This window comes from Alosa sapidissima, chromosome 22, assembly GCF_018492685.1.
Source record: "Alosa sapidissima isolate fAloSap1 chromosome 22, fAloSap1.pri, whole genome shotgun sequence".
NCBI lineage: Eukaryota > Metazoa > Chordata > Actinopteri > Clupeiformes > Clupeidae > Alosa > Alosa sapidissima.
Genome location: NC_055978.1, coordinates 19,116,232 through 19,188,320, shown reverse-complemented (window position 1 = coordinate 19,188,320; position 72,089 = coordinate 19,116,232). Strand labels below are relative to the sequence as shown.

The following is a 72,089-nucleotide window of genomic DNA, read 5'->3' as shown; positions in this document are numbered from 1 at the left end:
AGTCTGATTTTAAAGATGTAATAGCAAGCTGTTTATCTGTGAGTCCTGCCTTCTGCTTGGATGAACCATACAACCCAGCCTGACCCGGACTACACAGAAACCCAAAGCAGCACATCATTCACAAGCAACTCTGAAGCCACTGGACATCCATCATCCTGACATGAAAACACTTTGAAAATGGAGGGAACCGGCGTATATATGCCATTTTACGTGTAAACCATCAAAAAAGCCAATAAAGAATTGGGAGTAGCTTAATCCTGCACTGTTGTGGCTCTATGGCCGCATGGAACTATTTCCGGCAGATGATCCTGACCCTAGAGGAACACGAAAGGACACGCTGTTTCAAATGACCAGTCTGGCAAGTGACTGGTACTTCTCACGCCGCAAGTACTGTCTGGGTACTAGCACCACGGGACTCTGGGAGCACACAGAGAGACAGAGAGACAGAGAGAGAGAGACAGAGAGAGAGACAGAGAGAGAGAGAGAGAGAGAGAGAGAGAGAGAGAGAGAGACTCGGGCTGGGAGTGCGACTACACTGGTGGCCGCTAGAGGAATCTTAATTACAGGCGGCTAACTCTCACTGCAGCCCTGGCTAGTGCGGTGCAGTTCCCTGGTACGTACAGCACCAGCAGAGACTGGGAAAGGAGACGCAACAAACATGGACGACGTGCAGAGGTATAAGGGACAAAAAACAAATGCGAAAAAACATACAAAGCAAAATCAGCAAACACAGTTTGTCAGAGGAAAGATACAAAAACACAAACACATGCTGAAAAGAAAACACACAAATCGCCTTCTCTATGTGTACTGCTATACCGGGCTAATCAAACAAGACAGGCAAACAAGGTACCAAACGCATGCAGGAAATGCACGCTCCTCTGCCGGAGGTTTTAAGAAGGAAAGGCAGCCAGCCATGAAAGAACACACAAAGACACACAAACAAAGACTCCCAGGCCTGACACTAGCACAGAGTGATAAAACACACACACACACACACACACACAAAAGTGCAGCAGAGATTCAAAGCTGGACCCCAATACTCACAGAATCAGAGTTGTGATGTTTCCTGCCACCGGGCCCAGATCAGGAATTGCGTCCAGCTCGTTGTTGTTTAACTTTCTGCGGAGGGATAAACAAGGGGCACAGGTTGGAGGATGTGTCACAGGAGAGGAGAATCACCAGAGCCAGCCAGAGGTGCTGAAGGAGCTGTTTATTTTAGGAAGTAATGGGCTTTGGGGCAGGGGAAGGACCGGCATACTTACATTTCACTTAGGTGCTGTAGTTTCCCAAACAAAGAACCGTCAAGTGACTGGAGCTTGTTATGGCTCAGGTCCCTGCAAAGACAGGCATGGGTGAGTATGAGTGAGTGAGAGAGTGTGTGTGCATGTTTGTGTCTGTTGGCTGATGTGACAAACTCTTACCAAACCATGGTGTGGTTTATGATTCTTCAGGAGAGGCTTGTCCCAAGACAAATTCACAACCTTTTCTATCCCCCATACAAACTCACTCTCTCTTTCTCACACACACACACACACACGGCAGTAATAACAGAAGTCCACACATACAATCTGCTGGTGAAATGTGGATATTAAGCAGGCCACCAGATAAGTAGAGTGGGCTGGCAGTGGTGGTGGTGGGAATCAGTGCTGGTGTTTTGCCTCTTCTGACTTTTTTTTGTAGTAAAAGACCAGGGATTTGAGTTGAGAACGGGCCAAGAAGACTGGCACAGAGGAATGGAGAACAACGAGAGGGGAAAACAAGATGTAGAGAGGAGGGAGAGAAAGAGAGAGAGAGAGAGAGAAGAAAGAATGATAGAGAATAAGAGGGGGAAAACATCAAGAGAGAGAAAGAAAGAGGAGGGACAAATAGAGAATGAGAGGGGAAACAATGAGAGAAAGAAAGAAAAAAGAAAGAAAGAAAAGAGAGAGAGAAAGAGAGAGAGAGAGAGACTGCCTTGGCCCCCATAAGAGTGTGGAGTTACTGACGCAGTCGTTCACCATCACACCGTGGTGCCAGACACTCAAGCTAGGCCCAGTGCCCCATCTGGAAGCCATTACAGACTGAGAAGAGAGGGAGGGAGAAAGAGAGAGAGAGAAAGAGAGAGAGAGAGAGAGAGAAAGGAGAGAGAAAGATGGAGAGCGAAGGCGAGAGTGTGAGTTTATGTGTGAGTGTCTGCATATGTGTGTGTGGGAGGAAGGGAGGGAGGGAGCAGAAAAAGGTAAAAAAAGAGTAACGACTCGTAATCTATTCACAATGTGGGAGCGAGCATGAGCACTAAGCCTTTGATTCCCGGTTCCCCCTCCCTCCCTCCTCCCCTCTCTTCTCCTCTCTGGTGCAATCTCTTCTGTCGCGCCTGGCCTGGCCTGGCCTGGCCTACCCTGCCCTCCCCTCCTCTCTCTTCTACTCTCCCCATTCTGCTGCAAGCGCCTGGTTTTGTGCTTCAACACCAGCCAGTTTTTTTTTAGTTTTTTTTTTTTATTGGGACCCCCCCCCCCCCCCCCCCTCCCAGTACTGTGAGCATTCGGGAGGCCCAGGGACTGGAGTTGTACACACACACACACACACACACACACACTTTCACTGCCTTGAGCAGGCCTCGGAAGCAGCAAGGCATGACGCCTGATTTAGTGCACAACCAAGCAGGGGGTCCCGAGCCTAACACAGTAAAACAACTCTCAGAAGGTGACAGTGTAGGCCTAATTCTCAACTCAGGGCAGCCATGGCCGATATGTCTGTCTGGTTAATATTTTTTTTCAAGTTATTAAGTATTAAAGTAGCCTACAGTTTTTTCAAAATTTCAAATCACAAATTTTCTCAAAACGTAAAATTTCATATCTAATCAATTAACCATATAGGCCTTTGAAAGAAGAATTTAAGCCTTGCCGTTTGATTGACACAAGGGGCAGGGTCACACGTGTTCCACAGCAACAACACTGGGCTGTCCGCAAATGCAATTGGCCGATGCCAATTATTAAAAAAACGGCAAAAATCTGTCTGAAAAATCGTCCAGCTTCAAATAATTATATTTCCATGTATTGTTTGCGATAACAAATGACAATATGAAAACTTTGTCATTCCCCACTGCTTTTCTCGGTCACAATTCATATCAGTTTACAGTGTTGAAAATGGGCAAACCCAAAAAGTAAAACGCAACCTTAATTATCATCAGTGATTCACTTTTCTTCTTAGCCTACAGTTTGAACTTGTTCTATTTCTACTTGTGAGCTGCCTGCCTTGTGTCACATACATAAACATGTCATCAACTATATGATCAATTCTGGTATTGATAGTGATATGATATGGCACATCCCTAATTGCGTACACAAATCCTTTAAGCATACTCTGCGTACTTAAAGATCTGGTTAACATGAAGTGTTTCATAATCATGAGACTGCAGTGTCTTACAGGATTTTAATCATATGTTATTACATCGATACTACATATAAAACTACATATAGGCCTAGGTATTACATAGAAAGATAAATTATATACAAATCAGAAGTCTTCAACATGGTGATATTTAAAAGGTATTAAAAGGTATATTAAACGTACATTAATGGAAATTGGGAGTATTATTCCAAGTATTTTTTCGTTGTGTAATTTAATTCATTCACTCTAATGAACTCAATATGGCAGTGAATTTTTATATATTCCTTCAAACTCCACATTGGACGAGAACCATTACATGTGAAAAACAGCTACAGCAGAATGCAGTGATTTGCCCCCTGTGAAGGTGCCCATACTTGCACTTCTGTTGACAGAAAGCAGTATGTGTTGTTCAGTCTCTCAGTCTCTCTCTCTCTCTCTCTCTCTCTCTCTCTCTCTCTCTCTCTCTCTCTCTCTCTCTCTCTCTCTCTCTCTCCATGTGTGTAGATGTGTGGATATCTATCTGTATGGACATCTCAGTGCTGCGGCTGGGCTGAGAGCAGTGTGGAGTGCTGCACAGAGAGGAGCGATAAGGCAGAGCTCTTCTAAACACCAGCACTTCCTCCTGAGGTCCCCGACACGCGTTTCATCAGATAAACACACACACACACACACACACACACACACACACACAGGAGATCACTCTCCTGAGCTCGCTTGGCTAGTTGACCTAAGTCTATGTGTGTGTTTCTTTTGCCCTCTCTCTCTCTCTCTCTCACACACACACACACACACAGGCTTGAGGGAACCTATCGGTCCTCTTCACAGTGATAAGATTATGCATGTCTGTGCTCTCAAGTGGGGTATGTATGAAACACTTGGGCTAATAGATGTAGAAGTGTGTGTGTATGTGTGTGTGTGTGTGTGTCATATCAAGTGCAGACATTTTTGCCTGCCACCAACCAAAGCTGAGGCCTTTAGCTGTTTGACACCCTTTGGCTTTATCTACAAAGTGACACAGTTCTAGCATTTCAGTTCTAGGTCCATTGAGAGTCTGTCTCGGACACCTGCATATTGCAGTCATTCAGCATAAAAAAGATGTGGAAATACTGCCTGCATTAATACTCCAGGGGCTTTACAGTGTTAGAAATGGCTGGAGTCTGGAGTTTATTTTACACACCCTACTTCCACACTCACACCTCAACATCTTATGAAGATCTCAGGTAAAAAGAAAACTGATTTCCATAGGAGATGGATTCCACATGAAAAACAATCTCTCCTGTTTGCTCTCTATCACACATACACACACAAACCTGCCTTCTCCCTCTTTCCCCTATACCGCCCTCCCACTCTTGCCTCGACCCCCCCTCCATGTGCCTCTTTTCCTCTCTCTCTACCTCCCCGAACCCTTTCTCTCGCTCTACCTCCCCCAACCCTTTATGTTCTCTCTCTCCTGTACCTCCCTTCATCCACTCATATCCCTCTCTCTCTCTCCTGTACCTCCCTTCATCCATCTCTCTCTCTCTCTCTCTCTCTCTCTCTCTCTCTCTCTCTCTCTCTCTCTCTCTCTCTCTTGTTGCACACAGATGGACCCCACCATCATGTCTGCTGGGCTTCTTAATCATTCCCATGGCTGCAGTGCGCAGCTGCAAATTCAGCAGAAGTATCGGGGGCCGTGCCAAACTAAAGGGCCAGCAGGCCGTGCTGCTCCACTCTCCGCTCTCTAAGATGTGCCTGAGAAAAGGCTCGTAAATTAGCAGGCCACAGCGCCAAGAATTTATTCCTCCCAAGCCTGGAATTCTCACTCACTAGACCCCTTTTCTCCTTTGCTCACTCTCAGTGTGTGGGTTTATGTTTGTGTTTGTGTGTGTGTGTGTGAGAGAGAGCGTATATATGTGTGTGACAGACAGATGAAGAAAGAGAGAGTGTGTGTGTGTTTGAGAGAGAGACAGAGAGAGAGAGAGAGAAAGAAAGACAGAGAGAGAGAGTGTTTGGGTAAGTGAAAGAGAGAGATGCCGATAGGAAATATGAGGGAGAAAAAATGAGAAATGGTGAGAAGGGACAACTCTGCCAGGTCTTTCCGCATGGTAGCAAAAGCAACACAACAACATAGTGGAATATATTCATGGTGTAGGGCCTTCCATGAATATATTCTACTATGTGTAAGGCATATACCATGAATATATTCCATGTTGTTATATTGCTTTTCTACACAATAAGAAATAAAACCTAACAAAGCATAAAAATGTCAGACTATTAGAGCCTGGTTAACAACAAAATCCTTTTACACACACACATCTCAAAACCTTGTATTCACCAGGTTATCTTAAATTAATGGATAAATTGGGTGGATATTCTGAATTATTATTTCATTATATATTATTTAGTCTTTTTTAAAACCAGAATTAACTGCAAACTAAACAGGTCTTTACAAATACACCATACTATAATTTCCCTGTTAAACCAGGGACCCATTATTCACAAAACAGTAGTGTCAATTGTATTGTATGTGTATTTCTTGAACAACCCATGATTATAAATAATCATTTAAAGCCATACTTATATAAAACACGGATCATATTTCACTTCAGATTGTAATGATGTTTAAGGAAATATGAGCCCAGATCAACAGCTCTTCCTTGTTTAATTACAGTTTTTAAATCTGTTCCTAATCCCACAAATCTGACCTTAGAAGAGAGGCATAAGCATACATTTTTATCAGAAATAAAGTCAAAAGCTATTTGTAGATGCAACTGGTATTTTGTTATAGGCCTACTATTAAAATGACACTGAAACGCTACTGAGGCTTATCTAATAACAAAAGATGGATTGAGATGCAAACCCTTGGCCTTCTATTTTACGACAGCTCCCCGCAAGGAGAGGTCCTATTCAGTGCGCAAGCACCCTGTCGTGTCTGCTACCCCCACTAGCCATGCGAATACAGTCATTTACATTTCGCGCTACTCCGCACCACAAATCTTACCATGATTCGATATTGTTACAATAAATGTGTAACTAGTTTAAACTCGGTAGCTACAATGAATCACTACGGCCTACTAGACTTCACAAAAGGTAAAAAACCCAAGCAGTGTTCTAATCGTCAAGCAGGCTAGCAAGCTAGTTAAAGTTTCTTACGTTCGAATTTGTTGTTTTTAGCGCTTGAGGACTTACGGGTAACATATGTAGCCCCGATATTTGATTGTAATATTAAAAGTTATAATAAAAAAATAAAAAAAAACGTGTTCAACAGTGCCTCACCTTTCGCAAATTAGCAAAGCTCTGTGGGAAGCAACGCCGCACTGAAACCATTTAAATCTCATAACCCTTACTCGTAAGATACAAGTAACGTAGGCTATCCAAAACACAGATTCGCATATTCGTAAAGTTTGTCGCAAACACAATTATCCAACAACAAATATATTAGGTGGTAGAACTACCACAACAAAAACGGGAGAACGTGGATTTACAAACCCTAGGCTATATATGTGAAGATAAAAACAGCTAACGATTTTTGATATACTTACAACTGTTCGATCCAAAGCGGTAGATTATCAGGAACTTTCCCCAACTTCTGTCGGCTGCAGTCCAATAAAGTATCTATACATGTGCAGGGAGACGGACACGAATGTGATTTGTCTCCATTTCCAAGTATTAGTTCCACTCGCCATAGTAAGAGGAAAACAACTGCATACTTCGCAGCCCTCAGCGGCCGCGTTGGAGAGGACATTTTCGACACGGTAAAATTCCAGCTCCGTTCCCAAAAACACGAACTTCCAAGCGACTACGATAAATCCGGAAGAGAATAAAACTCCAAAGTCGCAAGGTAAGAACCTCGTCTCGTAAAGGATTTACAAATCTCTGCGTTCTTTGGTTGTTTTCCTCCGTGTAAACTAAAAGAGTGTGGAGCTTAAACTTTCGGTAAGACCTCCTCCATGCCTTCGAGAAAAGTTTCAGGCTACACTTTTTCACTTCGTTGTTCAGACACATGCCAGACTCCCGTAGCGAGCCGTCCCATTGGTTGTTGGGATAATGCGCAAACACTTTCTTGTGGGCGCAAAGGTTTCGTGGAGGCATTATGGGAAACGTAGTAGACTATTGCGCAAGCTAGACGGTGAAAACGTTGGCTACAACGCATTTTAAATATGATAACAAAGTTAGTTACTTTGTTCTACCATTGTTTATTTGTATGAGCCAGGGAACAATCACAAATAGGCCTAAATGCTGCTGCTTATTGTTGCTGCGTTAAGGTGTAAGATGTGAAAAAGAATCGATACGGGAGGATGGTGTGCAATGACCCATGATCAATTCTTAAAAATGTCTAGATTGATTAAATCCGTTGAGTGACATCTTAGCAGACAACCTTGTTTGGTTTATTGGAAATATGTAATAATTTAACTTAGAAAAAGGTGCTTCTTTTTGGATAATATGGTTACAAAATGCACTCTTATTACTTTGATTGTGTTGGTTGTGAATTGAGGGGGAAATTGTCTGTTATCCTACACCTTATCACATGGTTGTAGAAGTGTTCAGTGTCATAGCCAAGTAAAACCATCATTGTAGATGACAAGGGGTGGTAACTTGACTTAATGATTGTGATATAAGACTGAAACATTACTCTCACAATCAAATAGCTATAATTGACAATGGATATATCACTTAGACAATCTGAGGGTAATATCATGTTTGATGAACTTGTCCTTGATTGTCAGCCTAATACATTTAAATGGCAGCAGACTTTCCTGTTATAATGGATTCCCAGGGTGGAGATAGGTGAGAAAGGAACCCTGTTAACATGAGAAAGAGAGAGATTATTTATTCTTTGAAAGTGTAAGACTAAGTGTGACTCAGCTTCCTCACCCTTTCCTGCCTGTGAAAGGCAATATCACAGTTCACTCATCCTTTCTGTCTCAATGTCTCAGAGCCTATCATCACCTCCATGATGACGATGAATCCACACCAAAACAATAGGACCAATAATTATTTCCTGTTAATGGAACACATCTGACCTACATAGAAAGAAGGTGAGAAGTCTTCTGATCCCAGCTGACCACATATAACAGGTCTGTTTACACCTCTTTGGCCCTTATGACCTCATGGCAAAGTTCTTTTTTTTGTGTACTCATCCAGGTGTTATTGCAGTGAGACATGCCATGTGAGTGCTCTCCAGGTGATGTGGTCAGACAGACCTTTCCAGTAATTGTTTAGCGCTTGCCGCCCTGGGGGGAAATGGTCTAACTGGAGCAGATTACAGACAATAGAGATGCTGCCTCACCGAGATAAATCAGTGGAGGGGGGTGAAGTGGGAGGAAATGGAGGAATGACAGGCAAATTGAAAAATGACCATCCGTAGTTAGATGTTTGGGAAGGGGCCATAGAGTGAAGGGGCAGTGTTGGGGTCCAGCACCATAGACACAGGCCTGAAAGCCCATGATGACCCAGATTTGTGTCTTGAGGCCTGTGGTAATTTCTCAGCCTCACTCGCTGCCTCTCTCACCCACTCATGTTTTTCACGGTCTCATCCCTAAATTCTAGAAAAAGCTGAAAATAAACCTTACAAACTGTTAGATATTTCATTATATATTCACATTTTATCAGACATGTATAACAGAGAGGAAAAAAGAAACCCAGGAACATTAGTGTGAACCAAACAGGCCAATATGTCAACACAGCCAATACATAATAATGCACAAAGTGGAACGATATATGATATGCATTATTGATGTAGCACATTAACCAATTTAATTAATAGAGCATTTTTCGTTCTCTTCCTTGTAAATAGTTGTTTACTCATGGGGTATGGGGCCCCTGGAGAGTAACAAAGCTGGCTGCTTTCTGTGAAATATAATTCAGTTCCCATGCAGTTTTCTCATTATATCCCATGATATCATGAGAGTTGTGAGAAACTAATTTGGCTATTGAAATTGTAAAGGTGTTACAATTTAGCTTAATATTATAATGAAACAATGTTTGAGGGCCATACATACATATTTTTGAACTAGAGAAATAGCATTACATGACCTGAGGCCTGAGGTTGGCTTACTGTAAGGACAGTAACACAGATAATGTATTAGGTGTCTGGTGGGCAATAGTTAAAACGAAAGAGTCAGGAAAGTAGTGGAGCTGATTGTTTCCTTGTGTCTGTGTTTTCTCCTCTCCAAACTCTTCTGGAAAACCCAACGGCAATTTTCCAGTCCTCTTCTATCTTCAACTTTAGGCGTAGACCAAATGTAAGCCAAGACTTACGGACAAAGGTTTTCTTTGCTAACTGGCAATGATAACTTGGGGTGTTCTTTTGCCACATTTTCTTTTATGAAAGAGTCCATGGCCATAACGTGGCAAGAGACAAAAGAAACTGTCATAAAAGAAAGTGGATACTAGTTGAAGTGATGCAACTCCCAACATGTAGCTGACATCACCTTGAGCTTACAGTAAAATGTTGAGCAACTACTCCCATGGGTGTAACAACTATATCGTGTCATGGCTTTAGAGTGGCCGCAGAACATCTGATTTTACTTTAAAACAATAACCAATTCTTGTTGGAAATGGTAATAGCTGCAGTTTTGAGAACTCATCAAAGAGAGAATAAGAAGACAATAAACTTAATACACCGGAGAGCTTGAGTAGATCTGAAATCTGTCAAAATTTGAGATGCTACCCTGCTGTTGGAGCAACAGGCTTCTGAAACTCACAATGAGGTTTCAGTCATCTGAAGTGGTCCATTAAGCTTTGCTGAAACTCACAATGGCATTCCACAACATTTCTCTCCAAAGGTACGTCCTATTCACTGTACACCTTTACTCAGTATTTCAATTGTTCTGGCAAGCGGGCAGTGCATTGATAGTTCCATATATAGTGGCGTTAGTCTGATCCTCTGTCAGTTTTTGGAGTCTGTCACATTAATATTTACATCATAGTACTACTGTAACACACTTACCATAGAATATCTGTGTTATAAACACAACCCAGCGAGCCTTTCACAGTTTCACCTTCCTGTGGTGTGCATTAGGGGAAAATTAAAAGTTTTTGTCTACAATTCTAATGAAAGGTCAGCCAGCATTCCACACTGAACAGCCAATCAAATTTTCATTTCATTCAGCCAATTTCATCCTACCCCTCTGTGTACCTAAAGCAATGTGTGTATAGGCTGGTGTTTTACTGGTCCGGACCAGAATGTTTGTTTCAGCCAGGACTGTGCGCAGACACCAGAGTCAGCACACTCTCTAAAACTAACGGCCAGAGCACTGAGTATTTATCCGATTTGAACTAAAAAGTGTATTGAATTAAAATTGTGGACTGTGCCTTTAAGATGGTGCTGAAAGAACTCTGTCTCCACCATGTATGTCAGGCTTTTCGGGTCGCGGTAGGTGGTGGGCATTTATCAAACTAATGTTGCCACCTCATTTGGCTTCTCTAGAGCTCGCGTGATGGATGAGTGGCATTTGTGCATGCCACCTCACACCGAGAGCACGACCACGGCGGCCTTGGGTATGTGTGTTTGTGTGTGTATTTGAATATGAGTGTGTGTGTGTGTGTGTGTGTGTGTGTGTGTGTGTGTGTGTGTGTGTGTGTGTGTGGTGGTTAGGGGTATCTGTGGACGTTTCGACACAGCAGGCCAGCATTGCTGCTGCTCCCATCCAAAGAGGATTTTGCGCTGATCTGAGTGCTGAGCGGGGAGCGCTTTGGCAGAGCGCGGTATTCAGGAGCACGTCCCAGGGTTGGCTCGTCACTCAGTCTGTGCGCCGCTAACGCTAGTGTTTCTGCGAGGTGGCCAGTTGCCAGTCATTATACTCAGAATAGCAACGGCTATTAAAAAAAATGTCCATCCCATCATGCTTTGCGGCAGGTATAGCCCCCTAGGCCAGAACAAACATGGGAGCGCTGCAATGGAAAGTTGGAGGCTGACAGACTTGAGGAGGAGGCGTTGTGCAAGTGTGCGTGTATGTGTGTGGTGTGCATGTGTGTGTGTGTGTGTGTGTCTGTGTGTGTGTGTGTGTGTGTGTGTGTGTGTATGTATTTGTCTGTCTGTCTGTTTGTGCCTGTGTGTCAGTGGACTGAATATGTGTATGGCCTTGGTTGCAAGTGTGTGCATGAATGAATGGTTGTAATTTTCAAGTTTCTGTCTAGTATGTTGATGCAAGTGTCTTTGCATTCCTGCAAACTGTATCTGTGTACTGTATCTCTATGTGTATGTGAATGGTGGTTGAATGTGTGTGTGTGTTTGTGTCTCTGTGTGAGAGAGAGAGAGAGAGAGAGAGAGAGAGTATATGTGTGTGAGTCTGTGTATGTGTGTGTCTGCGTGTGTATACTCTCTCTGCAGGCTATGGCGGCAGATAATGTTTACACTAATAAAATTTACCTCAGCATACCTCTGCTAGAGCCAGTGTCTGTGTATACTCTCCGAAATATGCCACACTGACATTGCTATTACTTAGCTATGGATGGTGTTGCAGAGTCAATGTTCCCACTGGTATGAGCAAGAACTATGAATCTGTGCCACATTCGAATAGTTTGCCTCTTCATTAAACTGCAATTTAAGTCTTCCTGAATATTCTGAGCTTTGCAACTTTGCTCATTTTGTCAGTGCAACACACTACACATTTATGCTTTGTGGAGACACAACACCTTTTCCCATATGATTTATACATGGAGAAGTAAGTTAGTGTAAACTGTTTTACACTGTTTATATGAATTCTGCACTACCTACAGGTGAGACTGTTCCACAGCACACATCCACAGCATAGCAGGATAACCTGACGTCCAAACCAGTTTATGACTGGCTGACCTGAGGAATCTTAACTGCTCTAAACGCGAACAAACAAGGTCGTTCTCCCAGACCTGCGGACTTAACTCCCCCGTGCCACAGGGGCCTACAGCACTTGGGCCCAAACAGTGTCCCGTTGTCACAGTCACAGACTAGTCCCCTGTGCGAACATGTGTGTATAAGTGTGCCTGTGCATGTGTGTGTGTGTGTGTTTCTGAGACAGCGAGAGAGGGTTTGTTGATTGGGTCAGTATTTCAGCCGTTCACCACATGGCTGGAGACCCTTATGGCTTATGAGAGAGAGAAAGAGAGAGAGAGAGAGAGACCAAGCAAATACAAGACTCCTGTGCTCACACCGGACCAGCTTATGAAAGGGGAGCACTGTATGCGCACACATATTTTGCGGTTTACGTACGTGCCTCCCAAAGAAAAAAATGACAGACGCTGGCATTGAGCGGGTGCACCAGCTGATCGCCCAAGAGGTTTGCACTGACAAGGTCTTCACACCAGCGTCCCATCACGCTCCCCACCACAACTCCAAATCCAGACAGCATAAATATGAAGTGAAGCTTACTCTTGTGTGGCATGTGTGCAGACTCACGGGTATGGTGGTGGAGCGGATTCCATTAGTGAGGTTATTAATTTTTAATTTCTTCTTATTTGCTGGGTCTTCTTGGCAGCACAGTAAATCAGTGATGAATATTACATTTAATTTAATAATTTTCTGTAGACATGTCTGTTGGAGTAATATAGAATTTGACATGTTATCATTTCGTTTCAACACTTCACTCTAACAACTATCCAGAACAACTCACAGTAGGACACACAGTATTATTAGGGTAATTAGTATTCACTTTATATAGTCTGCACCTACTTCTGCGCTGTGCTGATCCACATATGAATAATTTAAAATAGTCGAATAGTGTTATTTACGTGATAACCCTGCTATTTTAAGGGTGCATTATTAACAACATAAGATGGATAGCTTCTGGTCTTTCTGGTATAGTGTCCTAAGTAAAGAGTCACTAGCAATGCAAAGACAGTCCTTCAATAGACTTTAGATTAATGATAATAATCTAGACAGTCTAGAAGAGTTATGTAAATTAAGTCCATTGGAATGGATGGGGGTTCTGATAAGGATTTAAAAGTGGCAGAACTTTTACCATGGTAGCGTAACTTTTATGCTATGCTATCGCGTGGTAACACAACTGCTGTGCATTATAGAATAACAATATATGGATATTAGCATTTGCGTAGTATATCTCTAATGGTTAACCAGTCATTGGACTATCCGTGCACACCTCTAACATGTACCACTCATGGCAAAAGCACATTTTTTTCAAGCTTTACATCTGTGCAGTAGAGGAAGTATTGGATTATCTAGAAATCTAATTACAGTGTCCCCTCCAGCTCTCTTTCTCCAATTGTTCACAGTCTAATAATCCTTAACATCAATCCTCATGAAGCCTTAATTTCCTTGTCTGAAAGAGAGAGAGAGAGAGAGAGAGAGAGAGAGAGAAAACAATCACTGAGTGGAATATAATATACTTCATATTATCATGGAATAAGCTCCTTACTTATCATTTACCTTTTTCTGTTAGACTCATTTTGAAGTTGAGAAAACAACTTGTGTGCTAATTCTTTGACATAAATTAGATGAAAGAAAAAGTATACAACTCATTGTGCTTTGTACTGATCAAAAAATACTGAAAAATTATGCTGGGAGAAAGACAACCTCCCTGTGTGTGTGTGTGTGTGTGTGTGTGTTCATGTGTGTGTTTGTGTGTGTGTGTGTGTGTTTGTCCTGGGGCCATGTTTTGATTCGCCTGTTCAGTGACCTCACGTGCAGCTGGTTCTACTATAGGCTTGCCATACTCCACTGCCCCAAATCTCTGTGTCCATCAATCTCTCATTAATTTGGTGGAAATACACATCATTGAACCAACCAGTTAACATGACCCACACTAGAAGAACAGTGCACTCAATATAACCCAGTCAAGCCAGATTGTTGCTTTTGCCGAGTTAAGTTGTAACAACGTGTTGTGTCACGTTTATTACACATAAATTACATTATATGTTATCATTTAACTCTGTCAAAGAAACAACATGACTTGACAGGGTTTTGTTGGGTGTGCTAATCTTTTTTTACAGATATTCTCCCAGTTCTTTTCATATGCAGTTAAACCTTGAAATTGAACAGTAATTCAATTTCAGAAGCGTATGATATAGTTGATACTTGGACATATTTTGAAATCAGTGTTATCTACTAATCAAAGAATAGGTGCGCATGACATGGATATCGGATGGAACAGGGCTGTCTGAGATCCATGTTAGAGCATGCGTACGTGAGGAGGCTTGTCTGTACCTGACAGCTTTAACTAATAGAGGTAATACACTAATAGAGTTAATAGTACACTAATATAGTTGATAGTACACATTAATATCATCGTAAGAAAATTCTGGAAACTGTAAGCGGGAACCTATGGTTAAGCCCAAATGTAGCAGTAATTACTATATTTTTGACCTACTGAACTGGGTTGGTATGATCTTCATATCATTGAATTAGTCTAATTTTAATCAATTTAATCACTTGCATGTAAGGAAATCCATGAATAATCAGACAAAAAGAAAAGACGAAAAGAAAAGAAATCCTGGTTGTCTTAGTTGAATGAGTAAATTTATTTTTCACTGTTGATATGAGGAGGGATTAGATTTAATAAGGTTACTTTAAAATTGAGATGCATGTCTGAACTTGCACATTTCGGTTGCAACCTGACATTTCTAAAGGTTTGTAGTGCTGTTTGTGATCTCCTGGTTGTTTAAACCAAACAACAGTCTTTCATAAACATGCTACACAAAACACAACATGGTCATGGGCATGGTATTATCTGTGGCGAGTCCTCAAGAAGACACATAATTTCTCTGGTAAATGTTGTGAAATTTATCTTATGTTTGCGGACTCAGTCAGTCAGTATTGAGGCAATGAAGATATCTGTCCTGGACAAGCCAAATGCAATGATCAGATTACTGTTTAATGGCCCACCAGGGAGAGATCTGCGTTAGAATAATAAACTGTTAAAGTAATATGGAAAGTAAAAAAAACCTAATAATCACGTTGTATTAGTAACTTTTCCCTCTCAGGGGTGATTTGTCTGTCCAGTGCTTCCCTCAGGTAAGTAATGTGCCCGTGTGGGGGTCTGGATTTCTCTTCATAATCATGTCTCAGGAAGGGAAAGGGGGGGGGGGGGGGGGGGGGGCAGGGAGGGGGGAGGGCATGAGTCTTCCAGATGCTCAATATGATCCATCCTCTGAAAATGGTGAGAAGGAAAAAAGTGCACTTAAGGGGCAAAATATCTTCCTAATGGCATCTCTCAGACACACACACACACACACACACACACAAACACAGCTCTCCAGCTCTGTTAAAAAGACATCAATGACGTTAGTGGAGAGAAGAGAAGAGTATGACACATCATAACTGTGGAGACGAATGTAAAGAACAGACAGAGAAAGAGAGAGAGACAGAAAGATGGAGAAAGAGAATTTGACAGAGAAAAAGAAAGAGACAGAAAGATGGAGAAAGAGAATTTGACAGAGAAAAAGAGAGAGACAGAAAGATGGAGAAAGAGAATTTGACAGAGAAAGAGAGAGAGAGAGTCATCTGTATGCGCACATTCATCTTTATGCCATTACCTCAGCTGACATTTCGGGATACTTCTGGCCAACCAGTGGCTAGGTCCTGTCAAAGACTGGTCATATTTAATGCAAGGCCGTGGTGGTGGGTCACTGGACAAGCCAGGGAGCAGAAAAACTGTGAAGGTTTTATGTCTGAGAAATTCTTGAGAAGTAAAAGTACCTCTCCATTTTTGAGAGGTCAAGGGTAAGAATTAAAAAAGGAACACCCCCCCCCCCACACACACACACACACACACGCACACACACACATACACACACACACACCGGTATGCATGTATTACTCATGTAATTATCCTGACTTAATGCTTCTCTGAAGTCTACAGTCACTCGTTTATGAATCTGGTCTGAGTACCGACCACAATACCTGACGAGCCAAGGAGATGTCACAACGGGCCTATAATCACAGCTATTAAACATAGGCCTACCGAAGATGTTATGTTTTATGAATTCATGACATTTACTACATCTTAGCCATTTTGCTACACACTCTGCTTTGCTAGGTATGCCCACCTAACAGTCAGCTAAAAACATAGGCGCAAGTAGATAGATAGATTGATAGATAGATATGAGATAGCCTACTTTATTTATCCAGAAGGAAATTAAGGTGTCCAGCTTACAGGCCCGGGGTGGGTAATCGGGAGAATTCCCAGTGGGCCGCTTCACTTTTGGGCCGGTCGAGATTTTTTTTTTTTTGACATTTGTCACTTAAGTCTATCTTCTCTACACGGCTATCCGCATTCTGGTACTGTTGCCTCTGCATGGGTTGTAGCCTACCATGTGAGCTAGTTCTCCCCCTCGCAAAAAGAGTTGGTTGGGTCCATATAGCCCGTCTTTTCCAAAAAGTTTTCTCAGATACAGCGGGCCGGGCCAGCCCTACATTAGCGTCAGGAAGGATGGATGATAGAAAGAGGCCAGGAGGGACTGAAACGGCCAGGTAATGCTGCTAAATGTGCCAAGCTTCCAGATTACAGACAAAAGTGGCAACTGGTAATGAGAGATAGCCTATAGGCAATTATTAGCAATGCAGTTATTGGGCTAATATTGGACGTTGTAGCGTTGTCAAGCTATTCTCAAGCAACATATTAAATTAGCCTACTTAAAATATTAGTCTTTTGTATCCGATTCATAGACTTTGCAGTATGCAAATATTGATAAGAAAACTGAATCTTGATCTGTAGGCCTATGCGGTAAAAATTGTAGCCTCTGAGCAGCAGATTAACCAGTCGACCACTGAATGATGAGCCTGAAATTAGTGATGAGGAGGCCATGACTACAGGGACAAGTAGAGAGGATAAATTAAAGTTATTTAATGTAAGAAAGAGCAATTATGCTACATGATAAACCTATATGCCTTGTTTGCTCAGAAGAGGGTGTAGTAAAGGAGTAGGCTAAATCACCCAACAACAATATAGCCTACCCATGCAAAAAACATGTAGCCTAAACATTAGTTCAATATGCCTCTTTGTGGAAGCGTGGGATAGGCTACATTTTTAAAGGCTTTCTTTCTTTCTTTCTTTCTTTCTTTCTTTTTTCTTTCTTTCTGTCTGTTTTTGTTAACTTGTGGAATAGTGGGATATTTTTTGTTAACTTCTCAGTTGAACCATAGTTCAACACATTTGTTGAACTATGGTACTAATAAAAACTACAGGATAGTAAGAGCTGAAATGTTGCTTCATTTATCCAATTTCCACCACTATGGAAAACGTGAGCCGGTCTTGGGCCTGAAACTCCCGGGCTGAAAAGTGGCCCCACTCCGGCCCTGCCAGCTACACATCATATATGACATCCACGCACACATACCACTGTGCCTGGTTAAGATGTTTTATTGTATTGACTGTGTTGCTGCTATATTTGTCACCACAAAGCCAAGAGGGAGATAACCCCGCCAACAATCATCTTTTTATCTCCCCCTGAAAGCCATCATTGACCACAACCTTTTTACCTCTCAACATTGGCTATTAATGCCAATTCTTATTCTGATGTCCTCGCTCAGCTAGTTTGCAAAGCAATTCATATCACAGGCCCTAATTTGAATGCTGGGCAAAGTGTAACATCTAAAGTCTAACTAAACCTAATTTATCAACTGCAAAATGTATTTGCTTATTCAAATTAGGGCCCCATGTCTCACATCCAGAAGTGCAGAAACAGAAAATGGAGAAGAAAACACAGGCGTTGTCTTCATGACAACCCTTCCCTCCACAGGGGGCTACATCGGCGGGGGGGGGGGGGGGGGCATTTAAAACATTTTTAGAAGACTGGTCTATTTTTTTTTAAACGTACACGCCGCTATCACATCTCGTGTGGCTAAGCTAAGTGCTGCAGCATACGTGTCGCAAAACGGAACACTTCAGTTACGCGCCCGGCGTAGCCTCCTGTTACAAACAAGCCCCACAAAGCATCCATCAGCATCCATCTGCCTCCACTCCCCCTTTCTGCTCCATTATCCCAGAAGGCTTTGCACCACTAATGGCCGCCAAGTTTCAACAGTGACTGCATTCTGCACAGCCCCCCTTTTGTGCTGAAGGACTCTACTATTTCATTTTAACCCCCACCGCCGCCATAAGTCACTGGAAAGACTAACTGCCCCTATCAACAGGTATGTTGCGCTAACTCTCAGCTCCTCCTGAAATGGACTATGTTGAAATGTCCTGTCAAGGGACAAACACTGGACAGTACCCATGCATCAATCGTTTGGGTAGAAGAGGAAGAAGGAGGAGAAGAAGAAGAAGAAGAAGAAGAAAAGGAAGAAGAAAAATAATATTTTTATATTTTCTGTAAAGAGAAACAGGGCAACATTCTTTGTATTTTGTCTTAATTCCTAATGAAAAACATGTGTCATGAAGTTGGCAATTACTTATATTTAAGTTTATTTGTGCCAATAGTAATATCCAATAGATCACTGTCAGTCACAATCTCAGTTTGGTGGTCAGAGACTTTGTCATGAGTGAGGGGGTTGAAGAAAAACACCTCTGTCAGGATGCATCTCTGTCGAGTAAAGAAAACAACCCCCCCCCCCCCCACACACACACCAACCCTCTTACCTCCACCCCTAAAGAAACTGACTCAGTGACCCACAGACTGCCCTCTCCCCTGCCGAGGGAAATCAGTGATGGAGTCCGAAGCAATGATAAGGAATCAGCAGCTGTTAAAACAATGTGTGCAGATTATCCACCTATCAGTTGAAAGGCAAAACAAACAGGGAGTTCATTGAATTGTTCCCTTGAAAGACGCTATCCGAAATAAGAATGGCACAGAAAATCCCTCTTCAACTTTGAAATAAGAGAATAGTCTTTAGAGAGATTAAGGCCAGATCTCTCTCCTGTCCCTGACTATCTGTGGTTTAGTTTGGCTACATACATAGCGCTGTCTGTTGACTTTGTTCTTTACCTTTGGTTTTAACGCAATGAAACCTGACACACAGTGAAGACAGAACAATGAATTCTCAGTTCAATTCCAATTTATATCTCAAGCGCTTTTAACAATGGGTCTTGTTAGAGAGCTACCTCACAGATGAAAGCATGGACTTCTCAAAGCACTGGTCCCTAGAGGTAATTATGTTGGACTTATATAAGGATTATGTCATTGATATTTCTCTTGTGACTTAAAATGAAAGTTAAAAGTGCAGTCAGAGGTTCTGAAGGCCTGCACACAGACCCTGTCCAACATTACATACTAGAATGAATCTCCTATCAGCATGGGTTGCATGACCCAGATGGTTGAAAACAGGAAATATTTTTCCGCTGGGATGTCTTGGGCGTTGGATCCTTGGTTTGTTTTGAGATGGGAGGGTGGGGGGAGGGACTTGTGCTTCTCAGAGCATCTCATGGAGGGGACTTGACAGGTGAGTGACTGATGAACCGACCAAACTACAGATGGTTCCAGAACAGTTCTAGCTCCAAGTTATAGTGTCAGGTGACAGAGGTTTTGCTTCAACCAATTAACATCAGGTTTGATGCCAACAGCTTTAATTCCTATATTAGATTGATCGATATATATATGTATATATATATATATTATATATATATAGATAGATAGATAGATAGATACAAAAAAAAGATTGAAAGTAAATAACAAAAGGGCCCCTTCCCCCAATCTCTTCACCTCCTTTCCCACCTGGATGGGGGTTGTGTAGGGATGCACTCCAGGGGCTCTCACTTTACTGTGGAGCCAGAGGATGGGGGTTAGGGGGTTAGAGGTGGGGGGCTCACCCCCAACAGAGCGCTGATTATGAGGCCTCTCTTCCTACCTCTACACCCTTCCTCAAAACACCATCCCCCGCATCCTGGTTTTGAGAGGTGGTGGTGTTTTTTCTGTGGCAAACACAGACACACACACACACACACACACACTTACCTGTTGCCAGTTCTTTGTTTAAGTGCCAGGCATTTGTGGGACAGCAAAAAGGTAGGGAAAGATGTGTTGAGTGCTAATGACGTTCATGTGTGTGTGTGTGTGTGTGTGCCTGTGTTTTTATTTGGTGGAGGTGCTGGTTGTGGGGCTGTGTAAAAACACAGCTGCTCGATGTCTCTTCTCCCACCCACCTTGTCTCAGAGGGAGGTGGTGAAATTGTGCATACGTGTGTGTGTGTGTGTGCTTCTGTGTGTGAGTGATTGTGTGATCTCTTGTAGGTGTGTTTAGTGTATCCCAATGTTCCTTGCCAATTCCGTCAGCTACAAGAGTCTGTCCACAAGTACACTGTCACATCATATATGCCCACAATATAGAATTTTTTCAGTCATGGCAACTCTTAGTCAGCAGAAAGTTTGAGTTGAAAGTCAGCATGTTTTGTCTTCAAACATGGATACCTTCAAAAACCCAACTAAAAAGTGAAAAAACTTGCAAACCACCCAAAAACACAAGGAAAAAACCCTAGTTCAGACTCTACAGTTTTGACTACTGCGTCCTCTCCCAAGGCATGAAATAGGCGCAGACAAAACACAAGACAAGAGTGTCTCCCATAGAAAGTCAAGCCTGAACTTGGTGTCTGTTAACAGAGGACAGCATTGTTGAGGGAGTTAGGGGCACATTTTCAGGTGAAAGGCAGAATAGAACGTACACACATATAGACAAATCAATCACTCTCTCTCTCTCTCTCTCTCTCTCTCTCTCTCTCGGTCTCTCTCTCACACACACACACACACACACACACAAACTGGGATTTGGCACCCATCTTTTAAGTGAAAACATGTCCAATATTACTAATTTCTAGTAAAAATATCACCCATTGTGGTATCCTTATAAAGAAAATGATGTGGCCTTGTTACCACACCTATGGTTGTTTTGTAAAGCTTTAGCTCTTTAGTGCCCCCTGTAGGCAATGATTGAGCAATGTGTGTCAATGTGCAGTGTTCTATTGCCCTAGGGTTTTGCATTGGTGTGACTGAGCATGTGTGCAGTGAGGTCCCAGTGGTGACACTGCTGTACCTGCAAGTAAACCAGAGGTGGTCCTCCTTACGGCTGAAAAACTGCTTGCTGTCACTGTTAAAGTTATGAAATTAATAATTGCATAAATGAGAGTGGAATTAAGTCAGATACAAGGCCAAACTCTGACCACTTGGGTTGGGCTAATGGTAGAGATGGTGAAACAGTAGTTTAAGTTTCCATCAAGATTTAAGACTCCTTTAAAGTGAAAGCCATCGGGTTTGATCATTTGGAAGAAAAAAGAAAAAAGTGTGGGTTTTTTTCACAGTAGGTTTCACATGTACTCATTTGTAACGTTCTGTAGCGTATAAGCACTTAAAAAAAAAGCAGAATGTTTTTCAGCAAAGTTATGGAGTGGTCTGGATGTAAACACATTAATATTTTGCCAAGGCATTTTCAGCACACTGTTGCATTTATCTCATTTAGTGGTGTGTGGTCGGTTATGTGGTCCCGTATTCTGCAGAGTTGTTGAAAAGCAGCAACATTTTGGCTCTGAAAAAAAGAGAAACTTAGAGACATGTCCGTGGGAGATGTATTTGAGTAAGAGTCTTGGAATGAAAGTCGTCAAGAATCTTTTACAACTTATTAGAACTGAAAGAAGCACTGTGCGACACAAGAGCACTAAGCTATGCAATCTTTAAATGCAGCTAGTGAAATATGACCTTCAATAAGTTGCAACATTATACGGTGAAATATGTTTTTATGGTTTTATTTTAAACTATATGATGAGTAAAACCTGGATAATTAAGTGTTCTATGCTCTGTGGTTTAGCACAGATTATCTTGCTGCATTTAATGTTGTAGTGCTGACCCCCGGTGGTAAAACAATGTGTTGCACAGTGTGGGAAACTATCCCAGTAGCCTAAATGAGAAATTGCTCATCATGTGGATAGATCTTACATTCATGTCATACAGCTGACAGCATAGACACACGATGTTGCAATGTATTCTGTTCGTCTGTTCTGTATGAAAGTCATTAGCCACGCACATTTGAAAGATTGTATGCATTTTGACAATAACTTGTCAAAATAAACTGACCATGGCCATAGTCATGTGTTTTTTCCTGTATGTGTGAAAATGTTTTGTGAAAATTTCTCTGGCACAGAGAGTATCCAGGAGTGGCATTACCAGTGTGTGGACAAGGAGGACATTGGTTGTGAACATATCGCTGTCGGCTTCTCTGATATAGTTAGAACAGGCGACCTCAACTTCCAATCTCAGAGCAATTTGGGATGCAAGTTATAAAGTGACTGTCAACTTGTAGTAGAAAAAACGCACTCTCAAGTTTTTTCTCATTGCTTATTTATTGATTAATGCCATGTCCACAGACGCATTTCGGCCTAAGCCATCATGAGTGTGTGACACTTGAGAGTGTGGTTTTTCTACTATAAGGCGTCTCTGATATGCCATCATGCCAAGTTGCAATTTTGGTTTGTCTGTAGCATTAAAATGTCATGGCCTATGAAAGATGATGTGCTCTTTAGCCATGCAAACTCACATTAGCAAGTCATAAAAGACTACTAAAAGTGCCTTTGCTAGACCTCAATGTTTCTTTTCTTTGGTTGCCTATGGCGCCATCTGCTGGTGAGCTTGGATTAGGGGGAAAAAATCGGATGTACATCAAGGCATTTACTGCAGCGGTGTCACTGACACCTCATACGTTCTCACTTATATTACATATATGAGGTTGTCAGTTGAGTAGGGGCGTCATGGAGAAATGGCCGGCCATATTCACATGGTGGATACTTTACCTTCAAAATGGCATTCAGAAGCTTGATGGTGTCGGGATCTTCAACAGAATATGCTGGTTAAAGGTTCAGTCGTTTTAAAGATTTCTATAAAACTCAAATGTTGACCCTTTGGTTGTATATTTGACTTATTTTATTATTTAATCTGCAAGGATTCATTTATTCAGTGTCAAGTTAAGATGAAGCTGAACTATCTCAGAATATCTCAGCAATAACTCTCAACAGCAATAACACTCAACAGCAGTGCAGTAATCAAATGGCTTTTCCTTGATTAGATTAGTTACCTAAATCAATGTCACCCTGTAGTCAATGGTTATTAAGAGGATACTATAGGGCATTGAACTTAGCAGGTTGTTCATGATCTCACAAGGACTTCAAAAAGTCAAGATCTAAACACCTCAAAACCATCACAGGTGAAATTTCAATGCACATTGAATTTGCTGTATTTCTGTCTTGACCCGGAGCTGACCTATACTACTATAGTTCACACACTAAAAGCTTAGATGTTTGTGAGATCACAACAGAGGTTTGCTAGAGGATGTTATTCTACACGTACACCCATCAATGTGTTTGTTTGGTTTGGCTCCCACATGAAAACCTATAGGTTTCACTGTAGTGAGCACTTCATAGAAAGTCAGTGTTGTTTCTTTGTGTGAGATGTTTGCTTGGTGGAGCGCCATACTTCCTTCAACTCACCTCACTCCCCTGTTTGTGTGGAAGTTGTAATTGTTTATCATACAATGGAAGAAAGCCCCCCCACCCACCTCCTTATGTGCTGTATAAGAGCACGTCCAGCTTCAGGGTGACTTTTGATACTGTATAAATTTCCAATTTCCCAATTAGACAAAAACTCACGGACCACTTAGTTAAAAAAGAAGAGTATAGACCTACTTCAACCGTGTACACAATAGGCCTACTGAACCACCTGCTTATTGCCTTTGCACCTTGCTTATTGTGTCAGAAGATTCATATGATTTAAACTGGCATAGCTTACATACAAGTTGGTTCAACATTGCAAACAACTCTTGGGTGGTCCTTGTTGGTGCCCCCCCCCCAATCCCTATCCTCCCCCACCTTTCTTATGCAGCCCTTGCCACTTAATCTACTAAACCCCTCTTCTACTGCACTTTTTACCCCCGCCCCCATAAATGCACAAATAGGCTGACACCAGACATAATTTCACTGCATTTCTTACTTCCAGTAACTATATGCATGTGACAATAAACTTCCTTGTATCCTTGTATCCTTGTAACCATGGGCGAATTATGAACTTTCGGGCCCCTGGGCCCAGATGTATTAAAGGCCCCCCACTAATTGCCACATATGTGGGAGGGGGGGGGGGTTTGGGGGTCCTCCCCCAGAATTTTTTTTATTTGTTTGATGTAATTTCCTGTATTCTGGTGCATTTTGGGGATGGCCAATACCACATTCAATCAGATTCATAGCCTACATCCTGATTTGTTGATATTGAGGCAATGATTCCATGCAAAAGCTTGGGCTTCAGGGCCCCCTGACCCCATGGGCCCCTAGGCCTGGGCCCGGTAGGCCCGTGCAGTAATCCATCCCTGCTTGTAACTCATCTATATAATATTTTACCACGTCTGTTCACGGACCACTTGTGATAGCTTGCGGACCAGTGGTCCCCGGACCACACTTTGAGAAACACTGGTCTAAAAGCATCATTGATGTTGCTCTGTCATACATTGGTTAAATGAGGTTGTCACCTTTTTACCTCTAGTTTACCTCCATTTATAGTGGCTGGATATTTATAGATCAAGCTTTTTACCATAGCTGAGGTGCATGGTTGATAATCAGGGATCAATGCTTATGTGGTTGAGAGGGGGTTGCTTGTGACAATTCCTTGCTAAATTGTATGCATAGCCTGTAGATTGAATGGCCAACAAGGATACACTTAACACAAGGGAAGGTAAAATCAATGACCACTGAGGATAACTCAGTCTACTGTGACTTCAATCATCTAATTGCAACATAGATCTCTTGCTGACAGCTATTGCAGAGAGTCTGTAAATGAAATGTCACATCTTTGGAAACGAAATAAAAGACTTGTTAGAGGTTGACATATAGGAAGTAAAGGTGTTACCTGCAAAAAAAAACCTGACAAATGCACTGATTTGTGCTTTCATTCATAACACAGACAGTTACCATATTAAGCTTGACAGGTATGGTATGGTTTGACAAAATGATGTATCATAAGGCTCAAGGCCATTACAAGCTTACAAAAATGTATGTGTGGGCTTTGACTTGCCTTGAATCAAATATGTCTGCTGAAAAATCACAAAACCTCTCTGTGCACACAAGCAAGATACCTATAGGTCAGATACGATGTCTCTAGGACACCCCTCTGAGAACCGACATCAATCCCCACATGACACTAGCCATTTATATCCCATACCGTCTACATGCTGTCTGTTTCACCCTGTTTCATAGAGGGACATTTGGTTTAACTCTCGGACCACACAAACACAGGGCATAGCATCACTGCACAGCTTTTTTTATGTTTTTGCCTTAAGTTCTCTGAAAATTTACAGTGAAAATGCTTTGAATTTGATTTTTGATTTTTTTTTTTTTTTTTATATCAAATGGACAGTTTCCATTCTGCTTTCATTTAGGTAATGGAAAATGGACCATATATTGTCTGCACTGAAAGAAAAATGTGACATTCTGTTTCTGGGTCAATGACGGGACACTCATTTTTTGTGTAGTGTTGGTTAGATACATTGAAAATTGTTAAAATTTGAAAATAATTTGACAAATTATTTTCAAACATCATTTTCATCAAACCCTAATCATAAAGGTTTGGATTTATTACATTTTGAGCGAATATTAACTGAATTTGGGTAAAAATGTCAACACAAAAACATGAACCAAATAATTACACTTGCTGAAAAAAATGTGAAATTCTCTCCAAAATCCCTTCTAATATAATCTGGCATGATCTTGCACAAGAACTTTTCTATATTTAATAGAAGTAATAAAACCCCATTGTTCGGAATGTTTTAATTAATGTGGGGAATCATGTCTGTCACATCAACCACTTGAAATGTCAAGTGGTATAACCACCATTTAAGGAGCCATTTTCTATTATGTATTATGTAACAGGATCATGTGACAGAAAAATATGTCAGAGAAGGACCCTTGAAGACCCACACTGCTATGAGTCAAGGTTAGTAACTCTCTTTTAAAAAGTAACAAAATAGTGTTTTAGGCCATGGTCAGGCAAGCTTAGGATACATGTCAAATGGTATGATCTCCTGAAAATATTGATAAATCATAATAATCATAAAATATTGAATTTAATGTAAAATCTGTGTTCGAATATTCACATAAAGGTCAAGTGTGTACATAGTTGTCCATAATAATGCCTGCAAATTTTGCTTTTAAAGGAGAATTCCGGTGTGATATTGACCTAAAGTGTATTGAAACATGATACCGAGTGTGAACGTATGTCTCATAGCCCATCTCGGCTTGTCCCCTGCACTCCAAAATCTGGTGCTAGTTAGCCGATGCAACAGCTTTTTCAATAGTGGTGCTTCATATGTCAGACCACATCTTATGTCGGTAATTGCCACACAGGGGCACATTGTTTAATAAAAGTGAAGTGTAAGATACGAAAAAGCGTTGCGTCGGGATAATAATACACTTTGCGCCGAGTTTTGTGTTGCAAAATAGGGCCCTTTATCTCTCTTATCTGTATGAGAACTGAACTGAAATCAAATAGAACACAGGTTAATCCTGTTTCTTCATTTATGTTATGAAATTATTTTTGATATGGAATATGATGAATGATATGAATATATATTAAAATATCCAATTCAGTTTACCTTGATGCCTATTTTCTGTGTCAATTTTTTGTCCTATTGCTGTAGACGTTTAATGGTCAGTTGGTGTAACCGATTTATGTCAGTTGGTGTAACCAGTATTTTGTCTAAAATACTAATATTGTACAAAAAAGTTAATATGGATAATGATTTAATACTCTACTACACTGTAATAATGGCTTTTACTCAAATGGTCAAAGAATAGACATAAAACAAGATGTTTTCAGCATATGGACTTGCTCAGTACAATAAAATCCCCATATAATTTAAATTTGGAAAAAAATATAATAAAACATATTCTCATAGGATATTACTAAATAAACTACTAATTTCATGAGAGCAATTGCATGACCTCTAGAAGGTGTGAAATATTAGATAGTTTTCATTTTTTGTGGTTACACCATTTAACAATTTAACAGGCTGTCAGTTCTGTATTTTGTAAAAAAAATAGTATAAACGTCATATTGAATAATATGAATACAACAGAAATACAAAGTGTACACTTTAACAAACCTCAGGCATGTTTTGTTTTAATGTTTTAAACATATTTTTGAATTTGTCATCTTACCAACCCTTACACTGACCCTTCTACAATCAGTATAGGCTTACAGTACAGTAAGTTTTACAAACAATATATTTACTCCTTTAATGGACAGTTCCTTAAAATATCAATACATATGAAACATTATTTGGCATATTCAAATATTTATATGCATAAATAATAGTTCCTTGTTATTTTAGGAGTATTTAAAGGAGTGAAGGCATTGTCATTAACAATATACAACATTAATGGACATTAAACTGGAATAAAATTGCTGGTACATTTTCCGTTTTTATAGATTTTTGTTTTACAGTGTAACCCATGGCAGTCCCATGGCAATAAGATGTTCTTTTTTAACCATTGCATAAATAATCACAGACAATTTACACAGCAGACTGAGAGGGCAACAACAGTTCAAGTAAATATGAGAATACTGGAGATAAAGATGGTGTAGCCTACAGTTCAGTGCACTCTGTTTGTGTAACCTACCTATAGATGAATATACATATATTCAGAACACATCAGCATGTCACATTCCTGATAACTTGTTCTAGTTTATGTATGCTAGCATGCATAAGATATAAAACACCCATCACAGCGCTGGCATGGGCTGTCACGGTTGAGGACGGGGTGAGTGTGAGTGATCTCTCTCTGTCTTTGCCACAGATGGTAGAAGTGTAGTGGCAATTTAGAAGCTGTCCTTAGCTGTCAGGAACTGTGTAAATTTTAATGCCACCTAGTGGATCATTTCAGAATTGAGCCATCACTCTTACAGAGCTACGGAGGTCAATTTGCAGAAGCCCAAAAGCATCCTTTGGAAAGCCTCTAGTTCTCCCTCGTCTCACTATCGCAAATCAGCTACGGAAGATACATTATCCAGGTTGTCCCTTTTATATAGGGCTATTTTCTTCTTATTATTATTATTTTGATTATTTATTTATTTTGCTGAGTCGTGCTCCCATGTTTGTTGAAAGTATCATTGACAGTACTTGTCCAACGCTGCGTAATTATAGGACATTACATGACCCTGGATTAATCCCCCTGGATGAAACGCGATGACCTAGTTCTACGTGCGCCTCGTTTTCAAACCAACAGAGTGAGGATGCGCTCGGAGCGCCGTGAATCCCACAAGAGAGCACCGCGGATATAGGATTCCAGGCAGACCTTAGGAGGCAAGAGCTACAACCAAAATATTTTTACGCCCCTTCTACGCCTCCCACCCATATGCTACCCTGCGATTGGAGCACAGACCGGCGGATCCAAGCGGTGGATGCCGGGTCCTTTGTGTGCCACCGGTGTAGCCGACCTGTGGTCCCTTTGCTGTCATCCATGCGCTACCATCGGGCTCTCTAAACAGACCGCCCTTTCGAGCGACGTCATTTTACAGTTTAGTAAGCGACGAATTCAAACTGTGCACAGATCTGTCCTCTCACAACACTGACAAGGTCAGCATTCAAGGACTACGCTTGGATACTTCTGCAAGGTAATTACAAATTCACTGGCAGATCTCTGGCGATGCTTTGTGGTAACGATGGTAGACTGTTTCTCCGCCTGGTGTCTAAAGTTACTTTAACGGGGATGAGTGTTGAGTGTCCCGATGATGCGCTGTGATTTCAATAAGAGCCTTACAACAAGTTCTAATGGGTTTGTGAACACCTCTCGAAAGACAACGCTGAACGTGTTTAAAATACGATAAATACAATATTACTGTGCTTTTTCGTGCTGCAATGGAACATATCTTGTCCTTGGCATCACAGGACGTCCCATGTGGAATTGGTTTTAGTAACCTCGGCAACACGCCAGCCATGCCCATACTACTTATAGGGCTCTTGCAGATTGTTGTATGTCAAGAGACATTTCTTTCTTACTCCCTTTGTGCATGATGATGATCATATCCCCATTGACTGGTTCTATCCGGTTTCTTAGTGCAGTGGCCGGCCGGCAGCACTTCAGTGGGGGTATCTAGAAGATGAGGACCGGGCACACGGGCGTATTGCATCATTGTGTCGAGTTGAAGAGACTCGTTCATTCATTTAAAGCTTTCCCACAGGGTATTGAGCATAGAAACCAAAACAAACCGATGTCAATAGTTCAAGCAGTGTCGTAAATATCCCTCTATAAGTATCTGAGGATTTGATCGGGACGTTTTTCCCGTAATCAGGTTTTGGCTCAGACCATGGACTGTTCCATCCCTTGCCGGCTGATAGAAATGTTCGCCTACACACGTCACATGATGCGTCGAAACACCATGACCGGTGTCAAAAGACAGTGTTTCACTGTTGAGCATTATTGTTTTATCTGCTGAACATGATGACCGTGTCTGACTTTAAGTATAACATTGTTAACGTGTGTTTGTTTCGTTTCAGTTACATGCCCTGCGCAATAATCATTCTGATGTTGAGTGCTAGGTTTCTTTGAAGGATAGAGGAGGAGTACTGACATAAACCAAAATAGGCTCGGCCCCCTAAATTAATAATGAGGTCGCACGTGTATTACTCTGTGAATGTCAGGTTTATTCAGCAGAGCTTAAAGCTGCACTCTTGAAGCAGTTTACTGCTCTCCAGTTTACTGATGTTTCAGAGACAACTCTGGCAGTCACAGTTATAAGTGGCATATAATATAATTTGTTCCACTTGATTCAACAGAGGATGGACTGTCTCTAAGAACATTTCATGGGAAACATCTAGACCATGTATTTAGACATCATTATTATAGGCTACATGTTCTCTCACTGTCACATGGTGTCAAATGATTTTATGGAAAGAAGACGATGTACAACTGACGACTGCCAATGGAACTGTTGGAAGTGTAATCATTCAGTGCCTCTCGTATCAAATGTTGGGAAAGTTGTGGAGAGTTGCCACAGATTCAGCATTTCACCTGCTGGGAGTTCTCTGAGCAATGTGGCTGGTTCCCAGTGAAAGACATCCATATTTTGATGGTGTCACTCGGTCCTCCTGTTTGCTTTCACAGCACTAGTGGTTGTTCAGCTATGAGGATGAAAATAGTCTACGTAGAGGCTCAACGTAGGCCTATAGCTTACTTTCAGATAAAGGACAGGTAAAGGACAGAGTATTTCCATGTTATGTTGCTTTCTTAGACATTTGGTGCCACACTCATTTGATTTAAATTAAAGTTTTGAAGGGTTGTCAGATATTGGGGGATGATATTTATGTCTAGACACTGTAGTTCATTAATGTCATTAATTTATGGTCACTCTTATTGCTCTTACTCTCAGCATTATTATTATTATTATTATTATTATTATTATTATTATTATTATTATTATTATTATTATGTATGGCTCACTCTGGCCTTTTCATGTTTATCAATGATTTTGTCAAGTGTGAATTTTGTATGCTTGTATAAAACTCACTTGTATAAAACTTGCTTATGTTTCAGTCCTTAGAATATCTTGCTTTGAATATACAGTTAGGCTATACCTTACTATGTGCATGGCTAATTTAGGTGCTTGTGTATTCAGATAAACAAAATAAACACACTTTATTTGCAGGTTTCAAAAGTTTTCAAACTCTGACTTTGTATTAAAGAGGATTTAGTGACTGTTTGCAGTATTCTTTGCCAGCTCAGTAGTCTTTCACCAAGCATGACTGTTGGCAAGGTAACCTTCCCTATGAAACTAGTGTGTTGGCATTTGAAGCTGCGATATGTATCTAAGTGTTTACATTTGGTTACTACCACAGCTCAGCTTCATTAACTACAATTGACAACAGTTTGACTTTCATTTCAATACTCATTTGCAGGTGTTCTTTCTGAAGCGGTTTACATACAGTTGGTCTGGTCTCAAAAGATAAACAAATCCTACTTTTACACGGTTTGCCCTTCCTGGAGGCTTTGTTGAGTGAGTGAGTGGTGTTGCTGTCACATGGTGCTTTGGTAAACAGGGAAGTGGAAAGCTCAGACCGTAATCTGTGGTGTGTAAAAGCGGCTCTGCTTAATTTATTAAAAGACGCCGTGGCTGGACAGTTCATGTCTGGTCAGCGGAGCAGATGTGGCCATCGTTGTCACGGTGAGGCTATTGCCCTCACTATCTGCTTCTCTGTCACATGCGCTGCATGGCTTGGATAGGCATGGATAGGGTTTTTCTCAGCTTGGTTATAGTTGTTAACTGCAACAGATATATCACCACCATAGAGTTCCATAGAGTAGGACCACTTAGATAGTCAGATAAGTTAACAGCTTTCAGATGTAACAGCTGTTCAGAGGAACAGTGTCTAGAGTTATTTTATTTTGTGTGTTTTGGTGTTTTGCTCAGTTCGGCCAAATGTGAAATCTTCCCCCGTGGAAGACTCGACGGGCATCCACGAAGTAAAAATAACCTTGCTATCCTAGTTTAATCTGTTGTTTTCCTAACTATCTCAGGTTACGTCTTGCTGCACCACATAGGTAGGGTTGTAGCTACATTCCACAGACACCTCTTGCTTATACAGTGGGCAGTGGTCAAGTTTGACAGGTGAATAGAAAAAATAAACAAAAACATGCTCTTGTCTATTCACAGCAGTTTGCATTGGTGAAACACTTCACATATCTCAATAGTATCAGAGTATCTTTGTTACAACACATATTTTTACATTCTATATCAGAAGGTAAGCAGGGGGGTGGGAAAGAACTTTATGACGACAACATGAGCTGAGTTATTAAAAATATGGGGGAAAAGTGCTTTGAAAATGGTGTGAACATCATTCACAATTTTAAGGGATGTTTACTCAGCTCAAAGGTAATATGCTTGAATCTTATGTAGTTAGGGGAGTGGGTTACTCTGTGTCAAGATTTAGGAGTGTGTCAAGATTTTGTGTTGTGCTCCTGTGTCATATAAACAATTCAGAAAACTCAGCCAGTTGAAATGTAAATTATATTCATGTGGAGAGAGAGAAGGTTCACCAGTTTTAATTTAATTGCTCAAGAGTTCAAGTATTAACAGAATTTGATGTGAACATCACACTTCTCACTGATTATTTTGGAGGGAAAACCCTCTCAAACCCTCTCCCTCGTTTCTAAAAAAGCGAAAGGGATATCTATCCCAAACCTCAATAGATCTATTGTTCCTGTAGAGCCATTCATCTTTGGGGAAACTTTAGAGCCAGAAGTTCCTGTTCGCACAGCTAAATGCTAGGGCCTTGGTCTTCAAAGGCCACCTGAAACTTTGGCCAGCTTTTGTTTCTCTCTGATATTGCCTATTATACAGAACTTTATACTACAGCTTCAGAAGATGGGGGACAATTTTTTTTTTCTTTCTTTCTTGTTGTGGGCGTCATCATGTCACCGGTGGCCAAAATGTTTGGGAGCAGGGTTGCATTTTTCACAGCCTGTTTGAAGAATAATGGTCTTTGATCACTAACATTAACAAATTACCTCACCTACAAGTACTGGGATTAAATTTGGCCATTGAAATTATTTTATATGCCCCATCAATACACAACTAACTACAACAAATCAATATACTAACTAACACAACAAATCACAACAACACGGCACTGAAATAGGCATGGGACACAAATAAGATGCTCACTGGCTGTCACTATGGGACAGGTGCTTCAAACTTTAAGGAAACATGTTTGTTTACAAGAAGTTGTTCCATCCAGTGGCTAAAGAATACAATCCAATCAGAGCATATTGATCGAGTTACCGTATTTTCCGGACTATAAGTCACACTTTTTTTCATAGTTTGGCTGGTCCTGCGACTCAGGTGCAACATATATATATTTATATATGTTTTTTTCCTCTTCATGACACATTTTTTGACTGGTGCGACTTATACTCCGGTGCAACTTATAGACTTATTACAAAAGTGTTTTCGAGCATCCATATCTTCTCTTACACATTACTACTGTAGGTGTACAGTACATTAGTACATTATGGGAAATGATAGTATACTGAGAATAGTGAGAATTCAGTACACTGGGAAATCAATTGATGGAATGGGATTGTCCCAGGAGGAGAATGAAAGTCACGTTCAGTGTAATATGGCGCCAAATGTGACTGTGGCTTTAAGAGACTGAGTCTGGAGGCTGAAAATGGTTGAAATTTGATTAGAGAAGCATGTCAAAATGCCATCCAGGGTTCTGTCATAATATCTTTACCTGCGTATTAAGCACAAAAACATCAGGTGCATAGGGCAATCTTAGAGTGTAAACTTACAGCCGGATCAGGGTGTGACTCATTCTGCCCATTGTGCTGCCAGAACTTGTCTATGAGTTCAAGAGATCTTGGCACCAGTTTCAACTTCACAACCTTCACAACCATGGTTCGAATTACGGGGGATATTGGGGGGGTCCAACCCCCTTAGATGAGACTTGGAAGCCCCCCTCCCCCAAAAGGGATGAAAATGATAGTTTGGGAGGTACTGAAAAAATGTAATAAAATTGAATGTTATCCAATATTGCATGTAAATGCAGTATTACCATCACATACCAACAATTCAGGATATAATCTAATGAAATACGTTCAGACTGTATTGTCTGATACAAATGGGTTAACAAGCGGTGGCCAACTGGCCATACATTTGTCTAATATTTCACTGCCTTTGTAACATAGTGATAGCCAGCCTTAGAAAAACATTGAGTAGCAAGATCGCTATGGTTTAACCGTAGGTCTCCCTTCCACTCAGCGGCCACAACCATCGCTGCTGCTTAGCTTAAAAATCAGGCCTACAATCACACGCCATAGGAGGAGTTCCATAGATATACTGAGACGGGGAGAGGTTTAATGAGGCGATTTATCATGTTGTACAATTTCATTCTTAATGTCTTAACAAGAGGGAATTTGCACTAATATTCAGGGAATTTCGCATGTAGATTAGTGGTTCTCAACCTTTTTTACGCAAATGCCCATACATCCATACTTGCAACGTTATCTGCAGTTTGTTTGAAACGCTACGTGAACATATAATAATCAATTGGACGTGAAATGTCTTTCCTCGTTGCCATTATTAGAGATCAGCCTTTCTTAAAAGCGTATTGCTGCACAAACGCTGTGTGATATAACACCAGGCGCACAATGCACTAGATATACTACATGATAGTGTACATGATACTACATGATATGAAATGCCTAGGCTAAACAACGTGAATATATTTGTTTCCCAACTGTGAACAAGTCATTTTTTTATTTGCTTGATGTTTTGCAGGCTTAGGCTATCCAAGAAAAACTAATCAAATCAAATGAACCAAAGGCTGGCCTTGTAGTAGGCTAGGTGAACTTGACTATTAAACGGGAGACTTTCTGTGGCCCATCTGCAAACAATTCTGGGTCTTAAATTTAAGTTGTATGTTTGCCATTTCCGTGCTATTGCTCTGTATGCATTTCCATGTTTGCATTTCACTGCTATACCAAAAAATATTTGACTGTGGGGCGCAATTTTACGCACGGAGCGCACCTTGAAACGGTGTTTACCCAATTTCAACCCTTCCCATAACGTGTGAGGTAAATTGTGCTTGCTAGTATGATTAGTTTCTTTTAACTTGTCGGCCAGCCAGCCAAACACGGTCATATGACCTATATCTCGAAGGAAATTTGACTGTGAACCACAAGTGTGAAATCATGTGTGTAAGCCTATATAAAATGGAGAGTGACGTCACCAGTGGAAATAGCGGTACCCCACGAAGCTCACGGTATAATTCAAACACTGTTCACAACCTAAAAACCTTCACTTTTACTTGATTGATTTTCTGCACTGCATCAATTTTGATTGCACTGCATTTTCTGAACTTGTTATACAAATTGGAGCATGCAGAGAACAGTGTCCAAATTAAAGTTAGTGTACTTTATGAGCTATCCAGATACTTTCAGTATCTCCTGCAAAACACCTTTGCTTTTGATTAACCAACTGAAGCTTGGTTTGAAACTTGAAGAATTGGAGCAGGCAGGGCTCAAGGCTATATTAGCCTGGCATGGGAGAGGGTGGGGAGCTGTGTTGGGTGTTTTCCACTTTCCCAAGGTCCTTAAATCACAGTTTGACATCTCACCACTGACCTCTACGCATTCCTTCAGCATGTGACCAATGTAAGGCCTCAGGTAAGGAAAATCAGCAACAAAAACAAAACAGGATGCTCTTCCATAATCCTATTGGTATTTTGTAGTGCTTTGACAAAAGTAAATCTAACAGTATGATTATGGGCAATCTATGTCATTGACTCCTAAATTTAATTCAACTTAGTTATCCAGTATAATGAATTAAGAATAGAAATGTAAGAGAAAACTTCACCAGACTTCACAGACATTCACCACAGAAATGTAGAGCCTCTGGGATCATCATGTCCACGTCACGACTATGATTGGTGCAAACCTCTCAGCATGTGTTAAATTACCATTTTTCTCAGTTACTTTTTTGCACAACGACTGCTACTGTTTACACGGCCAACTGCCACATGTGTAGGTAAACCACAGCAGGCCTCGCTCAGTGAGAAAGTGGAGGGGAAAACTCCTCGGAATCCTCCTTGGTGGTTGGGACTTTCTGGTGCACAGTGGCTTTGAATAAGTTGTACTGACAAACCAAATTGATTCAAAGCAAGGTTTTAGTGCGGTACACATAAATAAAGGGCAGGAGAAGAGAGAGTGTTTCTGTACAGAGAAGACAAAAAAAAACGGCACGTTAAAATAAATAGAATGACATTTTTTTATAAAAGTACTGTACTTTCAAAATACTGAAAAGTATTCAAGGGCTGATCAAGTAAAGGTAGTCTTAGCAATGCAATGTAGAGTAGGGCATGCTATAGACCCTTTCAACAATAAAAACAAAAACAATGCTTGAACATTCTATTTGGGCCCCAATCTACTTCCTCTGCATCAAAGATTCTAGAACAGAGCTCTGTTCTAGAATCTTTGCTCTGCATTAAGATAACATATGGAATGTTAAAAAGGAAGTCTTGTGGGGCCAACTATGATGCTGATAATGGAACTCTCTTGAAAGGGTGCATATCTGTTTCCTGAATGGACGGGGAACTGTTTTTCCTTCTTTTCTTCCTTCCTTCCTTCCTTTCTTTTTCTTTCTTTCTTTCTTTCTTTCTTTCTTTCTTTCGCTTACTCGCTTATTCACTCACCCTGGCCGTGTGGTGACCTTCCCTTTCTCCTTCACGCTTTCCCAGAGTCTTACCTAAGGTCCACCCTGTTACTTTAGTCAAGGCTTTGGTCCACTGGGCACTGTGACATAGAATCTGCCTGAGCACAGAGCACAGACCACCGCAGGTGCACCGCTGTTTACTCTCAGACTCTCACATATGCCAACAAGGGGACCATGATCACGTTAGGTGAATGTGATGTGATCGACTGATATGCTAGTCATCACTAGAGATTTGAAGATGAGAGCTATTGTGGTGTTTATGGTAATTGTAAAAGGACTTTGTGTATACTGTAGGTGTATTTTGTTGTTGTCTTTGATAAGGACACATAGTGCAATGCTCGTTTTTAAAGAATGCAACACTGGGGATAAATTAATCTTTTGATAGCTAAAATAGCTTGATCTCCCATTCTCTGTTCTGGGACATCCAGAAGCAGGTCGTATATTTCAGGCTTTTCCAGAGGGACATAAAACTTCCTGGGATGAGCCGACTCAAATTCAAATGGCAACTTTGCATAGTTTTGTTGAGCAGTGGGAAATGTAAAAGTGTTCACATATCTGGTACTTCTAAGTTTCTTTTCATCTATTTAAGTGTCAGATGCAATTCTTAACTGGATTTGGTTAGTAATAGTAATAGCAGACTTCCCCATTGTTTTCCCCATTCTAATTGTTAAAGCATCATTTTAAATCAGATAGTTCCGGTCCTTATCGATGCTGTTGTAAAACCCAGCACAACCATTCATTCTATTACTCCACTGTACGTCTAACAACGCCTCTTAGCTGTTCTTAAATCACTGTAATCTATGGCCTCTTGGGCTTATTGCTTAATTACTGGCTGTGTATGTATGAGCCTCAGATGGATTCAGTGAATTCAGCTCCAGTTCTGGCTGGTTTGCTCTGGTGTGCTGTGGCTGTCGGCTGTGTCACCATGGTAGCCACCTTCTCTTGCTTCTTAAGTTACTCACATTAGGTTGACCCCAGGCACCTGCAAATACTGTGTTAGCAGAAGCTAGCAGAAGTTTTGTATTTTAAGTCTCCAGACCATTACATTTAGCTGATCATCCATCCATCAGGTTACACTGGTGTTAGAAGCACCTTGTTCTGTGTGTGTAATGTAATGTGAAAACAAATTATAGTTACATTGGATGCTCTATAAGGCTGGAGTCTAACGTAAATCTTTACATAGTCTAATAGTGTTTAACCTGGTAGAAGTTTTCTGATGCATTGGGCCACCCATGCTAGGTAGAGACACAAAGAATTACATGCTACTACAGAGGGATTGGGCATTAACCAAGGAGTGATGTTGGTATCCTGCAATTAGGATAAATGGTGGTGACTGTTTGGAGTGAGGTCCAGTCAGACAACTAAATGCTACCGGCATTTATCAAATTACATGACCTCAAGGCTGGCGAGACCTGACTTGTGTAGACCTTGGCTGGACACAGTGTTATGCCATTATGGACACCGGAGAGCCAAGCTAAACCTTACCAAAATGTTTCTTTGAGATGAAAAGCTCATTGTTTATGAAAAACTATATCATCATCACACATTTGGCAACTACAGGTAGTGTATTTTGTTTGTGTACACATACTGTATCCAAACTGCATGCTTAATAAATGATGATAATATGAGTGCACTTTTTCTTTTGTAATGTGACGCTCAAAGCTAAAATGAAACTTTCAGTCACTGAGATATGGCTTGCCCAAGGTGGTTCTACTTTAAAGTCAATAGACGTCTTAGCCATTAGCCCACAGGTGGCCCTCTCACTTCAATTAAAAAAAAAAACCTGATTGTAACTGCCGGAGGCATGCAGTTCAGGTTGGATCAATGTCCTGCACCTCTCATCACAAAGAGGTACTTGTGTGGGTGTGAGAGCTTGTTTGATTAAGGAACCACAGTGAATTTACATAGACATTTTTTTTGGAGGGGAATATTATAGCAAATAATTACCCATGCAATGAAAAAAAGAGTCCAACATAGGAATAATTATTTGATTATACATTTATTTAGTTCTGTTTTTGGAGATACAAAGACAGCAAAGGTGTAAATGCAGGACTAATTAAAAATTCATGATTAGCTGCTCCCAGGCTAGCTCCAGGCACACTTCCAAGCAGTCCTTCCTGTGACCTTGAGGGAAGATTAGCAACAAACCTCACAAGAGAGAAAAGGAGCCTGAGAAAGTGCACACAAACAATAAAGACACACGCGTACACATAGTTGCACAGGTGAGTGTGTGTATTTGTGTATGTGTGTATTCTGTTGTTACCTGGTTTACAGGTATCAGCATCATATGACTTTCCAAGTCACCTGAGTGTCATGCAGTGTGTTGCAGAGGCTACTTAACACAGCAACTATAGCCAAGGGCAGACAAATACTCTGCTCTATGATTGGCCTGTTGTTGACACACCCCTCTAGTGAGGGCTATCAATCATCTTTAGTGTGTGGGCAACCAGTAAGACCATAAATAGAGGGTGTCTTTGTCATGGCAACAGGTCTACCTAAATTGCAGTGTATGTGATAGAGTGGGAATAGAATCATCACTTTGGGGGAAAAAAAGGAAAAAGGAAAAAAAATCTTTCCACCCCTGTCCATTCAGTAGGCCTAATGGTTTAGCAGCATAGTAGCCTTTCTGAACTGGTACTTTCTGTGTCTGAATGTGTGTTATACTAAATGGTGGGATATATAACGTTCTCTCTGTGGTTATTGAATTGTCAGTCTGTAGTTATTAAGTCAGACTTCATTCCTACTCTGGCCTAACAGTTATTACTTCAGTTACTTGCTCTTACTGAAATGTGGATTAGATCAAAGAACACTGCCACACCTGCAACACCGTCAACTAATTATGCGTTTTCCCATACCCGTCATTAGACATGCTTTCTTGACTATAACGACTGGACATTTGCACAGTTACTGCCTGCACACAGCTATGACTCATTTGAATATCATGCTATCATGATAAGTGAGACTTTTTACTTGGTGGTTAGTTATCGTCCACTGGCAACTTTTGCATGAATTTGACATTTAACTGTCAGTATTTCAGATGGATAATGTCTATTATTAATTTTTACTGATTTCAATATTCATACGGACAACTTTCATTCAGTTGACTTCGTCATTTAATCTCACACATAGCCATCCTGTTGACAAAGCTGGTAGGCCTAAGGCTTGATGTAATTCTGCTATGTACTGTAACTGTGCAACAGGAAATCTTATGGTTAATCCAATACATGTATCTGATCATCACTTTAAGAAGTTCTCTGTCCATCTCCAGGAAAGTTCAGCTATTTTCCCTCCTACAGTTTTGTTTTGAGGTTTCTCAGAAGCCATTTAAGCAATCATTTTGCCACCTCGGTGGCAACTGCTTCGCCTACACGAAGTTCATTCTTGTCACTATAGAGGTTAATGATATGCTTTATACAACACTAGCATCTTGTATGGACAGCGCATGCCCTGTTTCCATAAGACCCTCTTGTTTTAAACCCTGCCATCCATGGCTCACTCACAGTATTCGTAAAGTAACAGAGCTGCTGAGTGAAAATGACATAAAACCAGAGATGCCAATGATTTTTTTAGTAACTACCAGTCTTTGCACCAATCTTTTTCATCCACAGTTCAACCACTTGCTAGCCAGAGGAAAGTGCCAAAGGCAAGAATATTTTACTCACTCATGTGGTCAATATTAGCTGAATCTGTTGACATATGTTTGTCACTAACTTTGGAAGCCATGCCAGACTTCATATCCATAGCACTAGGTATAAGCAGCTTATAGTTCCTTACACCCCAGTGTGCAATGTTGACACATTTGGTGTGTGACGCTATGGAACTGTCAGGGTCTAATCAGATTACTGCATATCACCATATGTCTGCTTCATAAATACCTATCATTCATAAATACCCACTGAGAGATTAATATGTTACCAGTACAAAAAGGGGATTGCATTTTTAGCACTATTCTGTTTTTAAAAAGTCATTATGAGGTTTCTGTGTAAAGCTAATAGATATCTAAAGTAACTAAGTAGAAATATACTTAATACTTCTACTTCACAACATTTTTTTAATTAAATGTATTCTTTTACTCCACTACATTTTCATTAGCATCATGTAGAAAGTGGGTTAAAATAATGTGCAAATGAGTGTGATCTTAGACAGACATTCAGGCAGACAGCCACCTAGTGCACCTAGTAGCATAAATGACAGATGATACACAGTGCTGGATTTTTGCTGATGTCAGTTGGTTAACCCTTAAAGGAGTACCGTCACACTGGTGTGACAGGAATGTTGAGAAATGAACGTTCTAAAGAATATCTGGGTTCATTGAATTCAACATAGAATTTTAGAACCTTCAATTGTTGCGGAACTTAGAACGTTCAAAAACCTACACCAGAGGCAGAACCAGAGGAGTGTTTCAGACTGAGAGCCAGTGCCAGAGTCTCTACTAATGCACCTGAACAATTAGCACAGCCATATTTAGCTCAGTTAGGTGATGTGATTATATTGGTGGTGGATGTTACCGCCAACAGTGCCTCGGCTGCTGACCTTCAGTTGTAACTGCTGACGTGGTTTGGTCTGAGTGAGTCTGCATTTGTGTGTGTGTGTGTGTGAGAGAGAGAGAGAGTTTGTGTGTGTGTATTTGTATGTGTGTGTGTGTGTGTGAGAGAGAGAGAGAGAGAGAGAGAGAGTTTGTGTGTGTGTATTTATGTGTGTGTGTGTGTGTGTGTGTGTGTGTGTGTGTGTGTGCGCGTGTGTGTGTGTGTGTGTGTGTGTGTGTGTGTGTGTGTGTGCATTTGTGTGTCTGTGTGTCTGTGAATTCATGCCTGTATTACTCACATGGTGAAACATGGAGAAAGTGACCAGGTTTCTCCAGGCTGACAGTAGAGGTGAAGTCTGATACAGAGAGCAGAGTGAGGTTACGTGGGTGAACACACACACACACACACACACACACACACACACACACACACACACACACACACACACACACACACACACACAGAGTGAGAAAGAGAGAGAAACGTGACTGCTCTGCCGGAGAAGAAACATTATCCTTGTTCCTAAATGTGCAGTGTCATGGTTTGTCGTGTGGCTCTGCAAATGATATTCACAGCCAAGTAACATGCAGCAGAGTGCACAGAAATCTGCAGCACACAAAAACCTGTCTCAAACCAGAGAAATAATCAAGTTTAAGCAGTTTACTGGCTTGGCATACAGTATACATAAAGCACAAAACGACATACGACAAAAGTACATCAAGTTATTGTAGTTTTCTTAGTAAAATGACATTTGCCGTTGCCGTCTGAAAATTATTCACATAAAAACCACATATTTCTCTGCACAAACATATGCTCTCAGCATAAAGGCTAGAGTAGTCATCCATATAATGTACCACTACATAAAATGCAAGAAAGGCAAGTAGAAAGGCTTTGGACCAGCTAAGCATATTGGTACAGCTCAAAAGGTAAAGGTAAGGTATTTTTTTATTATTCAAAGTGACTCACAGAAACCCATAGTGACCATGTTCGAGACTTGAAGCTGGGTTAGCCACTTAGCAGTGACTCTAACCACTGCTACTCATGCCAATACATGTTGTAATGCACTTTATGTGTGTGTGTGTAAACACATCATGTAGGTGGGAATAAGGGCAGGGATAGGCAGTATTCATTATACATGCAAAATAGTATTTTGTAGGCCTAATTTGTACTTTATTGGGTTGAAGAAAGGTGTGTATTTTTGTAGTTTAACTGCCAAATATTTTTGGTAAAACCAATACTTTTGGTGATGTGATGGCATCATAAAAGTGCAAAACAATGAATGAACAACTTTGACTGTTAGTAGGTAAATTAACATGATCATCCGATCAGAACACATGGAACCGGTTATTTGGTTGCCCACAACATTCCTCAGAAAGTTGCTCCATGTATCACCTAATCAACACGATGAAAGAAATCTATTGGCCCATCCCTAAATACAGGCATAAACATGTGTTTGTATCTGTGTGTGTGCCTGTGTGTGTGTGCTTGTAAGAGGGTGTGTTAAAATGTAAGTGTATATGTTGTGTGGACATCAGACAATGGAGATAAAAGCCCCCTTCCCTCTCTCTCTCACACACACAAACACACACACACACGCACTATACAGTACATGTGATAATCATCTCTGTTTGGTTTGTAAACACAGCTTCTGAGTCAACCATCAGTGCAGAGCCCCGCCCTAATTTCCACTCTCCTGAGACTGCTAGGGCTCAAGGTGAACTCTCGTAGAGTTGGCTTGAGATCTGGCCAATCTTGGCACACACACACACACACACACACACCACACACACACACACACACACACACACACACACACACACACACACACGTACACACCTAAATCTGGGATCTGGCCAACAGAGTAAGATACACTTCGTTCTCAATCAGTGATTTGGTCAACGCTGTCAGATATACCTCTCAGTCTGAGATTTACTTGTTGGACATGCCAGATATACAGTACTTCTGAAAGCAAGCATGCTATATATGGGCCATGCTCTTACAGCAGTCGCTTACAATGACCTCTACTAGAGAAAACACAAATAACCTACAGTATGTGCCGTATGTGACTGCTTTGCAAAGTAAAGGTCCTGGCTGTGACTGATTCTGGCTTGGCTCATTGAGCTCAGTCCCCACCTTTTGTAAAGATGGTGGGAAATACAGCAGAATGGTTTTCAGTATAGACCCTTTCAACAATAAAAACAAAAACAATGCTTGAACGTTCTGTTTGGGCCCCAATCTACTTCCTCTGCATTAAGATAACATATGGAATGTTCAAAAGGAAGTCTTGTGGGGCCAACTATGATGCTGATAATGGAACTCTCTTGAAAGGGTCCATAATAATACTACAATCTCTCAGACTTGACTGAGTTGGCAGAGACCACTCAAAATCCACAAATTGGGCCCCAGCCGTGGCGCAACTGGCTGGGGCACCTGCACCGTACGCCGGTGTTTGATTCCCGCCCCGTGGTCCTTTCCGGATCCCACCCCGACTCTCTCTCCCTCTCTCTCTCACTTCCCGTGATTCTCCACTATCCTGTCGCATTAAAGGCATAAAAGCCCAAAAAATATACTGGGGAAAAAAAATCCACAAATTGTCTTTTTGAAAAAGTAATGGAAATAGATCAGATAGCACTGCAATTGTACATGGGAGCATGAGGCACCTGTTTGGATAATCGCAGAGCCTCCTATTGTAAATCCTTTTTGATATATCGCTATCTTCCATCTTCCACAGGCACATGACCACAGAATTACTGGTCTGACTTCATGGCAATTACTCAAATGTAATTATGTTGCAAGGCAGATTGATGCCCTCCATAGTATGTCATTGCATAGATACTGACTCCGATAGAAAAATCCCAAACAGAGGATATAGCAGAGAGTGTCTCACTCAGAGTTGATATGAATAGCATGGCAGCCCATGTAATTGTGTGACTGTTAGACCTGTAGCCCATTGGTGGCCTTAATAGGGCCAAAGACACATTGAATGTAATGTTTACTCTATGCAAAATGTTTGCTGTGGATAAAAGAGGTAATTTAAATTCAGATACACATGAGAGGTGTTTAGTTCCTTGAGCTATAGGTAGGGGATTTCCCTGCTCCCTGTTCAACAGTAATGTCTAGTGTCCCACACCCACTCCCACATTGTTTATATCAATACATTTGCTAAGTAACGTCATGAAGGTCTACATCTACTAATCCCTGTAGTCTCTTCAGTAGGTTTCTTTTGCGATAAGTGACATGTGACATTCATTTGGATTGATTTTCATTGTTTTTTCTTTCTTTCTCTTCTCTCTCTCTCTCTCTCTCTCTCTCTCTCTGTCTCTCAGAGTGAGCAGGGCCAAAGATGCCACCCCCTGTAGGACCCCCAGCGGTGCCCCCGCCTGACGGAGGCTGGGGCTGGGCCGTCGTGGCCGGATCCTTCATCTCCATCGGCTTCTCCTACGCCTTCCCCAAGGCCACCACCGTCTTCTTCAAGGACATCCAGACCATCTTCGACGCCTCCTACAGCCAGGTGGCGTGGATCTCCTCCATCATGCTGGCTGTCATGTACGCTGGAGGTAAGGAGATAGGGATGATTCTGTTACATTTGATTTGTTTAAGACACTTTACCCCGAGGCCTTTTCAAGATATTTTCAAAAGCAGCCTTTGAATGAGTATTCTTGCCATGGCAACTTAGAATATTAAAATACATGTGAATAGATGTATTTTGTCCCAGGGATGGATTACTGCACGGGCCTACCGGGCCCAGGCCCAGGGGCCCAAGGGATCAGGGGGCCCTTGGGCCCAAGCCTTTGCATGGAATCATTGCCTCAATATCAACAAATCAGGATGTAGGCTATGAATGTGATTGAATTAAAGTATTGGCCATCCCCAAAATGCACCAGAATACACCCCCCCACACACACATTTGTGACAATTCGGTACAATGCGGCAGGGGGACTACCGATGGAAACTAGCCTTTTAGCTGTAATTGGTTGCATTTACATTTTCTTTGTAAAATGTCAATTAGTGAACACTGTCCCTCTATAACAAATAATAATTAAAAAAAGAGCCTCCACATCGCCTAAAATGCTTGATTGCGTTGCATTTTCCACATTTTTAGCTAAATTTTCATGTGCCAAATCAGCATTTTAGTTTAGTGAGTGAATCTTTTGTAAATTGCTTTACAATTACCACCGGGCCCTCCTTGTCCACCTTCGTTATCTCCCAGCTTGCCTCATTTTGCCGCCATACACTCCTTCATCTTCATTAACATTCCTGGTAGAATTCGCAATATTTTTGGCCTCTATGTGTCCAGTTAGAGAGTCTGTCTGTTCTTGGTCTTGGATTTTGTGAAATACATTTCTAAATAAATGCAATAGTCCGGTGCTATCCTAAATGAGGGGGACCAAATTGTGAGCAAAAACCCATATAGTGCAATCCAGATATTGGAGCACCACTTCTGGCCCACTGTCAACCATCATAATGATTTGCGACTTCATTTAACCTTACAATCAATTATAGCATTGACAACATTTTAACAATATCTAAATACATTGAATTAATTAATTAGTATATATAAAAACATATTAAAATATTGAAACAACATTATACCTAGGCTACATCACTTCAGGCAAATACAAAACTATGTCTTTGATTTAGGCTAAATCATTTCCCTATTGAAAAATAGGCTATAGGCATGCTGTCTGACATATGCATGCATGTAACATGCTCTCTGACATATGGGGAATTTGACTATTGCATTGCACATTGGCTTGGGATGTATAACATATATGTCAACTTACAATGTTTGCTCTCTGATTCTTTTTTTTTTTTTTTTTTTGCTGGATTCATTTTGATTTTCCATGTTGACCCCTAAGCTTCAAAGAACTCCTCACGTCTTAGCTGTGACAGGCACAAGTAAGATAGCACAAGTAAGACAGGCACAAGATAGAGGGGTTTATGCACCAAGGTAACTCAAGTAAAACAATTGTGTCTTGTAAATGTCTGAAATAAATGTCTGAAATAAATGTTTTAGAACTTAAATGTGGTGTAAGAGCTACTCATATTAGTGAAAACAAGTTGATACGCAGTAGCTTGGGCTAGTTGAGTTGGTTATTATTAAACATAAATAATAGTTAATGTCGGGAGGAGCAGGATATAAGTAGCCATTTAGTTTATGATGGTTCTTAAGACAAACTGATCAAACATTTCAGATATCCAGCTGTTACTAGCAGAGTGAAAGTGAGATTGTGCTGTCTAGATGGCTATGGTTAGTAGTAGGCCTATGACTGTAAATGAGATGTTTTATTTAGCCTAGTGTATAGGCTTTTATTTAGCTGGTAGGCCTAGGCTTTTTTCCTTATCAAGTGAGGGGGGACGATTGCCGTCTCTTCAAAACTGCTGGTGTCATATCCCCATCCCCCATGCCACCGGCGTGCCAATATATGTAAGGAGGAGCAGGAGTTTAGAAGCTGTTTAGTTTATGATGGTTGTTAAGACAAACTGATCAAACATTTCAGATATCCAGCTGTTACTAGCAGAGTGAAAGTGAGATTGTGCTGTCTAGATGGCTATGGTTAGTATAGCTAATGAGAAGTTTTATTTAGCTTAGTGTATAGGCTATTATTTAGCGTGTAGGCCTAGGCTTTTTTTCCTTATCAAAAGTGTGAGGGACGATTGCTTCAAAATTGCGGGTGTCATGTTGTATCCCCTGTGCCACCAGTGCGCCTGGGTGCGACCTATATGTTTTCCTCTTCATGATGCATTTTTTTGACTGATGCGATTTTATAGTCCGGAAAATACAGTATCTATGTTCTAGGTAGTTTTGAGATATTGAGCTAGAAAGTTTTAGTTTATCAGTTATACTGATAAGTGGAACAAGCCTCTTTAGATATAATGTCCAAAAATGCATACAACTTCAAGAAACATCACCCCACCTTATGAAGTTTTCAGAGAATAAGAATATTTCAATAACTAAATTTTGACAAAATGTCAGATAGAACCTTTTAAGGGTAAATTGGACAGTTTAAACTATGTCATACTTCAACTTCCTGGAAAATTAATCCCACAATGATGTATGCAATTATTTCAGGGTAAAATCTGATATTAGGACTATGAGAGCCATTATGCATTTTCAGCATTGTTGCCAGTAAGCAATTTCCAAATAATTAGCATAAAATGTTTCCAGTATGCAAAATAAGCAATTACCAAATAAGCAATGACGTCCCAAGTGCAATTTATAAACCCAAGAAAAGACTACTTTGCCCTTAAAGAAATACTGCCCATTGGTCAATACTGTTGCCAAGCAACCATCTGATGGTCAGAATAATCAACAAGATGTGTCTTGTAGCAACGACCTTGATTCACATCACACTTTTCACTGCCTTTGTAGAAGCACTTTTGGAAGGAGACCGGTCTCTAAACCCTCCTTTATTTTGGTAATTTGACATTTAGGCATATAAAGTAGACATGTATTTTGTCAGCATTTATTACAACAACACACATTTGTTGAGTGTACTACCAAATTACCCCTTATTTTGATGTTAAGTAACAACGCGGCAACTATTCATTGCAGTCGTTTTTTCCCACAGTTTTTGTTGATGTTTTTTTCCCCCGTTGCAACTCTTTAAAAAACTCAGGTCACCTGGTGCCACCTGTTAATTATGTTGCATGTAATACAGTGAAAATGCTTTGTTGCAGTTCAGTCTCAGACATTATTTTATGTCTAAATGCTACTAGGTGCTGAGTGTTGATCAGGCACACTGCAGTTTCAGAGGAACATTCATTCATTCATTCATTCATTCATTCATGCACCTATGTAGCATTACTGTAATGTACAAGTAAGAGTAAGTAAGAGAAGGGGAGGGGGAGGGAGCAGACCAAGAGCAGACCAACATGACCTTAAAACTAGAGACAGCTCCACAAATAGTGCATCCAAAACTGAATGGCAACCAGGCTGCACCCACATTTTCATCTGCCAATGGACCAAAGACTGTACATTTCCCATAGAGCCTCGCCTAAGGTGTCTGAGATTGGTTTAGAAATTTCAGAAATGAATTCCACCTTTGCTGTAATCCATTTCGACTCCCTTATTTGAGCACATTTATCTCCAGATGGAAATTCTAGTACATCATCTCTGGACTGACCCCTCTTAAGTCCTCCACTCTCCGTCCACATTCTCCCACTACACATAAAGGCCATAGCTGATTAAGGATGTCAGGCTGGTGTCAGCCATCCTTCATTCTCTTATTAGGGAAGGAGAGAGAGAGAGGGGAGAGAATCAGTAGGGATGGAGAGGGGGAGGGGAAAGAGCAGACCACCGCCCAGTCTCTTAGTATAATTGCATCCTCTCCTCCACGCCCTCTTCAATGTCATAACCGAGGGGAAAAAACAACAAAACAGCTGATGCTTCATCTGTTGAAGACTGACTGCAGAAGTTGGGGAAGCTCAGACAAAGAGTTTAGACATGAAGGAAGTGTGTGTGTGTGTGTGTGTGTGTGTGTGTGTGTGTGTGTGTGTGTGTGTGTGTGTGTGTGTGTGTGTGTATGTGTGTGTGTGTCTAATGACGTCGTGTGTATCCTTTGAATGGATTGCCACCCATTGTCTGTGGGGTCTGAACCACGACCTAATTGGATTAACGTGTGTCCACCTGGTTCCTCTGCGTCGCTTCCAGGCTAATGTGCAGAATGGATTCAGATTGAATGAGATGAGTCAGGCCCATTCAACAAGTGAAAATAAATATGATTTAATGTCATTTAACATCATTACTGAAAACATTGTAATAGTCCAGATAATGCCAAGGAGGCGTAATGTCACAAGTGGAAATTAGTCTGTGGTGATTGTGCTAATTATACTGTTTGTGGTGATTGTGCTAATTATACTGTTTGTTTTCTGAGGGAGGCAATGCCAAATGTGCACATTTAAGTAGTATGCCGTTAATGTTGTATGAAATAAGAGTTGCTAATCAGGAGCAGGAGTAATTCAAGTTAGATAGGAGTTGTCTGAAGTGACGTATGGCTAATTTAAACTCACCGTGAGGGCCCTTATCATTATGTCAACAATGGAACTGGACACTTTAAACTGCTCTCATGTTTGCTATGTGCTTTACCGAGCCTTTGATTGGACTCTTTCCACACGAACACACACACACACACACACACACACACACAGACACACAGACACACATACACAGTTACACACACAGCGTGATAGAGAAAATAAAGTTTGATGTTTTTGTACAGACAAACCTACCAGATCACATTTGAATATAAATGAGCTCAACTCGAGAGCTTCGGTTAGCATGTGTTGTGAGGTGGTTGTAGGATTTGGTTGGACTGAATATCTTGACACACATTCAGGGGAATATGAAGGGAATATCAGTGTCATAATCTCTATATCTGATGCAAGAAGATGTCTGGTTCAGATCAGATGTGGATCTCTCCACAGTCAACTGGTCTCTCTAACTCTGCACAGCTCAAAGACGACGTGACAGTAGCACTGAGGCTTTGGACAGCCTGGTTCTGCTTCAGGAAACTATAAACAAACCCACCGAATCTCTTCCTGACTATGGGACCCAGGCAGCGCTGAATATGGCAATCTCTTATGGAGTTCTGGAAGACTCTTTTATTCTGAATCAGTGAGAAAAGGAGACCCATCTCGTTTAAAATGTAGGTGGAGGGAATATGAAGAAGATGGCTGCTTTGTTGTACGATTATTCAACCATAGAGGCTTTAATGAAGCGTGTGTGTGTGTGTGTGTGTGTGTGTGTGAGTGTGTTCACACTCATGCATGTAGTCCATGAATTTGTATGATGCATTGTCTGTATTTATATCTGAGGGTATCTGTCCTGCGTAGAGGAAACTGTTAACTGGAACCCTGTTAAGTCTCACCACGCCGTTGGATTAATACTCTTCTATTGTTTTCCTGGACACAGTAACCTGTTGTCATGGCTACGGCCATGTCACTGTTTGTAATGCCCAACCAACCACAGCTCAGGTGCTGAACCCAGGCCTGGCTCACATGCCCTGCTGTTGGCTGCTATATTTAGAACCAACACAAGTTATACTTACTGACCTTGGGCAGAGAGCCATTTGGATTCATTTGACGTATCAAAACACCAGAGGGTGACTTTCCTAAGCCCTTTGAAACAGAGATCCTTGGAAAGACTCTGGTGATCCTACAACCTTTGGGATGGCATTTTAATTCACAGCTAGGACACTAGTTGATAAGGCTGTTAGGACGGTATGTAAATAAGGCACAAAAATTGAAGATGAGCATGTTAGCTAGAGCATGCTCAATCAGTGTCATACAAATGGTATTGTATTGTTTTTTTAATGAACACTTGAATTGTGTATCTAAGGCAGAGACATGGCCTTGATCAGGGGCTAGATCTGGGGCAAGAAGTGTCACTGTTCACTGTCAGGAGATTTGAACAACAGCGTTTTAAATTATCCTTAGAAGCTTGTTAATACTAGTACTTTTTTAATTCTTATTTTTATGGTTTTATTTTCAATGTAATTGCTGTTGCCCAAAGGATCTACCAGAGAGGGAGATAACACCAGGGGCTCTCACTCTGTCTCTGAGTCAGCTGTTATAATGTATGTGTTCTTGTTTTTGTTTTGTGTTGCTCATCGCCAGCCTGTCATCATCCCTGTGTTCTCCAGTGACATCACACACACACACACGCACGCACGCACACACACACACACACACACACACACACACAGCAGCTGCTCATCACTAGGTTATAAAACCCCAAAGCCAGATTACGTGGCAAAATCTCAATCACAAATCACCACCAGGGTCGGACTGGGCTTGGTGGATGCTGTGTTCAATCAATCGGGTGGTTGAGGCTCAAGCAGGCATATTGTACTGCATGTACGTGTCCACTGCACTGTCATCCAGATGGTGGGATGTAAAGGTGACATCAGGGACGTAGATTTGCGTGGGGACCGAAGGACGTGTCCACACCAATGTTAAATTACGACTGAAATGTCCCCACCAATATTCAGGTTGAAGGGGGAAAGCGCTCACATGCGCTACACAAAGAGTTAAATAATTTCTCACTTCAGTGCTGCGGATCATCTCGTACAGATCTTGTAATGTGCAGTAGCCTAAGGGTAAATCGCGCTGATTTGAAGTTACCTATAATAACTACCAGTGAGCCGCAGTCTCCTGCGCAGCATGCAGTGCTTCAGCTTTACTTCACTACAACCATGAAGTGCGTCCAAATTCACCCATTCTTCTCTGTTGAAATCCTCGAGAAGTAGGCTACTCTCATCACACGTGTCACATGAAAGAGCCTTTTCTCAGCTTTTAAACGGTGCTAGCTAGACACTGTTTGCTGTGATAAACAGTTCGCGAGAAAAATAACTTCAAGAGATTTAATAATTATTCTCTGCGCCCATCTCCACATCCATTCGTCTCGGTGGAATATCGTAGGCCTACACTCTTCACAACACATGATAAACCATATATCAGAATAAACAGCAGACCTTACCGAACACAAAGGTGTAATGCATTCCCGTGTATAGTTAGCTGTTCCAGAGTAATCCGGTTTTGAAATAAATTATAGCAAAATTCAACATGGTCTTTCGGCTGCATTTCTTAAAACTGAGCTGTGCTTACATCGCCTAGATATCTGTAAATATTAGAATCAGAGAATATACAGGCTGCTCACGGTTAAGAGTTTGTCAATGTAGCCTTAATGATTTCTTTTCACAAAATGCTAAGCATGAATGTATTTAAGTTTCTTAAAACTGAGCTGTGCTTAAATGGGCATGATTTCATAACAGACCAAATAGAAAATAAAGGTTAAATATAGCCTACATATCTGTAGCCTACATATTAAAATCAGATTATGTAGGCTACACAGTGTAGTTAGATCAAGTTGGACAGTAGCACATTTTAATCATTTTATATATCAGCTTTTTTTTCAGGGGGGGGGGTTAGTGGGTAGTGTCCCCACCAAAGCTCAGACCAAACCTACGCCCTTGGGTGACATGCGCAGTGATAGCTGTGCAGATGCCAGATTCCTGATCCTGCATTTAAGGATCTATCTGATGAAATGAAATCGCTAAAACTACTACCACTTGTTAAACTAGAATGTCACACAAATGCTAATTGTTGCATTTATATTACATTTATATTTGATATTATGTTTTCATTGACCAACCTGGGGTAAAAAGGGCTTTGATATTTACTAGGCCCTGGGTATCAATATTTAAATCTCAGCTGTTTGATGTGTGGACACCAGGTAGAAGTCACTTTAGAAAGAAAATGTAGGAGGGTTGGCCCAAATCTGTGAAGTCAGTAAGCTCTGCAGCTCCAGGTCATGATGTTGCATTACAGCTGATTGCACAGGGACTGAAACGACACTCTCAGGTACAGTGATGTGTTATAATGCTATTTTAATAATCTGCCCTGTGGGTTTATCATGAGAAAGTGTTCTTTTCAGCCTGAACCTTCTTTAGTGTGTCTTCTCCCACCAATTAGAAGAAATACATTCACCCATTTACAAAATACACAAGGTCACTGATTAACACATCTACTGTTTTTTTTTTCTTGAATTGTACAATCCCCAAAGGCATACATTTAACTTTTACAAAAATCCAGCTCTTTATGTCCTTGCAAGTTCCTCCACTGAAATGTTACTTCCTTCTCTGTGTGTGTTGCCTTTGTTGTTGGTTTTGACTTCAGACTAATTAGCCCTCACAGCTAATTTAAGGGCTCTTGTATTAAAAAAAAAATCTAGGGAATCTTTGAGGGTTAATCAGCTTAAGACATTAAGAGTCCACTCTGTGTTTACCTCTCTCTCTCTCTCTCTCTCTCTCTCTCTCTCTCTCTCTCTCTCTCTCTCTCTCTCTCTGTCTGTCTCTCTTTCTCTAAAGACACTTTCTCCTTGCTTATCACAAGCGCCACACTGGAATAAAACTATTGTTGAAAACTGTGTTTCACTCTCTCTTGTCCTCCTACAGGCCCCATAAGCAGTATATTGGTGAACAAATTTGGCTGCCGACCCATCATCATAATGGGAGGCATGCTGTCTTCCTTCGCTATGATTCTGGCGTCCTTCTGTCAGACCGTCGTCCAGCTTTATCTGTGTATCGGCGTTCTGGGGGGTAAGTTTAGAGAGGGAAAGCCTGTCATAATCCTGCTGAGCTAGTAATTTGATTAGACTTAACTTCCTTTAAGGAGACGTATAGACAAACATTTGTACCGATTGAGGAAAAGCCGAGGAGTTTATTGAATGCTGAAATGAAGGTTATGTTGAAGAGCGGTAATGACATCTTTGGTTTCAGTTCACCTCCAACAGGGTTTAGGTGTGTGTTTCGTAGAGATATATTTCATAAAGATTAAAGTAGAAAAAGTTAAATTACAAACTAAGCCTCTACTAATCAGTAAGTACTTGTAGTTTAGTAGTGCAGCATAGATATGTACTTGAACTTGGGTTTTGACAAGCCAATGACTTGTCAATGGAATTGGTTTTAAAAACTCAAAGAACACATCAAGTCCATTCATATCAATGCCCATATCTATTATAATAACCTAAAACGTTTCATATTAAATTGTTAGCAAATCCAAGTTTCACATAATTTAATGTGTGGTCTGTGGTTATTCATAATCAATCCAAAACACTTGTCCATCCCTCTCCTTCACAATGTGTCATTGTGCCGTTTCTCCAGGTCTCGGCCTAGCCTTCAACCTGCAGCCTGCTCTGACCATGATCGGCAAGTACTTCTACAAGAAGCGGCCCATCGCTAACGGCATGGCCATGGCGGGCAGCCCGGTGTTCCTCAGCACGCTGGCACCGCTCAACCAGTACCTCATCAACTCCTTCGGCTGGCGCGGCAGCTTCCTCATCCTCGGCGGGCTCCTGCTCAACTGCTGTGTGGCCGGGGCACTCATGAGGCCCCTGATGCCCCCACCCGGACAGAAGAAGAAAGACGAGGAGGCGCCGGTGCCCGCCGTCACCAGCACCGAGAAGGTGAGCTGCTTCCAGACGGTCAACAAGTACCTGGACCTGTCGCTGTTCAAGCACCGCGGCTTCCTCATCTACCTGTCGGGCAACGTCATCATGTTTGTCGGCTTCTTTGCGCCCATCGTCTTCCTGGCGCCGTACGCCAAGGACACGGGTGTGGACCAGTACTCGGCCGCCTTCCTGCTCTCCATCCTGGCCTTCGTAGACATGTTCGCGCGGCCCTCCATGGGCCTGCTAGCCAACTCGCGCTGGGTGCGCCCGCGCATCCAATACTTCTTCAGCTTCGCTGTGCTCTACAACGGCGTGTGCCACATCCTGTGTCCGTTTGCCGAGACCTACACAGGCATGGTGGTGTACGCCATCTTCTTTGGCTTTGCCTTCGGGATGGTCAGTGCTGTGCTGTTCGAGACGCTCATGGACCTGGTCGGGGCGCAGAGGTTCTCCAGTGCTGTCGGGCTCACCACCATCGTGGAGTGCTGCCCAGTGCTGATTGGACCACCTCTTGCTGGTAAGCAGATCAACATAACGCAGAGTGAATTCTATGCTTGCATTGAAATAAATTATTTTTCTGGACACCTTTTACATGATTTTATTGTTGTCAGAACCTTGCTGTACTGGAGCTACAGAGCTACAGAAACGCTCTTGTCATATAACTGTATTAACACAAATTGTTTACTACAGCTACAAACATACAAATACTCAGTGGTCACGACATGTTGATATCTTGCATGTACATAAGTATAAACTTGAATACATTTATTGCATACTTTTATTTTATTTATTATTTTACGCCTTTTTCGATTTTACGCCTTCACACGATTTCGGTGTTGTCAGAATCTCAACGTACCAGTTGCTGCATTAGCTAAACCACATGAATGCTTAAGTCTGCATCAGTATTCTCATTGTGCCTGTTCACCATCAAAGCACCTGAATGATCTTGCATTGACTTCCAGGCAAACTGGTGGACGTCACCGGCAACTACAAGTACATGTACTTCTGCTGTGGCGTGGTGGTGATCTTTGCCAGCATCTGGCTCTTCATCGGCAACTTCATCAACTACCGGCTGCTGGAAAAAGAGCGCAAGGAGGCGGAGATGTACAATCGTGCTGAGACAGAGGACCCTGATCGCGACCACGACGCCAAGGAGGCTGATGGGAATGCCACTGCTTCGGAGCCGCTGTCAGACAAACCTGACGGTGCCATGCAGCGCGAGACCAACATTTAGACTGGTTGGTTATTTCTGATATTTTTTTTTTTATGAAGAGATTTTTTTGAAGACCACCTTCAGCCACACACACACACACACACACACAAACCCCTCTTTCTCTCTTGCTCTATCTCTCTGAACTGTGATTAGGGGACAGTGTGTTGTGGGTGGGTCTGGCGCAATGTAAAACTGCCAAAGCAACAAAGGAAGAAAACGTGTGACTGTGTCAGTAATGCTGTTATATAATTATGCTGTTAGCTCTGTTAGGGACAGGGAACCATTTTCACACATTTTAACTTATTTTAACAAGCGGAACTAGGGAAGTTCTTTTTTTGTTTTGAATAGAAGGGTCAAATTGTGTGAACTGAAGCAATTCCTAGACTGATTCCCAGAATGATTCGCAAATACAGATTCCTAGAATGACTGACATCGATTCTCAGATCGATTCTCAGATCGATTCTCAGATTAATTACCTGATCAACTCCCAGATATTGATTGACTCAGGAAAAGATCCGTTTCTGTCCAGATCCTGTGCATATTTGGACCAGGGGTGAGTTTCTCAGAACCTTTGCAATGCCCATTCACCCATTCAATGCCCACCTGAAACAAACATTTTAGAGCCTACAAACGTTTGTGCTTGTGTCTGGATGTAGGACGGTTTCTCTGGGGGAACTTTAAAAACACATGGAAACGTAAAAATATTTAGCAAAGTCTTTCTGAAAAAGCCTAAAACACTGGGAAACCCACACTAGGTCCATTATGGAGTCCTGCCATTTCTGACTATATGTACTATAGCTCCTTGAATTAGTTTACACCACTAATCTCACTGAGAACTAGCGAAGCAAGTCCTAAGTTCCTCTTTAACTACACTACAGGTTTTTGTATTTTAAAACAGCAAAAGAAATGGCTTATGCATCACTTTTCATGTTCAGGACAGGGTATAAGTTGAGCGCAGGGGAAAGGTGGGAGGACAAACTAAACCAGGAAAACTAAAATAAGAAGAATGTGGACTGGAGAGGATAGACATGCTCAGTGGCTTTTGTGTATCGTAAATATGCTGCCCTTTCTTTGCACACTGTGTCCAGTGTGTGTGTGTGTGTGTGTGTGTGTGTGTGTGTGTGTGTGTGTGTGTGCGTGCGTGTGTGCGTGTGTGTGTATATGTGTGTGTGTGTGTGTATGCTCTACTAAACGTAATCTACCCCTCATGCTGCACCTCTTGTATGCTGCACTGTTGTAGCCTGCCAGTAGATTCAGACAAAAGACACGTGGGGCCCTAATTCAAAATGGCGGGCAAGGTGCAAAAGTCTTAAGTGTAACTACAGCTAATTTGGTAATTAGGCAACATCTATTTGCTAATTTAGTACTATGAGCAAGATCCCAATATGGAACATCAGTGGATCAGCTCAGTGGTCCCACACGCTACTCGACAGCTTTAGTTCATTTATGAGACACCTTTCTCAGTGAGTGACATTGCTCTTTATCCGCCAGTTTAGGGCCCATGCAGTTCAATCAGACTTCCCAAAATGAATGTAAAACACTGAAACGGCTGCAAAAGTATGCAACAGTATTCTTTCTGTAAGCCTTACACAGTTTAGATGCATTCCTGACCAAATTCGTGTTCATCCAAATAACATGCTTCAGTGGCACTCATCTAATAATTTTAAGTCATTTATATATCAGTGATTGCTTGTAGAGACCTATTTGAGAAGCTTTATGAGCAATATGTCGTCGTGGTATATGTGGTAGTCGTGTTCATAATTAACATACATACACTCACTTCCATTGGAGTTGATGGCTGATCAATGGTAAATGGTCATTCTTGAGAGTCATGCATGAATTTAAACTTTCACTAATGATGCATTGCCTTAATTGTAAATAAAGGATAACCTGTGTTATGTATGCACTATGATAAACAGTATACAGTATAGCTGATGTCATATACCTAACAAATGATGAATTATTTAATAAGGGATTGACCAATTACCGTATGGTGTCAAAAATGACCTTTTGTTATTATGATTAAGGGATTGGTGTGTTTGTGTCTCTGATAAGGGTTAATTTGTTATGCTGTACGTGAATGCCATCACCCAATAATGTACTTAATATTTTCAAATACCTTCACAAAATATGTCATCTTTTGTTGTGAACCAAAAATGAAGATGAGCTGAAATGGTATAGTCCAGTTTTTAGGGTTGTGTGCATTATTGACGTAAGAACAGGGGTGTCAGACAGGAATGTATGCAACTAATAGAGCTTGAGAATGGTTTGCAACCAAATGTATTTTTGTGCAATATTCCATGCTGACCATTTGAACCATGCCATCCAAGCCATTAACCATTACTTCATGTTATTACCCTTTTGCACTCTCATTCAATAGTTTGGAATCTCCTGTTATAATACACTTTTTGCGTTATCTATTATTTCAGCTTTGTAGATCAGAAAACAGAAACTATTATAAAGCCAAGGTGACAATATTTTCCATAGCATTAATGAACTCATAGGTTACATAATCACTAAATGATATGTCTTAATCAAAGTACTGTACTTGCTTCTAGATATGATCACCACTTGAAATCACATAGTGTTCTGGGTAGATACTGTTGGGAGAAATTTTTGGTTTGGTGCTTTTCAAAGTAGACTTTTAATGTGTCCTTTAAGAGTCTCCTTGAAATATGACAGACTTTTAATATTGCTTTCTTTAAATTACTTGAAACCTATGAGCACTCTCATCATATTAGCAACATTGGTCATGCCCAACCATGAATTTGTTGAATATAAGTTTGTATATTAATGTGTATGAAAAAAACCAAAATTTATGACTGGTGATTCCAAACTTTTGACTGGTTGTGTGGCCATAAATGCAGTCCACTGTGAAGACACTGTGGACACCTTGAGTAGGCAAAGACTGACTAAACATTTTACACCAGCTAAACCTCAGCTGTGTTGTGCACACCAGCATCTTACACAGGTCTGTAGTATTAATGTGATTAATTAATGCGATTACAGTCAATCAGTGTTTTATTATTTTGATTTTTATGAATTTCAAACTTGATCATGCTGTCTGTGATTCGGATGCTGTTTAATTGAATGTCAGTTTTTCCCAGCAGGTAACAGTGCCCCCTATAGGCAGTAGAGCAACACAGAGGGGGAAAAAACTAATGAACAACATTTATTTTGTTGTTATTATTATTATTATTATTATTATTATTATTATTATTATTATTATTAATGATAATATTATTATTATTATTATTATTATTGTTGTTGTTGTTATTATTATTATTATATAGCAATAATAATAATAATAATAATAATAATATGTTTTTGTTTGTAGTCAAATAATTCACTGTGGCAGTCCTATTTGATTATTTTATTAGATAGTATAAGAAGATTATGGAATGCAAACCAGGTTTGGTTTGGTTTTTGTTTTATTATATTTTAGAAACAATTACTAAGAACGATACCACTTTTGCACTGCCCTATGGTTTGGAGCAAAGGAATGCAGTCTTTGGTGGTGAAGATTTAATTTGTGCCACAATTGTATAAGCTTTTGTGAAATACAAAAACATTTTCTTTTCTTTTTGTTTGTTCTGTTTTGTATTTTTGTAAGGACCCATTGCATTCAAAAGTCAAATGGTGAAAATATGGATGTTTTTTAAGTCACTTAATTAGTTGTCAATCATTTTTTAACCCCAGGAATAATTAAATGGCTCATATGCTCACTAATCTCTGTATGGGTATGGTCTATAATATAATTTATGTAGTTTTGTTTGCATATATATTTGTCCTTTAATATGATAATGTAATTGTGTACTCCAATATACTTATTCCAACTAACTTTTGTACACTCAAAGCAAACCTAAATCAAGCTCTATCATTTCTCTCAAGCAGTACTTCATATTTTAAAAACATTGCAAACATTTGGTTAAACTGCTGCATTTCAAGCTATGCTATGGTATTTCAAGCTATGCCGTTCACTTTTGATCACCTGTTTTCTTTCAAATTGCTACTTGGACCATTCATTTAGTGCAATGTGTATGTTTGCACAGTTGATAACATTACATTGTACTGGACATTTTTTAACTCCCACACACAGTTTGTCCACAATTGAAAGTTAAGCAGACTTTACTTTCTGGTCTGACAGGCCAAATTAATAATCTTATGGTCAGCAAATGTGCACATTAGTGAGCATATGATTTTGTCAGCAACACTACTATAGCCATTATGCTGTATAACACCACTAAATCACGGCTTCTTTGTTTTAAGTTCACTACTCATTTGAAAGCTCTTATTGTTGGCAGTTGGCGTTCAATGTTTCACTCTCCACTGAAATCAAACGAATGCAATTGGACCTAGTCCCAAGAATGTGAATATGAAATAAAGCAAGTGATTGAGGCTGTAGTGGACCAGTGCAGCCTGCCAAAGACCAGCTGTCAGAGTAGGTTACTTGGTTAATTAACTCAGAATGAAAACTAGGCACAGAAAACATATAAAGACTCATGTTCACAACACATGTTCCCCTAGGATTATGATCTTACTACTTAAAGTAGACCTGCTAGCAATATGGGATTGATTTAGCATGCATCTGTGCCTTACTGAACCCAAAAAGTAGAATATCACTACTGCTTTAGAGTGTATCAGGAAGTGACTATTACAAGCCTCCCTTGAGTAATGTTTTTTCTTTTTCTTTAAAGAAGAGTATTGATGACATTACATTGTCAGGTGATATTTGCTAATGACCTTTCTGAATCACGTTGAAGTTTACAAATCATTGTCATCACACGCACATGTTAAGAACATGCTAAGACAAGAGCAAAGAGTATATAAGCAATGCCTTTGTCCTGAAAGATTAATTGTAAAGGTCCTGAAGGAAGCATCTGAATGTCCTGTCTCACGTGAATCAAAATGTCCATGATCCCTACACATTGTTGTCCATAAATAGCAATCTATTAATCCCAAATCAACAAAGAGATCCATGTAATTGTACCAATCCCATGCACGCTCAGCAAAGAATCACAGATAATCCTGAGGAAATATGTTTTTTATTTATTGTTTTTAGATTTTATGGTTGTAGCACCTCTACACTAAGCAAATCATCGTTCCAATAAATTATTGCAGTTGATCTTGTGTTTCCCACAGAATTTTGATAGAATGTACAGTACTTCAGGGTGTGCTTTGGGATTGATATATTCAAATGTGAGCTAACTTTGTTCAGTATATCTAATATATCTAATGTATATGCATATGTTATACATTGCTTCGTATCAGGTGTCAAGTCTTGGTTGACACAGGGATTAACTGTCATTGTCGGTGTATTGCGCCCCAACCAGTTCAACCACCACCACTAACACCTGTTCAGACGTGTCCCCACACTGTGTCTGCTGTGTCAATACTTCCACTACCTCTGCCACACTTCAAGCTCGGATGAGAAAAAAAAAAAAAACGCTAGACGGGTATCCAGACATCCCATGTATCTCCAGTGATTCCAGTGTTTTATCGGTGCAGATAACAGTAGTTCAATAAAGAATCAGTCGTTTCAAACTACTTCCTGTGTTGGACTCTTCATTTGACTCCTGTTTGCTGCAGGACTGATATGCACCGGTACACACACAGTTTATGCACAACTCAAGAGTGGTAAAGCATTTTTTTATTAATAAGTATATGTTTTGTTGTAATGTTGTTTTAAAGCATTTTGTTTGTTTTAAAGCATAAATGTAAAGCATTTTTTAAAGCATTTTGTTTGTTTTAAAGCATAAATATAATTTGTGTAATAATAGCCTAATAGAATTAGCTATCTGATAAGCTGTTTGATTGAATGTGTGCGTTTGATAAACCCATGACACACCCAACATGTTGTTGAAGGTTTATCAGAGTTCTTCTGACAAATTATAACATCCAAATATTGTGTGGTGCTCAAATAATATCTATCTGACATGACTTAGAACACATGCATATTTTACCATATGCTTATTCAATAGTATGTTATCCCTCAAATATGACAATACAAAACATATCCATGGGACGTTACAGAGCCAAAGTAAAGTATAAATAGTACTCACTTTAGATTGGTCTGATAAGAAAGGTGTAATGAAAAGTTAGTTAACCATCCTCCTATACACCACTTATCATTATATTTTTAAATAATAAAGTGTGTTTATGTTCATGTGTTCAAGTTCATGTGTTTTTTGTTGTCTATATTGGCTATGGGCCATGAATAAACATGTATGTCGTGCATGACATTGCATACAACATTTTTAAGTGATTCATATTTGTAAGTAATCCACTAGTGCTACCTGATGGCTAAGAAATATAGCCATTTAGTAATAATTCTGCAAATAGTTTATTAGGTATTTACAATATATTGTATGTGACATAAACTACTTGTGAATAATCTATTACGTTATCTAATGGTAGCAAATAGCCATTGCCCTTTAGTAATGTCTTGAAGTGTCCTCATGAAGTGTTTCCCAACAGGATTTTACTCCATTCTCGACGGTCTGAAGGGGGTTATTGTGAACTGAAATGGTCCTGAAGGCTAAACATTTAAGTTAGGCTAATTAATATTTAGCAAATGGTCAAGCCTTTTATTGTCACTAACTACTATACATTTCATTGCTGTAAAAACTCTGACACTGTATGAGTGACAGGAGAGAATGCAGGGCACTGTACCACTCTCGACCACTAGGGGGCATGCCTGGTCGAAATGCAGGGTCAGGCAAGTATCTTCATACAAAGAGAACACAGACAATGACTGTAGGCCCTTAAGCGACGTTTCAGGCTACATTTTAATAGTGCATTTGCAGGTCAACTGGAGGCATGGAAAAGCACCTTCCCTTCAGCGCTGTTGTGATGGATTGTGGGAAATGCAAAGACCTCATTGATATGCAGGACATGGCGTCTGTCAAAGAGGGTCCACATAACAGCAACTGTATTGAAGCTTCATGGAAAGTTTGCACAGAAAAAAAATATTCAGATAAAGGATATGACTACTAGTCCTTTCAGAGCTGTAGAACAGTTATGGAGGAATGGACAAACTAAATAAGACACATTTTTGTATTTGTTTGGTTGGTAAGCTTTGAAATGGTTTGCTAGGTTTTGTTACATGTTTAGACCCGAGACTCATGACTTATAGAAACTGTTTGTGGGGGATCTGAAGTCCTACCTACCTAATTAGAAATGAGACATTTGTCCATTAAATTGTCTCTTCGAGCATCAGCTTGGAGCAAGACAAGTAAAAAGCTTTAATAGGCCTAGAATGAATTTCCATGACTGGAGTATTAGTCTATAGTAAGTTTCTCTTATTGCCTTTACATTGCATTTGTACACTTAACCAGTCACTTGTGCACAGTGACACTAGAGTTTATGTCTACTGTACTTTTGTCAGTCTAGGTACTCCTTGGGTATGGAAATATAACCTTGTGTTGTCACTATTGTACTCTACCAGAGTCATGGAGATAAGTTAGAAGAGCATATGATATAGAAAGATGGTGATCTGCCAATGCAACATGAGGTGATCACTGAATAACACACCTTAGCATTATTCTAAATAAACTGTGGCTGAGTTTTATCATTGTTACTGGGCCCATCATTTATGGCAGTGGTGTTCATTTGCACACTAGTCACACTACAAAAGGGGAGTCATCTGCTCCATGGCCTCAGGCGTCGCGTGTGTATAGCAGACCTCTGATGACCATGCCCAAAGTGACAAGCTGCTCTGGTGCCCCAAACAAGGCTTGCATTAACCTCTTTCCCCCCCTTCGCACGTGCGCTCCACTGGTGAGACTGTTTGCTTTGAAATGCTTCCATTTAACCTTCATCTCACTCTTTTGTTGCCACGGAACTCCCTTGTGTTCCGCTTCCGACAACAGAAGCCTTTAGAACTCTTGAGCGTGGCCCGAGGCACTGGTGGAATATTCCGATGCACATCTGCATATACCCCTGATGGCATCCAGTGCGAGAGAGAGAGAGAGAGAGAGAGAGAGAGAGCGAGAGAAAGCTTCTGGCCCATAGGCCTATTCAAATTTCAGTTTTGGGCTTCTCTGATGTCTTGTGGCTATTTGTTGTGTTGTTTCTGTTTCCTGGCCTGTCACAAGCTTGCATCTCGCTCACAGCACCCTCTCCCCTGAGTGTTCATTTTGTGTGTTGTAGCGGGTTAAATGAATCATGGAGATTTTAATGGTCTGTCAGGTCTTTATGCGTTTTTTACCATCAGTAGTCTCTGTTTTAACTCCAGTTCATGCAGTGTCACCAGACAATTCAGACAATTTGTTGTTACTTTATTGGAAATCCTTGCATAAAACCTATGTATGACAATGGACAAAGCGGTTATTTGTCAATCTGATTCAAGACATAGCCAAACACAAATATGTATAAAGTATAAAGAAAAATAATAAAACATGGCCTTCCAAAGTGTATTTTGTGTGTGTAGTCAGAAACATTTGTGAATTAGGAAAGAACAGTTTGGCTTTACAAGACGTTCAAAACATACAGTACATTTATTTCAAATAGATACATATTTAGATTCATTGTATTGCAATCTAGGCCTACATTTCACAATGCCAATGACTGAAAGTCAACTAATGGAACAAGCTCCAATCATGTGTTTGATTATATTCAATTAAAACATCATTCATTATTCTAGCTTCAGCAGGGGAATGCTTTTGATGGGGAGACACCACTGTACAGATAGGGGGCGCTGTTCTCCTTAGAAACATTCTCATTGCCCCCTGCATAACACACACCTGAATTTCTTACCTAATATCCAAGCTCAGAACACACCTATCTCAGAGATAACATATATGTGTCCATAATTACACCTCCAGTTTACAAAAATTCTTCCTCCCTTTCTTTCCCTCTCTTCTTGATCTCTGTCACATTGTCTCCATCACTCTCAAAAAAACCTGATCCAATCTGAACCGAGAACCGATCATCCTGTTACATATCCAGATATTACTGTGATGTGTGGACCATTATAAATCCTCCCTCAGGAGCAGCTAATGGTGTTTGCACTCTCTGAAACAGGCTGCAGAGGCATGTTTTAAAGAGGCGAAATGAAAGCCTATTCAAAAGCTGTGATTGGTGATGTTTAGCATGAGGGGCCTTTTAGGAAGCAGACAGCTGTCTACAGTGAAAATGGCGGAGCACTCTAAAGGCACGGCAGGTTAGGCTGTTAATACACACACACACACACACACACACACACACACACACACACACACACACACACACACAGTGAGGTGGACTTTTATACTGCAACATTTCATCTTTGAGGTGCATTTTGCCAGCAGTCGTCAAACAACAAACATCTGACTGATTTTCCATTTTCAGAAATCACGGAGCGGCATGCTTGTCGGGTTTGCGCGGCCCATTTATCGTAAAGACGATTTTGCAATATCTCTCTGCCCACTATCAAGCATCAATAGTGTTACATGGCTTCGAATAAGCCATTTATCTAACTCCCTTTTTCTCCTTCATAGTAGGAAACTGATCAGTATTTATACCAGACATGAGTCTCTACACTACAGTCATGGTGACCCTCAATATTTACATCAGTCTACATTCTTTTGTAACCTTATTCAATCAAATGATTTAAAAGTGCATTGTTTGAAATTGGAATACAATAAATATGCTGCCTATTAGGGATCGACCGATATGGATTTTTTAGTGCCGATACCGATTTTTCAGCCTTAGCCGATGACCGATACAGGCTGCCGATTTTCTTGAGCCGATATTTGGAGCCTATACTGCTTTTATTTTGCTCCCTCAATTTACATCATACAGACACATAATTACACAAATGATGATAACAAATGTTATAAGTCTCAATTTAAAAAGGAACATTTATTGAACTTATGGATGGGTGCACTGGATATGGTTAACTGTGCAAAATGCTTTCATCAACATCTTACAACACAGCCTTAGTGATGCATTGCTTGCTGACATATTATAAGACATAATTCAAGTCATCACAAAATGTCCTTTGTCAACACATTTAAATAATTTAAGAAAACAATAAGCCTGAAAAGTAGCTATTGAAATAAAGTGCTTGATTTGTCATTTTAGACTGCATGGTTTCAATTTTTCTATGTCTAGGCCTATATTTTTCTAAAAAAAGCTGCCAGATTTGTCAACCACAGAACATAAATCAGCAGAGGAAAATAACGTGGAAAACGTGGTGTCAGATGTTTCTGTTCTAAACGGCATCAACGTAAAAAGGTATAAAAACGTATCTCTCAAAGTTTTAAAATCTCTCCTTCAGGTAGCGCAGCACTCTCATATCGCTGTGATGCGTGTGTCCCACTGAGTGAGACAGACGCACACACAAACTTCTGTTTGGTAGCTGACGAACCACCATTGAACTGGATTGATAATGATAACATTAGCAAACGGCTTTAAAAAAAAGTAGCCTACCTATCTATCATTTGTGTTTTCCATTTGGACCCACAAACTTGCTTCCACCTTCAAAGTGTATGGCAATAAGTCAAACAGTTAAAAGATGCTTTGAAAGTTTAAAGTTTACTGTTTACTGTTGTCTTGAAGAGCAGGTTTTCAGCACTCTGCTCGTGGGGGAGGGGCAGTCTGCACGTGAATTGCAGCGTCTCCCCAACACAGAGCTGCCTGTGGACGCCTGTATGTAAATAATGCGGGGGAAAAAACTATCGGCGAATGCAGCGGCTTATTGGCCGATGCCGATAAACGTAAAAAACGCAAATATCGGCCCGATATATTGGCCGGCCGATATATCGGTTGATCCCTACTGCCTATATCTTTTATTTTATTATTGGTTTACAAACGTTAGGCTACATGAAGCAATGAGGCAGCCGTGGCCCACTGGTTAGCACTCTGGACTTGTAACCGGAGGGTTGCCGGTGGGCCGCGGCTGAAGTGCCCTTGAGCAAGGTACCTAACCCCTCACTGCTCCCCGAGCGCCGCCGTCGTAGCAGGCAGCTCACTGCGCCGGGATTAGTGTGTGCTTCACCTCACTGTGTGTTCACTGTGTGCTGTTTGTGTTTCACTAATTCACCGATTGGGTTAAATGCAGAGACCTCACGGGATCAAAAAAGTATATATACTTATACTTATATGACTTCTGGGAATTTCAAAACCGAATGCATCTACTTCCTTCAGCACGGGGAATTGCCGATCTAGCATGCCTTGATCCTCGGAATTTTCCTCTTATAAAAGCTAATAAACTGCCGCCAAATGCACTTCGAAACATAAGAGAATGTCTGCTTAAATTCAGTGAAGGTGCTACGGTTGAAAATCTACAGTCGGAAGTGACACATCTCGCCACGCACTGGGACAGCCTGAAAAAGTCTCCTCTAAACGAGTAGAGGAGCGCTCCCTCCCCCACCTCCGGGGTAGGACGGGCCTCTCCCACGGCACAAAGCCGGAGGAGCTAAGATCATGCAAACGGTTTCTTTTCAATCATTTTCATCAGAGTGGGACGTATTAGGCTTATAGGTTGCCCCAGTCAGGACGAGTTATGACTCAGGTTGCTGAAAAGTTTTGAAATTTATCTTGATGATTTAGTAGGTGTAAAATATTGAATAAAATGTTCTGCTGTATGACTGGCTTTATTTTAACTCTCATATTGAACTTTACGATGTGCAAATTTACAAAATTGGATCAACGATATTGTCTCCTACAGGCGTCAATGAGAGAACACTTACACTTACATGATTTTGGTTTCGATTTTCTAATTGGAGTAAGTCTTTGTGACAACACGTCATGATACATTTGATAATGTTTGATCGTTGTTTTGGTATGAAGCATCTTTTACGTAGCCTAATGAATGCGCTCTAGAAAGTGAAAGTAGCCTAACCTAGGCCTATGCGCTCTGTGTCTGAGCTGTCTGTGCACGTCCGAAATTGATTACGTTCCTCAAATGGAGAACACATCAATCCCATGGTATTTTTTGCCCTAAAATGCATGAAACATGCAAGTTCAAAATACCGCCGGTACGTTACATCTCCGTTTCATATTTGCCTAGGCTACTAGTCTACAATAAATGAATTGAACAAACTCAACTGACAACAGGTATATCTACTGATTCGGTCATTGAGACTACAGAATACAGACTACAGAATACAGTACAACAAACTTTCTGTCTTTCTGAAGTTTATTTTTGTATTCCGGGGTACAGTAGCCTAATTGCCTAATGTCTTGACAATAGTTTTTCTTACCGGCTTGCTGTTTAAACTGACTGCGCCGCTCTTAACTTTCCTGCCAGGTTTATGACGTAAACCGTTACATCTCGGCTCTGGCATTGCCTAAACTCATCGTGTGGGAAATCAGATTATCTGTCAATATTGGGCTTTGAAAGTAAGGGATATTTGCTCAGTAAAAGTAGGCCTAGGCTACATTTTGTAACATTTATAGAGAAACCGAGGGGAAGTTAAATTAGAAATCGTTGGAAATTAAAAACACATACAAAAAAAGATTCGGGGCTTTTAAAAAGAGATTCGGGGCCTGAGCCCCCGAAGCCACCCCCTCGCTCCGCCAATGCAACCACCCAGCAGTAACTTCTGCATTCAGTGAGATTTGCACCACCCTAATTTTATTTTTTACTCTTCCCGTCACCGTTGCAACCTCTGAGCGTTCATTCTCCAAGTTAAAGACCATTAAAAACCACTTGAGGAGCACAGTGGGACAGGAGAGACTGAGGCCTAGTCCACACGTACCAAACCGATCTTTTTTTCCTCTGTCTTCCCTGGAACCGTATCAAGAATATTTGCGTCCAAACGGATCCATCTCAACACGACTCAACACGTTACTTTATACCCCAGGCCTATAGGTGGCACTGTGTCTTTACAGAAATTCACCAAAACTTGCAAAACTTGCGCTTTAAAAACAGACAGAATAGGCTACGGTGAAATGCATAGACATAATATACATAGACGCCGCATCGACCGCTGCTCCCTACTAGCGCTGACGAGATTTGGAGCCGCCATCTTGGACCGGTCATCCACTCCACTCAGTGTAATCTGTTTGGCCGGTGCAATGAGCTGTCAGCACACTTAATTAATCATATCTCACTGAATACCGAGCAGATTTTCACGCGGTTTTTTTTGCTGCAAAGGTCATACATGTAGCTATGATACAGGCCACATTGTTCGAAAATACAAAATACAACCAATAGTACGGTAATGTTAAATCTTACTTGTGAAAAGTAAATCCCCCGAGTATGGTCCGCCGATTTGAGCAGGAACATGTTGCACAGTGCTGTCATCTTGTGTTTTCTGCTGCAACGCAATGAGGAGTATGACCGGTCCAAGATGGCGGCCGCATTTCTTGTTTCCAGCAGCCAATGCGGCGTCTATGTATATTATGTCTATGGTGAAATGGCTAGTGCAAGGAAACCAGAATTGTTTGTGTGGACTGATGGTGAACTGTCAACTGTAGCCAACTGTAAAACTCATAAACTTTATTTTACGGTTTGTGAAGGGTGCAGTCCCGTCCTTTATTTGGCTAACGCAGGTAGGCCTACTAATCACCTTTACTTTCTTTGGTTGTAGGATAGTCCGTGATTCACATTAGTTTTGGCTATCACCGCAATTAGGCTACGAAACGCAAGGCTTACCCAAGGTCTAGGCTATTCTGTCGCCACATTTATAATATTGCTATAAAACCTTCGTTAGTAACAGTCAATACTTTTGCCTGCATCAAATCGTGCATTCGCATTCAGTGTGCTACCATCGGCTTAACGTGAGTTCTAAGCGTCTTTGTATGCTTATATCTGATTTCACTCGACTGTGAATGCATGTATATATGTTGTAAGACATGTAAAATAAATGAATGACACTGGCACTACGCACAAATTAATGCAGCCTAAACTTACACCGCACTTTCCTAATAACTTAAGTTCTCTCGCGTCACTGACAGTAGCTAGAATGCATAAAAAAAACACCGGGAAAAACAGTGTTAATTCCACCAAGTCATAAGCTATCGGCGCTGCGCAGCATCAGTTGTGATATTTATCTTAACGGAGTGTAATCGTAAGTAATGTCATGTATGAAAACTATTGTTAGGCAATACTATAAGTGCAAGTCCAGGGCAGCTGAGGTGTGGCGATGACATCATCGATACGCAAGCAGGATGTGCGGTTTCGCTGTCTAAACGAACTCAAACGGGCTACGGTTTCAGATTTCTCCACTCTGGAACCAGGTTTCAGAAAAGTGCGGTTTCGGGAAGTGCGTTTACAGGATTCGTTTGGACGCTCGGCCAAGACGAAGCAAAACCTCTGCGTTTAACCTAAAAAGCGTCTCCGTGTGGACAGGCCCTGACTTGCCATGTTGTCCATAGAGAATGAGAGAGCAAAGAAAATGGACATAGGCCTACACAGAGCATCGTGGATGAGTTCGCGGAGCGCAAGGCTCGTCGTATACCCTTCAAATAGTGCTGCGTATTATTGTTGTTTTATTATAGGGGTCATGTAGCCTAATGTTTTTGTTGTTCTCTTGGTTACACTTCATGTACGTTCGATGGACTTCAAAATTACATAGTTGCTCTCCGTGGCGCTGACGTTTGTAAGACCCGCTGTTGCGGGCATGTGTAGCCTATGTTGTAAAATTATGTTATGATGAGTTTAATAAAGGGCCCGGTCATGTGCCCCGCCCCCGGTCCGGCTCTGACTTGTTCCGCCACTGGCTGATGGCGACAGAGAAAGAGGTCCTATAATGAACGTGGATACTGATGACGTGATAGACGGGTTGCGTTAAGTGCCAAAAACGTAATATTACATTTTTTACTTTTTTTTTTAATTACGAAACTAGACACTCTAACACACCTTATATGTGATTTTGGGAACTCTGTGATGAATGGAAATGAAATATATGACGATCGTGAAGACATTTTATCTGGACATTTTATCATAACTCGGTTGCCGCTTTGGGTCGAATCAGTGACGCATGCACGTCAGGTCAAAACCAGGCCATTTTCGTGGGTCTATCACTAGGTGGCAGTCTCGCCAGGTCTCGCTGATCACTTCCCGAAAAGTTCACACGAGTAAGTAACAGGCAACACTTCATATTTCATGAAAGACGTTATATCTCCATTTCTAGAAAAAAAACAGCGATTTTGATGAAAACTAGCCACTGTTTAGCTTGGGATTTCTCAGGAACAGAGGCGTGTAGAACACGGTTTGCACCCACCGAGAGCTTAAAGTCTCACCTTTTAATCGAGCTATTGTATGTGTTGATAGCTATAACACAGAATATGCTGTGGCTGTACAAAAATTATCAACAATGGTCTAGATTGCTGGCACTCTAGGACAAAGCTCCCGAAAACAGCTTGGCATTCATTGAGTTAACTGCATGACGTTAATTAAGACACGTTTGTGGAGAGGCAGGGGCCTGTACTACGAAGGGAGCTTAACCCATGGCCGGATCTAGAATAGGGCTGGGAGGGGCAATGCCCCTCCAAATATTTCTTCTGCCCCACCTCTGACCACGTCTGAATTTCGAGGGTGCTGATTTGCTGTTTGGATAGTATAAATAAGCTACCGGAGCAGCAGCGACGCGTTCCCCTACCATTCCACACTGAGTGCATCACTTGCTGTTTCACACTTCAGTAGAGAGGGCTTAGCTATATTTCCATAAAGGTTATAGGCTACTAGATGTAGATTCTTGATGCTGGTTTAAATAAAGACCTTTTTTGTATTATTCTCGTTTGAATAAGGTTTGTTTTTAGCTAATGTGCATGTTAGCTTTCTAAGGTGTTCTAGCCAGTTAGTTTGTTAACATTGGTCATTCCTTAACTGTGTTATAAGCAGGGTGGGAATTTTACGGCGGCCACATCGTTGCCCCTTGCGTTGGCCGTGATGTCCCTTTGAAAATCGGAGGTTAGGCCACTGTGGCCTTGGTGCCCATTTCTTTCTATATTCTGCTTTGCATCCGACTAGCGATTTTTATTTAGCCTATGGCCTGATTAAGCTTAGCATTCACCACGCAAATTAATTTAGCCTATGTCTTTTACGCAGTGGAGAATGTGACAGCGCACAGCAAGAAAGAAAGTGCGTCCAAATTCACCCATTCTTTGCTGAAATAGGCTATACTCCGATAGCCTACTCTTCACAAAGATATTACATGTAGGCCTATCACATCACACGAAAGAGCTTTTTCTCAGCTTTTAAACGATGTTGGCCGCAAGTTGTGGTAAACGGTTCGCGAGAAAAGTAACTTTAATTTATCATGTTACATTCTGCGCCCATCTTCCTACCCATTCATCTTGGTGGTATATGGAGCTAAATTTGTCTCAATAATATTTGTATATGCGCAGAGGGGGGATCCAGAAGTATTTCTTGATTTGCATGTGTGTTTTGATATCTAAAACACCACTTTTCCATCAAAAAGCTTGTTGTAAAAGGCATAACTTGTTAGATTTAAGAAGTAGGTTCGCTAGCTCTGTGTGTTATGAGCAAAGAATCTTTGGTTATGAGTCCCATAGAACAACACTGCCATCTACTGGATTAGAAAGTGTCAGCAGGCTACTTGTGGATCTGTATGGCTTCTCTGCGCAAAGTTTGTCTCAAAAATACGTGATCCACAAATGCTGATCCACAAATGTGAAAACGAAAACTGTGTGTGCTGGTGATCCACAAATGCAAAATTAGATTTCACAAAGGCATTGGATGTGGATTTGTGTGACTTTCATGTGAAGAACGTCTCAAAAACACGTAACTTTGGAAAGCGAAGAATGCGTGTGCTGGTGATCCACAAATGCAGAATCACATTTCACAAATGAAATTTTCGGTTTTACAAATGGCATTTTATTTACAAATGCACATCTATATTTGTAAAAATCAATATACGAGTTACAAATATGTAGATATCAAAACACACATGCAAATCAAGAAATATTTGTGGATCCCCCTCTGCACATATACAAATATTATTGAGACAAATTTAGCTCCATAGTGGAATACTTTTGGAATATTTTCCAGAACA

The 72,089-nt window shown here is 40.8% G+C and overlaps 2 protein-coding genes across 2 annotated transcripts in view; one reads left to right on the top strand and one right to left on the bottom strand.

Annotated features, from left to right (window-relative positions):
• LOC121697432 (leucine-rich repeats and immunoglobulin-like domains protein 3) overlaps positions 1–7,369 on the bottom strand; it is a 27,743-nt gene extending 20,374 nt beyond the window's left edge. Inside the window, 3 exon segments of the mRNA XM_042078956.1 lie at positions 1,045–1,119; positions 1,263–1,334; positions 6,891–7,369. Coding sequence (XP_041934890.1) covers positions 1,045–1,119; positions 1,263–1,334; positions 6,891–7,093 — 350 coding nt within the window. The 5' untranslated portion in view covers positions 7,094–7,369.
• Positions 7,370–28,421: 21,052 nt separating this feature from the next.
• On the top strand, positions 28,422–58,329 carry zgc:165507 (uncharacterized protein LOC561188 homolog). Its single transcript, XM_042078963.1, has 5 exons — positions 28,422–28,853; positions 44,302–44,532; positions 52,933–53,076; positions 53,641–54,444; positions 54,890–58,329. The coding sequence occupies exons 2-5, from the start codon at positions 44,319–44,321 to the stop codon at positions 55,159–55,161; spliced, it is 1,434 nt and encodes a 477-aa protein (XP_041934897.1). The 5' UTR covers positions 28,422–28,853; positions 44,302–44,318; the 3' UTR covers positions 55,162–58,329.
• The last annotated feature ends 13,760 nt before the right edge of the window (positions 58,330–72,089 follow it).

What these genes read in the sequence shown, in the direction of transcription:
- zgc:165507 (XM_042078963.1), top strand. Translation starts at nt 44,319, where the DNA reads ATGCCACCCCCTGTAGGACCCCCAGCGGTGCCCCCGCCTGACGGAGGC. An exon ending in GGCTGTCATGTACGCTGGAG is followed by an intron (nt 44,533 to 52,932) that starts GTAAGGAGATAG and finishes GTCCTCCTACAG; the next exon opens with GCCCCATAAGCAGTATATTG. An exon ending in GATTGGACCACCTCTTGCTG is followed by an intron (nt 54,445 to 54,889) that starts GTAAGCAGATCA and finishes ATTGACTTCCAG; the next exon opens with GCAAACTGGTGGACGTCACC.